The sequence below is a fragment of the Lepisosteus platostomus genome, chromosome 4, assembly GCF_059453375.1.
Source record: "Lepisosteus platostomus isolate fLepPlt1 chromosome 4, fLepPlt1.hap1, whole genome shotgun sequence".
In the NCBI taxonomy this organism is placed as follows: Eukaryota; Metazoa; Chordata; class Actinopteri; order Semionotiformes; family Lepisosteidae; genus Lepisosteus; species Lepisosteus platostomus.
Genome location: NC_142614.1, coordinates 46213669 through 46285757, shown reverse-complemented (window position 1 = coordinate 46285757; position 72089 = coordinate 46213669). Strand labels below are relative to the sequence as shown.

The window sequence follows — 72089 nt, the reverse complement described above, 5'->3', positions numbered from 1 at the left end:
TAGTTTCTCAGCTAAAAAAGTTACCATTGAACTGCCTCCATGGACTGATCATTTTCACACCAAATGTGAGCATCAGTCTGTCTGCTAATGCATGGGTTCATCATAACCCTCTGTGCCTATTTGCAAGTGATAGACACCTTTAACCTGCCTCTACTGGTACTGTACGTCAGCAGCTATTAAATTCCTTTCAAAGACCAGCCTGCCACAACTAAATTCTCTGGACTTGTCTAATTATGGGTGACATGGTGTTGCAGTGGTTAGCATTGCTTCACAGTGCTGGGGCCCTAGGCCCAATTCCTGGGGTACTATCTGTGTGGAGTTTGTTTGTTCTCTCTGTGTTTGAGTGGGTTTCGTCTAGATGCTCCAGTTTACTTCCCCATCCAAAGATATACTGGTAGGTTAATTGTCTTCTGGGAAAACTGGCCCTGCTGTGAGTGTTTGCATCTTTTTGTCTTTGTTTGTGTCTGTGTATGCCCTGTGATGGACTGACATCCCATCCAAAGTGTATCCTGCCTTGCGTTAGTTGATTAGGCTCTGGCTCCCCCATGACCCTGTATTGGAGAGGTTAGAATAATGTTCTACTTATTGTTTAAGCAGCACAATTCATTCTACAGTGGTTTACTCCTCTCACTTGCTTTTTACATTTTAAACTAGAAAACCAATACCTAGAAAGGTGGTTTTAGAAATGCAAAGTGTTTCTATCGTCACAGCCATAGGAACAAAAACAGGACAAAGTTGATCGAAAGAAATAATTTAGTTCTACCTCTATGCGTTCTGTAGAAAGAGGCTTCAATAAAGGTCAATAATGTGTAGTGTTCCATAATCTGTAAATTAGCCTTGAGGTGCATTCATCTACAGGAACTCTGTGAAATTGTTACATATCTAAAATCTTCCCATTACAAAACACAGAGAGTGCATTCTAAATTGTGAGTGATCATACAGTACAAATGAATCTCTGAGCAAGCTAAAGTTTTCTGAATAACAATCAAAGACTTCAACAAGGAACAAGTGAAAGTGAATTTCACATTAAATACATAGAAAAAACTGTTTTTTCCACTTCTTTCTATCTTGTAGCAAACACGCTGAGGTAGCTCCCCGCTTAAACCATTTATTTAATGTTTCTATTTATTTTGATTAACCATAGCAAAAAACCCTGTGGTTCCATACATTTTATTCTTCCATTTCAGGAAGCATCGCAAGAGGTTTCTCCCTGGTTGATCTCAAAGCAACCTATGAACCTATAGACTTTACTTACTTAGATGTTAACGGCGGGGATGGAAGTGGATCTGGATTTGAAGAACCTGAAAAAGACATCCACCCTCATACCAGATCCCACAAAAAGCTGTCGCAAGAGGCCACACGATTTCTCACTGGACCTTTAATGACGGTTTTTATCCCTACTGTTTATACACTGGTGTTCATCATCAGCTGTCCCCTGAATGCCATTGCAGTCATCATGTTCATCTTGAAAATTCGTCCGAAGAAGCCAGCGGCCATATACATGCTGAATCTGGCAGTTGCCGACATGCTGTTTGTCCTTCTCCTTCCGTTTAAGATTTCTTACCATTTCAATGGCAATAACTGGGGATACGGACCTACAATGTGCCGCATAGTAACTTCTGCCTTCTACTGCAACATGTACTGCTCTATTCTCCTTATGATGTGTATAAGTGTGGACCGCTTACTGGCTGTGGTTTATCCCATGAAGTCTCTCACCTGGCGCAGCCAACAGAATGCCCTGGTTGTGTCTTTAGCCATGTGGCTCCTTGCCATTGGTGGAGTCATGCCCATTCTCCTATCTGATCAGACTGCCGTTTTACCACAGCTGGGGATTACCACTTGCCATGATGTGCTGGAAATCGAAAAGTTTACAGGCTACTACCTATACTTCTTTCCAATTTTCTGCTCCATTTTTTTCTTCATCCCGCTGATTTTTATCATTGTTTGTTACATCCGTATCATTCAGTGCCTCCGGTCTGCCAATGTTGCCAACAGGAGCAAGAAGACAAGAGCAATTTTCATGGCTATTACAGTCTTCGCTGTTTTTGTTGTTTGTTTCACGCCGACCAACATCATTTTGCTCATTCACTACGTGCAGTTTGCCACCGGGTACAGTGATAAGTCCTACATGGCCTATCTTCTCTCCATGTGTATTGGCAGTGTGAGCTGCTGTCTGGATCCCATGATTTATTATTTTGGATCTTCACAGTGCCAAAAGCAAGTGATTAGTCTCCTACAGTGTAAGAGTAATCAAGAGATGACCAGCAATACACAATCTGAAAGTAGCAGTAAAATGGAAACCTTCCAATCCAGGCTTAATAGCCAATATAAGAAGCTGATGGCTTAAACTGGTATGTCTGCTTGGTGGTCGGTGTCAAGAAAGTTAGTAAGTTAGTAAGTATGTTCTACCAGTAATACAGGACAACATTTTGAAGGACAAAGCTGGATACACTCTTGTTTTTAAGCTATATTTCTAGATTTTATTTTTCTATACTTAAATCTGATATAAATGTTTGCCTAAACAGTATTAATCTTCAAATAGTTGGTGTTATCCTGCTGAATGTGTAGGCCAGTGAATGTGTAGGACAGTCAACTCCTGTCCTGAAGGGATACAATCTAAAGTGTTTGATGGATCTCTTCAATTCTCTTACATTTTCAGACCTGGAAAAGGAGATATGTGTGTCAGCAAACAAGTAATGCAATGACATAATTACAAAACCAGGTAGAATGAAATTCAAAAGAAGCTGTAGCCCTCAAGGATTGGAGTACACAACCTCTAGTGTAGGCCTTTACTATAATTATACTGTATATGTAATGGTAAGCTGATGATTTATATTAACCAAGTAAAGATACTGTATATAATGTTGCTCATTAACACATTCAAAAGTATACTTTTAACAGTGTTTTAATCAAAGCATTATCATTATGTTTATGTATTTGTACTCTTCTATGAAATGTGTGTTATTACATGCCTAAAGTAAGAACCAGTTCCAAATTTGTGTAAAGATCAACTTCATTTGAGGGCTTTAATTAACAATATCTCAAGTATTGTCTTCTTCCAGTGTCTATCAACATTTTGGAATATCTGTCAATATGGAGTCACACTGTGATAAAAACAAATACCAGTGTGATTTTATATATACTGTGTATAAAATGTTTTAATTGTTTACAACATACTTTCTAAGGTTGGTATCCCTCAGGCGGGCCTGAGACTAACCTACCTATTCTTTGACACATGTGATTTTGGTTAATGTTTCAAGAAGCGGTCAAATAATACTGATTGTTAAAACCATCTTCATTTTGTATTCAAGGGGCTGATCAAGTTCCAGCATTTAAAATAGTGATATTGATATTGCAATATTGATAAAAATATATCATGACCGAGTTATTTCCATACCTTTATTCCCATTTAAATATGGATAAAGATGAATTTGTATTATGACCTGAAAAACTAGACTGTTAATTTTGGAAATAGGATATTTGTTTTCACAAGATATTTGTCTTGTGAACACTAGATAAAACAATCAAATTTTGTTTTCAGCTACCAAAATATTTTTTGGGGTTGATGTGTTCCAACATGACCTGCTAGTTTCTTTTTCTTAACATTTGTTGTATTGTAATACGATTCTTTGTGCGGTATTTTTAAAACCTGTTCTGTTACTTTTAATCTTATATTTAATACACAGGTTTTTCATGTACTGTATATCCTTACAATATTTCAATTGTAAATTTCCTTGAGCAGTTGTATGGTAACGTACTGTATCTACAGTATACTTCTCTCAAGCCAAATCTTTGTATTCTTATATACTGATTGTTTTTATTGTATGATGTGGTCTAAATAAAAACGACATATTTAATTGTGGTGTTGGGGAATGATGTTGGATTCCTATGGAGAATTACTTTCATGTGATATATAATTAAAATAATATACAGTAAATGTATAAATACAGTAAATCACAAAAGAACAGAAGGAAAATTGCACAATGTACAGCATTGTAAATGATTTTATATCTTTTTTTACAATTCTAAGAGATAATAGTTGTCTACAGTGCAGTCTGTAGGTGGATTCAGCAGTCTCATCCACATACAGTATGGCCACCCTAAAAACAGTAATTGAATAATATTCGGCTTGATCCTCTGTGTTTCTCTTCTAGTTACATAGTCACAAGATGTAATGTGTTATGATAGATATACAGGACTTCACCGGAATGTATCAAATGGGACTGCACAAAGGCTCCGTCTGGAAAAAAAGGAATTTTCATCTGGCACGTCCGTGTCACTGGCAGACTGATGAGACTGCACTAAGCAGTGGTAGCACAAATGCCCAAGGACCATATATACTGGTTTGGTGAGACTCTTCTGACTTTCCTAGCATCTGTGAACTTTCACTTTTATCGGTGAGAGTTGTATCACTCTCTCAACCTATGCTGACTGTTATGAGCACTGTAAGATCAGTACCATAAAAATGGAAAACAGGTCGATGAAGCTTCCTGAAGCTAGAAAACCTTCTCACTCACTTCTGTTTTGTTGTCTTTCAAAATATGATTACTATATTTACTATGTACTATATCACTATATACTTATATTATAGTCCTCTGAACTTTTTGTAAACAAAGAACAAAGTTTTCAATCTTTTTCACTAATGGAGATGTCTCTTCAGACTTCCATCCATCCATTTTTTAACTGCTTCATCCAGTTCAGAGTGGCTGGGGAGCCGGGGGCCTATCCTGGCAAACAATGGGCACATGGCACCCTGGGCCAGCACAGGGCATAAACTGGCATAGACACACCAAGACTAGTTTTCCATAAAACCTAATTAATTGTCTTTGGACTGCGGGAGAAAACCAGGGCAACCAGAGGAAATCTACACCAAACACAGGGAAAACATAGAATTTCCTAGGATTAAACCCAGTGTCCCAGCACTGTGAGGCATCAGCGCTAACCACTGCACCACCCTCCTTCAGGTAAATATGATCTCAGAAAACCAGAAATTTGACAAAATAATGAGTAGAATGATTTTGCATCAGACTTATTCCTGTGCTACTACAGCAATGTGTAAAATACATCAAATAGAACTCAGAGATGCACATACTGTATTAGTTCATTTCTATTCTATGGTAAAAGGGTTTACTCTGTATGCCTGATGCCTAGAAAAGTACGACAATCAACAGATGTTCCCAGCCCATGGGCTGGACTACCATTTTGGAATCTTCGGAATCCCAGGGGAAACCTTAGAATTTCTAGGATTACTCTAGGGGCCAAAGGGAAAGTACAATCAGATAAGACCAAAAGAATCAAGGAAGGGTCTATAAACAGGAATAAACAAAAGCAGTGCTGCAGAAAGCTTTGATTCAGATAATGGTAAAGAATCTCTCCCCCAGAAAAGGCTAGAAAAACAAACCAGAAGGAACCATCTTCACTCAATATTTGGATTTGATAATCAAGAAAAATGTATTAAGCATAAAAATACATAAAGCATGAAAAAAGCAAAAAGTATAAAAATACTTAACTTGAACTTGAACTTGAACTTTATTGCCATATGTAACCGGTACTAGTACAATGGAATTCTTACTTACAGAAAGTCTCGATTGTAAAACAAGTGTAAAAAACAAAACAAAGTGCAAACAGTGCATCAAGACAATGTACAAACAAACAATAGACAATGTGCAAGTAAACATGCAGACAGTTTGAATGTAAACAATACAGACGTGTAAACAATGACTGGAGACGTACAATAAATAAATTACAATGAGGTAGATGGTGATGGTGTAGGTGTGGTCCGAGGGGGATGGCTAAATGTGTTCGCCAGTCTCACTGCTTGTGGATAGAAGCTATTGAAGAATCTAGTGGTAAGTGTCCGTATGCTCTTATATCTCTTGCCTGAGGGCAGTGGGGTGAAGAGCTCATGCCCGGGGTGGTGACTGTCCTCTGTGATGGCCAGAATTCTACCACGGCAGCGGTCCTCATAGAGGTGTTTAATCTTGGTGAGACCGCAGCCGATGATCTTCTGGGCCATATTGACCATTCTCTGCAGTGCCTTTCTTTCTCGCGAAGAGGTGTTGCCATACCACACGGTGATCCCGTTGGTGAGGACGCTCTCGATAGTGCAGCGGTTACTATTATTAACCCACTACTATTAGTTACTATAGTTAGTATAGTTATATAGTAGTAATAGTTACTACTATTAACCCACTTAATGGGTTAATAGTAGAACCTGTAGTTTCAATAACTAATCTGATGCATTTCTAGTATCTTCACTTTTGTTTGACAGGTTATTTAAAGTGATAAAGTAGGCGGCACAGACCACAACCAAGGATGATGATGATGATGATTATTATTATTATATTATTATTATTATCATCATCAAAGAGCCAGAACCTAATGGAATTAACAGGGTGTGTAAAAGTAAATTTTAAGACAGAATTGGAAAGTGCTGCATCACTTGCAAGATCTAATCAGGGTGGAAGACTGTTCCACAATTTGGAGTGACAGAACACATAGTTCTATCTCCTAGTGCTTGGAGACTGTTTTTGGGAACTGAAAGAAGGCCAGAGTATGCAGAGCTGAATGGGATGTTCGGATCAATGAACTACTAACAAACCAATTAAGCTAGAAAGTGAACTTTATGTTCGTACATCCCTTAAAGGTACAGTAGGAAGCATTAGCTAGACTCTTACTCTGAAATGCAAAGTGTGTGGCAGGACCGTGGAAGGACTGCAGTAGTAGATGAGCTGCCACACAAGGACGCCAAAGGCCTTCTAACTCTGGTAACTAGTTTAAATGAGCTCTGGTAGTTTAAATGCTAATTGATTATTGGTTAAAGGTTTTGAAGTGCATATTCTCACATGAGAGTAATATATAAAAAGGGATTGCATGCTGATAATTGGGGATATAATGAGGAAGTTAGGGGTGGCTGTTGGAGTGTTTAGTTGAAGAAGGTTCTTATTAGCTCTCCTATGTCTCCAAAATAAAATCTCCTGCTGCTTAAGTAACCGTCCTCATGAGTTATTTATGGGCTCAGATCCCTAGAGTCATTGAACTTAAGTGTGTGTCTTTTTCACAAAGGGATCAGGCATAGTGAGACTAAAACAGGAGAGAAATGCTTGCTAGTTTCAGTTCCAATTCAACTCTGATCAGCTGGGTAATGAATATGTGTGAATACACAAGCAAGCATTACATTGCAATAACTTATAACCTGGAGGAGACAAAAGCATGCATTACTCTTCTTTGTCAGTCAAGATAAAAAACTGAGACACTCACATTATGAAAATGCAAAAAAATATGTAACGGCATTTCAAGCAAAAGCTATAGGCAGCAGCTATATTGGCCTGCAACTCACAACTGGTAATCCATTGAAGCTAAGTGGATATGAGCCTGGCCAGTGCCTGGATGGGAGAACTCCTGGGAAAAACTAAGGTTATTGCTGGGAGAGGTGTTAGTGGGACCAGTAGGGAGTGCTCACTTTGCGGTCTGTGTGGGTCCTAATACCCCAGTATAATGACAGAGACACTGTACGGCATTTCTAATAAATGTGAGGTTAACATTAGTAGTAGCAAATACAGTACATAACTGGCTCTGATAATTTTGATTTTGCACTCAGCATATGACAACAATTGAAAAAAAGCACTGTATGTTCTTTCAAAAGTTACACAAGGCTGAAATCAAATTAATATTCATGTTGTAAGCAGATTAGACGCTTAATTATTTATTCAAATTACAGGTTTATAAAATTTATAAATATAGTATTTATAGTATTTTAAAAGTAAAAATACTTTTTACTGTAAGTGAAACAAGTATTAGAAAAGTGAAGTGTCATCTGCTTGTTAGAAACCTGCACATTCAATAACCTATTAGATAGTCCAGATAAAGAAGAGGTTCTGGTATCTATGCACAAACTATTGGGTTTTGCTGCAGCAGGTCTAGTAATTCAGATGTATTTTTCCCCAATCCATTTTAAATTCTCCTGCAACTGCCCCTCAGCTACAGTGGTGCTAGACATGTTCGTGACACTTTAGAATTTTCTGAATTTCTGCATAAATGTAACCTAAAATGTGATCAGTTACTAAAACCATAGGTTCACATACCTTTTCCGACAAAGACATTTAATGTTGGATCATTTTGATCAATAAATGAATGAAAAAGTATATCCTTTTGTGTTATTTGTTTTATTGGGTTCTCTTTATCGATTTTTATGACCTAGATCTGATCACATTTAAGGTCAAATTTAAGCAGAAATTCAGAACATTCTAAAGGGTTCACAAACTTTCTAGCACCACTGTAACTAGTGAAGACTCCATTATGGTTCATATTTCTCCCCTTGGTGGCATGTTTAGTTGTGGATAAAAACTAGAGAGGCCTCATTTCTTCTTCTCACCTCACTTCTGGAGTTATCCTCCATTAAATATCATGGACCCAGGCTAGAGTGAACTGGAGGAATATCAGCTTGTCTGTTAATTTACTTGCCTTCAAGCAACATAATCTTACAGTAAACCTGTGACAGCTGTAAGGCAGGATGTTCTGTATACTATAAGAATCTTATAACTCTTGGAATGCCACTCTTCAATTGGCTATAGACAAGTGCAATAGATTATTATTTTTTTCAATTCTAAATTGAAACATCAGACTCTGTCTTGGTCCTCTTGCAATTAAGAAGTTAAATGTTAACAACTCAAACACAGTTGTTACCATCCAATATCTAGTTTATAAATTTAATTGCAGATTTGTAGAATTTAAAGATTCTAGGACAGGCTGTACAGTTAAAAGATTTCCCCAGAAGTCAACTAACCTACCAGTATGTCTTTGGACTGTGCTTATCTGCAGATGAGCAGCATAAGTCATTTCAGTCTGGGTTCAAAACAATGCATAGCACTGAAACAGCTCTTGACCATTACTGGTTTACTGTGACTTCTAATGTCCATACCATCATGCTGAATAGATTAGAGAGATTTATTGGTCTAACCAAAACTGCTTTCAACATTTTAGTTATTAAAAAAAGCTAAAAAACAATGTGTTCAATTGAGGCATTGCTTCTCCTTGAAAAAGTGGGTCACACCTAGTGTCCCGCAGGGCTTGGGTCTTGGTCCTTTTTGTTTTAGTAGCTACAGTATATGTTACCTTTGGAAGGCAGCAGCATGGATACACAGTGGTTACCATTGTTCTGTGTGCCCCATGTTCAATTCTGGACCTGGCCATGCCATAATAGTGACAGTTATAATAATAAAAATATTTTCCTTACACTTAAAAATCAGCCAGATTAAGGGATGGTTATGGACCCTTGGATTCAAGTCTTCATTGATATTGTATCGGTTTTAATTTCAATGCCATTAACACCCAAATTAATAATTGCACAACTAGATTTTATCTATTTATATGAACTATCTGCTTTGTCATACTTACTGTAGATATTAAAAATGGATGCAGCATTTGTTTCTACTTCTGAACAGAATTTGTATTAATTCTGTGTTAATGCATCTGTGTCAGGTCTAATTTTACTATTAAAGGTTTTCAAACCAGTACTTACATCAGGAATCTTGGTATCATTTTTGAGCCCGGTCTTGCATCTCAAGCTTGAAATAATTAATGTCTTACACTTAAAGTATATGGCTCTTTTCTGGACACTTTACTCAAAGCACTTTACAGGTAATGGGGACTCCCCTCCACCACCACCAATGTGTAGCACCCACCTGGATGATGCGAGGGCAGCCATAGTGCACCAGTATGCTCACCACACATCACGTATTAGTGGGGAGGAGAAAAGAGTGAGGAAGCCAATTCATAGACAGACATTATTAGGAGGCTATGATAGGTAAAGGTGAGGGGAAATTTTTCCAGGACACTGGAGTAACACCCTCACTCTTTTTGATGCAGCAAGCCTTTACTTACCGTAGATGAATTTTTTAAGAAGGTATATAAATTAATGCCATTTGAGGCTTCATTTGAAATGTTTAACTTGAGAAAAATGTTTATTAAAATAAGGGTATTTTGTTTGACAATGATATTAATGTGATAAAGTTAATTAAACAATAATAAGCCCTAGAAATTAATGTTCTGAACATCCGCATTGCCTTTTTATCACTGCTCAAAATTTAACCAGGAGGTGGAGCAGTTGATTAAGTTTTGAAGAGGGCTATTGGGAAATAAAGTTGAATACCCCTGTTGCTATAGCCTACACAGAACTATGTTAAGTACAAACTGACGTACATAATACAGCTGAAATAAAAGAAGGTTGTTCGCAATGCACTCAACACATTGTAGGTGAATTATTGTACTTCGACAGAGGAATACTGTATCATTCCACCTTCAGTAGTTTCTAGTTCTCTGGGACCTCTTCCTGATTGGATGTTCATATTATGAGCCAGCAGCCATATCACCCTGCAACTCACAACTGGCAACCCACTGAAGCTAAGCAGGTGTGAGCCTGGCCTGTACCGGGATGAAAGACCTCCTGGGAAAAACTAAGGTTGCGGCTGGAAGAGGTGTTAGTGGGGCCAGCAGGGGGTGCTCACCTTTGGTCCATGTGGGTCCTAATGCCCCAGTATAGTGACGGGAACACTATACTGTAAACAGGCACCGTCCTTTCAAATGAGACATAAAACTGAGGTCCTGACTCTCTTTGGTCATTAAAACTCCCAGAGCGTTTCTCGAAAAGAGTAGGGGTGTAACCCCGGTGTCCTGGCCAAATTTCCCATTGGCCCTTACCAATGATGGCTTCCTAATAATCCCCATCTATGAATTGGCTTCATTACTCTGCTCTCCTCCCCACTGAGAGCTGAGGTGTGGTGAGCGTTCTGGAGCACTGTGGCTGCTGTCGCATCATCCAGGTAGGGCTGCACATTGGTGGTGGTGGAGGGGAGTCCCCATTACCTGTAAAGTGCTTTGAATGGAGTGTCCAGAAAAGCGCTATATAAGTAGGCTGGGCAAACGATTTTTAAATTTTTTAAAAAATAAATAAATAATGAGATATAATGATGTGTTCCTGCTTAACTTAGACATTGCACGACTTTAAAACATATAAAAACAGGTTTCGAGAGTTAAAAACCACTTTTTATGCGCGAAAAATGGGTGATTTTTATTCCTCGTGATCAGCTCAGAATCTTTGTGTACGCTGTAAGGTTTTTACTTCTAAATTAAACGTTTAAAATACACGAATTTCATAAAGACAACACACGTTTAGAAGAGAAAAAATCCCATTCTTTTCTCTTCCTGGTGTGTGAAACTGATCAGCAGGTCTTTTTTTCCCCAATCAGAGGCTCTGAAAATAGCGTTCCGCCCACTGCGCTCCGTCAGAGAGGGGCGCGGCACCGAGAGAGGGAGGAGGCGCGGAGCGCAGCAGTACAGAACGAACGATCTGCTGCCTGGAGCGATTATGGCAGCGATCGCGTCTGCATTTATAACTTAGTTTTTAAAATTAATCAAGCAATATGAACCATCTCTTTTTACTTTTAAGTCACTTAATTATCATTAAGCACAGCTTTCTCACCACTTAGACTACTTTTTGATACCATCCTTAGACAAAGCAGAAACTTCTTGTTCTGTCTAATGACATTACAAGTGGAAAGATTACAGATTTTAATCGTCTTTAATTTTGTTACTTTATACATTTTAGAAACGTTTCATCCATACAAACACCACAAAACTATTCTCGATTGTATTTCTGAATGGTATGTTACACTTAGTTCACTGTTTTAAATACATCTAATTAAGAAAGTTAGGTGTTAGCATAAACTATTAGCAATCAATATTAAATTAAGCACTGTAATAATTTGTTGCACTTTCCCCCGCATCTTGTAAAAATATATTTTCATTGTTCAAATATACATTAAATCTGACTATCATATAATAAGTACAAAATATAATACAAAACTAAAGAAAAAATAGGGTTAAATATAATTCAAAATATTTTGCTAACAATGTTAACTGTTTATAAATAATAAATTGTATTAACTAAAGAGTAGGATGGCACAGTTGTTAGTATGCTTTTTGTTTTGTTTCTTTTTCATAAATACAACAGTATTACCTGATGTCTCAGTGGCTGCCAAAATTAAATTTTGCATGCAAACCTGTGAACTAGAAAGATAACTAAGATATCCATCCATTTATAATGGTGGCAAAGTGGTTAGCATTGCTATCTTGGAGCACTGGGGTCCTAGGTTCAATTCCTGCCATCCTGTGTGTGTGGGGTTTGCATGTTCTCTCTGGGTTACATGGTTTTTCTCCATATGTGTGATATGACTCCCTCTCGCACTCCAAAACATACTGGTAAGTTAATTGGTTTATGGGAAAACTGGCCCTGGTGTGTGTGTGTTTGTGTCTGTCTGTCCTGTGATGGACTGGCGCTATGTCCAGGGTGTATTCTGCCTTGTGTCCGTTACTTACTGGGATAGGCTCCAAATCCTCTGTACTGGATAAAGAGATTAGAAATGGATAGAAGTAAAGGCACTGTGTGGATGGAACTATACACAGTGTTAGAAACCCACTATGAAATGGCAGCATCTCACTGAGAATAAAATATTTTATAGTGCTGGCTTAAGGAAACAGCCTTTCCACCTCTCTTGCACATCAGTATCCATACCTAGTTATTTAAACAAATTGCCTCTAATTATAAACATCTTAATATGCTGGCTCTGTGGATCCGCATCAGCTATGTTTGCCCATTCCTTCAATTCATGTGCATCCAACACACAGTTCAATGCTAGCAACTACACAAAATCTAAAATACAATCCTCATTTCAGTATCTATGTAAACATACAGTCTGTTAACTTCATCATCTTCATCAAAAGTTTGCCTAACCCCATTAGGAAGTGTTCTTGTTATCAGTGTATTCCTCAGCTATCCCAAAATTATCTTCTTACCAACATCTCTAGTTTTTTATCCTGCAATAACTCAGCCAACACTTAAATCTCGAAAAGCTGCTTGTGTTCATTTCTTTAAAATCACAAATATCATGTGTAAATACTGTCCATGTAATACTCTGCATTGTGGAATAATAGTTTATTTTAAAGGGAACTAGAGAAACTAAGAACTAGAGAAATCAAGAAAGGCTTTTTTTTCTAGAATTAATAAATGCACATCCTGTTCACTGGGGAAATTAAATCCACACTGAGCAATCTTCAATATGTTCAGAATATGACAGCGAGAATCCTATCAGGGATGCATTACACCTGTTTTCAAGTCCTTGCATTGGTTACCTATCAGGTTTCGAGTCAACTTCAAAATCCCCATCCTCATTCAGTACCTACAGTATATGGCTTATTATCCGTCTACTCCCCACCTTTGTCCGTCTGACTCTGGTCTTCTAGCTGTCCTCAAGAACATCTACATTCTGTGGGTGACAGGGTCTTCTCTAGCTGCACCCCAGAGCTCTCAATTTGTATTCCCAGTGATATCAGTCACGTACCCTGAGTGCATTTAAATCTAACCTCAGAACCTTTCTTTTCAGAAGACTTAGTGTCTGTAACTGCTTCATTTTCTAATTTTGGTAGCACCTCTAACTGCTTGTCTTTCTTATATGTATTTACTTTGTAATCTGTGGTCCTTTTATCTGTTTTTATATCTACTGTATTGCTTTGAGATGCCACTTTTAAAGGTGATATATAAAATAAAGTTTTTTATTATTGTTATAGAGAAACATGATCAGTTTTCCCTGGTCCAGATAAAAAGATCTAAAGCATACTAGTTTGTCACTCTTCTCATTCCCTTTGCTAAATAACTTTTCATACTAATCTGATCAATCTAACTGCCTGTTTTCTGTGCTTTCTCTATCCTGCTAGATTTGCAATTATTCTGAACATTTTCTTCTTGAAATAACTCATTTCTAAATACCTTTTTTCACTGTTAACATCTTGCAGCAACTCTGCGACAAAATATACACTTAGCACAGTTCATCCTGCTACCAAAATTGAATAAAAAAATCTTAAGATTTCTATATTTATGTCTTTATTTAGTGGTTTCATTAGTGACAAAGGCTAAACTTTCTTGGAAAAATGTCTTTTATGTGTTGCAGAAAAAACTGACTTGCTTTAACAAAGTATGTTTACAAATCCTTTCACCTGGCAATCTACCAGAATGCCCAACTATCTGAGAAGCCCTCCATGAAACCATGGTTGCTATTAATTCATTTAGGGCTTATTGACAGAATTGCTGTTTTTTATGCATGCTAATTTTCTGATTCCTCACTCTGTTTCATGTTTATAGACAAGACTTTATTGATCGTGAAGGGAAATTGATGTACATGATGAACATGTTTGCATGTTCTTTTGTAACTTACACCTTTTTGTGATTTTTTTTGTATATCTAAGCAAGTGTTCCTGCATCCCTCTTCTGCACTTTAGTCATGGCTTTTTTTCTGTTTGCTTATTTCAAAGCAACACCTGCTCCATTTCTAAAACTTTTTACTCATGTGCATTTTTGTATTTTTTACACCTCTAGCACTTTAACATCCGGAATTTTCATTTGCCTTAATTTGTAGAATGAACTTGAGTTTAAGCCTAAAGAAGTTTTCATTATCTTTTGTTTCTTGTCCTACAACTGTTATTATTGATCACCGAATTATTGTTCTTGACATGACTTCATTCAGCCTTTCCTGAACGTCTATGACAGGCAGAGAGAGTGCTGTTTCTGGTGCGATCTTTTGGAACTGACATTTCACTGTTATAAACGAACAAGAAATTAGATTGCTCATAGATCACTTATCCTATATAAACACAGCGTAATTGCCCTCCGAAAATCCTCTTTTTCTTGTTCGTTTTAGAGACCTTGATCGAAACTGATTTTAGATGTCAGAAAGGATTTCTTTTCTCTGTATTTCCTACATTGCTTTGTCGAGATTTTAACTTTATATCTAACTTTATATCTAGGCTCAGATTTCAACTATAAATCGTACAGTAATTAATAGCAGTAAATACTGATGTTTTGCGCCCCCTTACCACAAAAATATATATGTTTTGTAGCTGAGATGAACTTTATTTCGTAAGCGTAGCTACTGCGATTCGGACACGGACGGTTAAACATGGCGGCAAATCAGACACCCAGAGGGGGGGGGGGGCGTCTTCTCGCCTCCATAACTAAAATGCCAAATATGAGTGGCTTAATAGGAGTGGCTTAAGCGACATACACAGTCGTTTAACTGACATCGTGTAAATTTCGCTTTGTTGCTGATAGGTTAAGCTTTCGAAACTCTGCCCCAAAGTCATGTGACTGATTTTTCGCCCTGTTTCGTTGGTTAAACGCAATGATCACAAGCACCACCATGGTAACTGGGATGTGTAGTTTTTAATTCCGTTTGAATTATAACTGTACGTACTGTCTTCGTATTTGGCCAGGGCTTTAAAGAGAGGGCGCGCCAAAAATTTTCGGTCCCGTCGTCTCCGCTTTAAAGGTACCCCTCGTCGCGGAAGAATTCGATCTCGGGACGTTTGCCCAGCGTAATATAAGTGTAAGCAATTATTATTAATTATTATTATTATGTGTAAAATGCTGTAATTGAGGAGGCAGGCCTGATTTAACAGAATTGTGCCTCCTTGTCTCCCACCCATCTTTTTCATATGACTTCAGCATTGTATGGATACATACAGTGTAGAGTAAAAATACAAGCCTTCACTGTGGGAGGTGGGGGGGGGGGTTGGCTTTGGGGGCAAGCTGTGTAAAAAATGGCATGGGGTCTCACAATTTATTGCTCAAAAAAAGCCATACATAGACCTCTTCCCTTCCTAGGCGGACAAGGGTCACAACACGCGTTCATATTTTTCCATATTTTGTAGAAAATAAACAAATTTTTCCATGTTTTTTCCATGGTATGCTAAGATGCTGCCAATCACGTATTCTTGTCACATTACATTCCAAAGACTCACTTTTTGTTATTTACTGGGATCTGGGCTGTACCACCAAAAAGTATGGGGGAAGCGTGAGAAGAAGGGACGAAACCCCCCCCCGGGACTTCCCGCCATTCAAGAAACCAAGGACACCCCAAGGACACCTTGCTCCCTTCTATGTCCTTCAAACCCACTGAGTCTGCCACCCGCCAACACCAGAAGTTGGTCCTGTCTGTGGCTCTGGCCAGTCATACAACGGAAATCACAGCATGATTATGTTTAAAAAAAGTTTTAAAACATTTTTATGGGTTTTTCCCATAAAAGAAAACAACAATAAAAAGGAAGAATGTGATAAAACATCCAGACAGTTTGCATACTTAACAAATAGCTCATACAATGGCAGTGATTCAAAACACAAGTCACATACTGTACTGTAAGTGTTCGTTTTTTAACATAAATACACGTTATATAAAAGGCTTAAAATGTATTACCTTTCATAAAGTAGTTCCCTTAATTTATGCCTTTACTCCCCTTCCCTCTAGATGTTACCCCTATGATTCCCTAGAAAGTTTAGAAATGAATCCCAGATCTCTGAATTCTCCCATTTTTGATTTTAGGAGATAAGTAATCGATTCCAATGTTTTTAAACATTTATTTCAATGTTTAAAAACATTTTTTTTAGAAAATTTTTCATTTGTTTTTTTCTGTTTTCATCAGAACGGTACACTCTTTACAACGGTACGTTTTTGTAAAACAGAAGTGCTTTGAGAAGCCAACTTTAAACATGCTACAGTAGATAAAATAAAGGTTATTGTTATTGTTGTTACTATTGTTTTGACTGATGGGGAGATTAAAATAAATTTCCAAAATATTTTCAAGAATATGATTGTTACTTCCATACATAGACATCCACAGAGCATTTTTCTCAAACTCTAAAATGAAAGTATCCAAAGAAAATATAACTGAGCAATGGATTTGGCTGATTTCGTTAAAGCATTCTTTACAATGAAGGCTCCAGACAAAACGTCTTTTGTCACTTAATGATTGTGAACTGGCAGTCATGGAAATATTGTTGTGCAGCACATTAAAAATTAACATGCTGTTGTTTGGGGGCATCATGTGATGTCACCATCGCAACCTACATGTATAGTGCAGTTTTTACATCCAACTGAAATTTCTTTAAATTACCTAAATTAACATAAAAATGATATAATTAATAAAAACAACTGCAGCCCTTAACTGATTTTTTCCCAGTAAGTTTTAGTGTCACATTGTGTCCTAGATCAGTGGTTCTCAAACTGTGGTACGCGTACCGGCAGTGGTACGTGGCGTGCCGCCAGGTGGTACGCCAAATGATCCTGGAACTGTGTTGTGTGTGCTGAAAAAATCGGGTCGGGTTTTCATATTTTGTATTTTTGTATGTGTCGAATACGCAGCCTACGTACTACGATACAGTGCGCGCTAATACGTCAGTGGACACAAGAGATACTCTGTAATTCTATACCACTCTATAGGAATGCGTGCTACTGTACGGAAGCAAGTGACCTATTGTATTTAAAAAAAGCTACTGTATCTCCAGCAAATAGGGAGAAAGGAGAATGTGAGTGATTTTGGAACAATGCCAACGTTGTAGACACAGGAATGCATAGAAATGCGTGCTACGAACGCTGGTAATCTTGTGAGCACAGGAAAGCGTGAAAAATAACAGAAAAATATTTAAGAACTGTTCTAAGTTAATTTGAGAAAAATACACCGAGCGTCTCTGTGTTTCTCTCCCATGCGCATGAAATAAATACTTAAATAAACACTGAAATAAAAACGGAAACGTGGAAAAATGCAAGCTTGCGGATTGCTAAAGCAGGTAAGCCCCACACTATTATGTGTGGAGAAAAAGCTGCTGAACAGCTCGACCTGCTCTCCCCCCCAAAAGACACAGTCATTCATAGAATTATTGAAATGAAGGATTATATCAAAAGTACGCTGACAGCGCGCGTTAAAATGAGCAGATGTTTTTCACTGCAATTAGATGAGTCTGTAGTCGATTTGGCCAATTTGCTCGTTTACGTTAGATACGAGTTTGAGGGTACGTCCCGTGAGGACTTTCTGTTCTGTAAGCCGCTACCAACAGGAACTACAGGAGAGCACGTATTTCAGCTTCTGAATGGATTTATCGGAGAGAATGGCATCGACTGGATAAAATGTGTCGGAGTTTGTACAGACGGTGCTAGAGCAATGACAAGCCGACACAGCGGTGTAGTTGCACGAATTAGAGAGGTTCCTCCAGAAATTAATGGTTTCATTGCAACATCCACCGCGAGACCTTTGCCGTCAAGAAAATTCCTGACGATTTAAAATCTGTTAGACTGTTGTGAATTGTATTAAGGCTCGAAAAATTAATTTACATCTGCTTTGCTCGACTAAACAGGCTCACCCCTCTCACTGAAATGGTGCTTTTTTTTGTGTTGTTTTTTTCTGTAAAACACTTTGAGAAGCCACATTTTAATATATCAAACAAAGTTTATTATTATAATATTTATTATATGTATGTGTGAGTGTGTGTGCACATGCGCTCATGTTGGTCATTGATAATTTCTGGTGTTCCTATGAGATGATGACTTGTAGGTGGTACTTGGATGCTTTGGTTGGATTAGGGGTGGTACTTGGTCCAAAAAGTTTGAGAACCACTGTCCTAGATCATTACAGTCCCTAAAACTCCTGAGGCTATAAAGTACAATGAAGTGCTAACACACCAGTGATCAACAGATCAACAGAAACAAGTGGCTGCCATGGAAACAAAGGGAGATAAGATTTGTTGAATATTATCAGCATAAACAAGACATTTCACAAACCCCAGAAGAAATGTGCACTTGTGCAATGGTACTGTATCACCCACCGCATATAATATCATCATCATCAACAACATCATCAATATAGAAGATTAGGAATTCCTTAAAATGGTTATTTCATTACAGAGTATTTTCTTTTCTATTTCTTTATAAAGACCTAAAAAGATTTTTTTTAGTAAATGAGCACTTTCGGGATTTTTCTAAATGAACAGTACCTCTGTCCACAAAGGCATTCAGTGATAGACAATAAATTCACCAAGACCACATTATTTCATTTGCCAGAGATTAGAGCTTGATGTAGGTTAAAGCTATCTTAATGTCTTGCTAAACTGTTTACTATTATAGATGATAATTAAGTTTTATGTTATCAGTTTGAAAATAAATCAACATTATAATATGCTTTGCGTAACTGTAATTTAATGTAAGTGGTTTGGCTTCAATATGACCTTGCACATTTTAGCAGTATTACTGTACATTACCTGTTAAATGTCATTCGTTTTTTCATCTTGAAAATGTACATCTACATTAAATTTACTAACTTCTTATGAAATCATTGCCACAATAAGTTTATTCACAAAGGGAAAAAAACTTTTCCATTTTATACATTTAAGCTAGTGAATTGTTGCTGTTAATCTGATTCTTCTAATGGTGCTGAGAGAGAAAATAGATGCAGTAAATGCAAGTTAGACTGTTCATTTGATTTGTGTTATTAGGTTTTTGACATTACTGGAAAAAATGTGCAGTGAACACTTTACCAATCTTAATGTTGTTTGTATTGTATTACAACAATACATTTTACAGCAGTTTGTAAAATACTGCATTAAAGATTTTGTAGACTTTTGTCTACATTTAAAAAAAAGTAGTGGTTCTTAATGTTATGAAACACAACATCTCTCACACTTTAAATAAAATGGGTATTTGCTTTCGAGCATTAAATAAATAAACTGAAGAGACACAAACACTACATTTATTGATTTCAGGATGGTGAACCTTTTTTCAGTGGATCACACATCAAGCTGAAAGAGAACACAAGTTTTGAAGGTATGGGAGATCACTAACAGGCAGACAGGTCTGTGCTGAGCTCTCCTGATTTGAGAAGCATTCTAGTTTTATGTCGTCTTTTGGCAAAACCTGGATGAGTTCAGTGTCCTTCATTTCAACCTAATTTTAATTTAAAAGATGTTGACGGTTTGGGAAAAAAACATATGGTACCAAAGCAGCAGAGGAGTGCTGAGATGGACTAATTCTAACCAACCACCATTCTAACCATTAATTCTAATGTTGGTGGTTTCAGTCTGATGGTTGCTCAACTTCAAAACAATTATTACACATAGATGGTACCACTAAAATTAAAATAATCAAGATTCACAATACGGTGAGAGTGTGCAGCCCAGAGCATATCTCTGAAGAAGAGATATACCTTATCACTCAGTGAGGCAGCTCTTAAGAGGATCCATGACATTTCCCCTTCTCCTGGAAACTGGCCATCACCCTCTCAAGAGAGGGAAGATAAGTCAAAAGGCTGGACTATTTATGTCTCCATAACGTAACTTGTTCTCTGGGGCACTCAAAAGATTTGAATTTTGGGTTCAGAAGGAAAATAGATGATGGTAAAGAAGAAGAAACAGAAGAAGGTAAAATGTGAAATTTAAAAGCTGTTAGTAGTAAAATCCAAGCTTTCTAATAGTCGATTTTCCCTCATTATTCATCTTAGCTGTATTAAATTGACACTATTTGTACGGTAAAACCACAAGTGGAATTGCACTGCTTTTAGCCCTCGGACCTGTTCAACTGTAGTTTCAATGCCAGGGAAGATAACTGAGCAGAAAACTCTAGCAGTGTATGAAATAAAATCATTTCTGTGTCCTGAAATACATTGTCTTTGTTTCTTCCTTATTTATATGTTCAACCAATCAATGAGACTACAAAATCCCAGCACATAGGTTCTATTCTGTCTCTGGTGGAGAACTGGATCACACAGCAGCTGGTGAGAACATGGAGGAGACAGGAAAAGGTCAGTAAAGAAGACACAAGGTAACACAGGAAACCACAGAAGACCCTCCACACCACCATAGGAAACAGATGAAAGCAAAGACAACATCTAACATAACAAAGATGGGGGGAGAGAGAACAGAATAGAAGATAGAAAGAGAAACTCTACATATTAAAACAGAGTCTAAAATAAATACAATAGAACACTTTGAAATTTAAATTTGTCTTTCAAGTAAGGAAAAAAATATTACTTTTTTTGCAAAACTGCAGACCACAAACTGTAAAATTGCTCAAATAGTGCCTATCCATAAAAATGGTGACAAAACCAAACCATGTAATTATAGACCTATAGTCTTACTTCTATCACAAGCAAGTCCATGGAGGTGACAATTAGAACTCCTGCAGAGGGCCATCTGTACGGCAGTAATATTGTATGGGACAGCCAAGAGGTAAAAGAGGTACTGTAGGTATTTTGTATCTAATTTGCTGGAATTCTTTAAATAGTGACAACAGTAATGCTTTAAAACAGGAATAAGGCTCTGAGTTTCAGAAGGCTTTTCTTCATATACGATTGATTTCATCTTGCAGGCAGCAGGCACTTAAAACAATGAATATACTGTACTTGTACCTGGATTAAGAATTGCTTAATGAACAGTAAGAAGATGGTTTCCAAAAGACTACAGATTAAGGTTACCTAATTAAAATGGAGTATTTCAGGCACCTGTGCATTTGCTAATTTGTATCAATAATCTAGATTCCTGTATGAGGTACAAACTCATTATAGTCACACTAACCTAGGATTAGAAAACACTTCATAAACTGAAATATGGTTTTTGGGCTGTCTCAGAGCACTGCAGCCCTGGGTACAATTCTGAATCCATATGTGTCACGATAGTAATCCTACCTCTTAAGGGAGCTCCGGCTCCTTCGTATTTTAGTTGATTTCATGCGCCTGCCCCCTGTTTTGTCCGTCTTTATTTAAGGCGGGTGTTCCCGTTATGCCGGGCTCTGCATTGGAAGATGGACACCCAGAGGCCCGCCTACCATCAAGTCGCCCTGTGTCCGCGGCTTGAGGATTTAGGCTTCTGATCGGCGTCCAGGGCTTCGGAGCGCCTGGTCTCATTAGTGTTTTTATCCTCCTGGTTCCCTGTCCCTGTTCCGGATCCCGTTCCGGTTATAATCTTGTCTGTCTCGGATTGGATCTCCCGCAACCTGGATTTTGGATTGCGCCCTGTTTTTCCCTTTTTGATTCCCACTGGACTTGTTCGCCTACGCCACGCCCCCTGAGCACGAGATCACGGCCGTCACGCCTCCCTTTCTGTCTTCCTGTCCTCCTCCTGCTGTGTTTCCCTAGAAGTCTTTTTCCAGTCACGTCCGGATTATACCATCTGCAGAGGGTCCTGAACTACGCAATGTGACAATATGTTCTCCTCGTGTTCGCATAGGCTTCCTCTGGTGTTAATGCATGCCCTGTGAAGGACTGGTGTCCTGCCCAGAGTGTATCCTGCCTTGTGCCTGTTGCTTGCTGGGATAGGCTCTGGCTCTCCTCCAGCCCTGTAGTGGATAAAGTGGTTAGAAAATGGATGGATGCATATTTCCTTTAAAAAATGTGTACATAGTAAATAATTTCTAACTCATACATTTACAAGGCTCTGTATACAATATATAGACCATATGTTTCACATACTGGTGTCTTCCTTGTCCTTTGCTTTTGGAAGCAGCTTTTACATGCTGTTCGCTGTCTCACAACCAGGTAATGAGGTTTTTCACACAACCCTGACTCATGCTGTACCTTTTGAGGATCTCCTCATTATCACCACTGCAGCCTACTTGTTCTTACAATGCTTGTTGCTAAACTTCTTCTACATCTCCTGCATCTGCCAGTTTAGCCTGGGCCAGGCCTCTCCAGCTCATTCTTTACTCAGCTGGGATCCTTTAAGTCATTAGTCTTACATGAAACCTAAATCAGAAGCGAACACGGCACTCAAGGTTTATTTTGTCCACGGTGTATCATTTGTTAGCGTGTCCCTGTGTTATTGTGTTCAAAGATTCTACAATGGGTGAGATGCATCAAAATATATTGGCTCAATATCTCTCCTTATTGTAGCTGTATCTATCTTTTGTAACTTACTGTATGAAGTTGCACTGAATGATATTTGAGATTGGCAGCATATAAACAAATAGAACAAAAACATGAAAAACCCCAATGGAGCTTACTAGCAACACGGAAGAACAAAGCAAAGTGGGCTAATCACAGAGATATCACAAGAAAGAAAGGCATTTCAACAAGCTGGTAAATATTCAGCACTAGCAGCATGTACAGAGTTTTAACAATATAATTATTTATATTACTATCATTCTTTACTACTCAAACCTACAAGACAGATTTTCTGTCTGTATTTCGGTATGCCAATAATCATCACACATGCAGACTGATAGAGCTTAAATTTTCTAAGTGTTAATTGATAGACGTGAGAAGAAAAATAACAAGTACTTTATATATACCCACCTACTGACACAAACCATGTACAAACCATGCTTCTAAACAACTTGTACTGTAGCTATTTAAGTGCACATTGATATGGCAAGTAGAATATCAGAATATCCTGTTTTTCACAGGAGGATAACCTTCTGACATTTACTGTGATGTTCACTGTGATTCAGAGACTATGAATCTCTAGGAAAAAAAGTGTTAAAGGAATGGACACTTCCTTCTTTACCCACTCAGAAAGTAGAGAATACAAATACAGTTCTTTTACTTAGTTTATGATTTATTTTCCTATAACTTTCAATTCGGAGGAACTCTGACAAATCAGTCAACAAAGCACAATGTGCAAGAAAGCACAGTTTAAAAAATGTGAACATGAACTATACAATTAATAAATAACCCTGACTGAATAAATAAAGGAACTGGATTTTCACAAAATTTTGTTTAGGATAAAAGTTTGTCATCCGCCCAAAATTAGTGCAACCTAAACCTACATGATCAGTCAGTACAAAGATTTGATTTCTTTCATCAACACCAAGCTACAAGTTTCAAACTATTCTTGTAAATGCCATTCCATTTTTTTTTTCATTTTAATTAAATAATTTGAATAATGTTTTTGCTGCTTAAATGGACCTCTCCCATTAGTGTTGGGTTTTTAGACATAGCATTATGCAACACATTAAAAACCCAAAGTTTTAGTTTTGGGCAACATTTCCCCCTCTACTGCTTTTAGAATCTCTCTGGAGTGCCTTCATGCATTACTGAAATTCATTACTTCACTTTAAATATGACCAAGAAAGAGCTTAATGGCAGGAGATAAAATGATATGACCATGTTTTCAAATTCATCTCTCAAAAGGGGAGATGTTGTGTGAAAGCAATTGCAATTAAGGCAATGTTTTTCACAGTTAAGTGCAGACCCCAATCAATAGGTACTGTATAGCAAATTAATGGTAACATGAACTCAAAAGAAACTATGGCATAACAAGGAAATAGTAAATTATTATTATTGTTATTATTATTATTATTATTATTATTATTATTATTATTATTTCTTACACTTATATAATGCTTTTTTAGACACTCCACTCAAAGCACTTTACAGGTAAAGGAGGAGGACTCCCCTTCACCACCACCAATGTGCAGCTACACTTGGATGATGCGACGGCTGCCATAGTGCGCCAGAACGCTCACCACACATCAGCTATCAGTGAGGAGGAGAACAGAGTAATGAAGCTAATTTCCTCATCTTTTCTTTCACTTCTGGGTTGCAGAGGAGCTTGAGTGGACAGCATCACTCTATCTATCAAACAAGCAACAGGTGCAAGGCGAGATACACCTTGGACTGGACACCGGTCCATCACAGGGCAGATGGACATACTGTACATTGGCACAGACACACCTCACACCTAGGTTAATTTTCCCAGAACCCAATTAACCTTGAAGAATGTTTTTTGACTGAGGGGAGAAACTGGGGCACACCGATGAAACCCACTTGAACACAGGAAGAAAATACAAACCCCATGAAGATAGCACCCCAGGTCCGGAATTCAATATATTTAATGAAACACCTAAACCTAAAGTTTACAACCACAGAAGAATTATCATAGCCAAGATAATTCTTCATAACTTAGAATATGATTTATTCTCCTTTTTTCTGATTTTGTTTCTACCTATGTATTTCAAGAAACTAGTCTTTCTATCAAATATCTCAGTACCCTGGAAGGTACTGTATATTAACATTTAATAATATGCATATTGTTACAATATTACTGTATATGTGAATATATGTACTGTAGTTACTAATTGTAGCTTCTACTACTCTCAGCTGATGTGAACACAGGTGAATAATTGCGGTCTTTTTTCATCCATATGGTCTTTTCTATACTGTTCTGTATACTGTATTTAATGGGAAACTTTGACAAAATCGGTCTATTTAGGTCTATTCATGATTGATGGTCATTTATTTTCCTACGTGTAATTCAGTTTGTATCCCAGAGGTAGAAAGCAGCATTGCGTAATGCTATAAATACAAGGAAACTGGAATACTGACAGCTAGCAGAGCGCACTGGCAAGAGATGTAGGGCGTTTCAATATCTCCGCGCTATAATTTTGTTGATTACTCGTGCAGGCTTCATACTTTATTCTTTTTCCAAAGAACTACGTAACAGAAGGACTGCAAACACAACGACCATGGGCTTCAATACAGTAATCTTTCTTTTAATTTTTGTAACACTTTCTGCTAAAACTGAACAGCAATTGGGAGGTGAGAAAACTTCACTTTTTAAACATTTTTTTGTTATTTAATCAGTACTTTCCCGTGCATATTTTATTAAACAAATGGATTGTACAAATCGCATATGCCTATATTTATATATGCTAAATTAGTACTTGTAGACTGAAACGGGAAATGAAATGCTTCTTCTTCACATACTGTATATTGTATAGTTAACAACTATAGTTGACACAATGTAAATATGAATTTACTCGAATGAGCTCAGAAACAAACATCTAAATGCCTTAGACTTGTCTGAACATGCTTGATAAAAACTGAAAATAAAATTCAACAAAGTATGAATACAAGTACAATCGACGTCTTTGCAATTGTAAAATTGCAATACGTTTATCAGCTCTTCTTTATCAGTTTTCAACATTTTCACTCATAAAGTGGCCTGAGCGCCTTTTTGGCTGTTGTTACAGTATGTGGCTTCAGTAACATATAATATATGCATACAATGAAAATACCGTCTAATTTTTTTTTATACTTAGAGATAGTGTTTGGTAAAAAAAAAAGACAAATCTAATTAAAGCATGAGCCGAAAGCAATATAGCAGGTAAATATGTATAATAATAATTGAAATATAATATAAATATCATTATAATTATCTTTATAATAGATAAAAGGAATGAGCAAAGACTTTAGATTCCAGTAGTTTTTTCCCTTCTGAGAAAAAGCAAGACATTTTGAATCTGAAAAACAAAGCCTACTAATAAGTAAAATGCATTGCTGTGTCATTGCTTTCTCAAATCTTCTTTACTAATTCATATGTTGCCAAGCATAGCAACATCTAAGCATTACACTTACTGAAAAAAGTTTTTTGAGTGTTTCCTTATACAATAGTAAATTTGACTGAGGGACAACCTGTTTGCTGTAGAAGGAGGAAACTGGCACCCTCAAGCAGAGAGAGGTTTGAACCAAGAGGTAGCTGCAAAGGAAGAAATTACATACAGTAGGGAAGGAATGCAGAAGACTTATACAAAGGAGAATACTTTCTTTCATAGAGTATTATTTTTTAAAACTGAGGAAAGGGCTTCATGGAGGTGCAGTGGTTCACATTGCTGCCCTGCAGTGCTGGGGCAGTGGGTTCAATTCCAGACCTGGGATGGAATATCTGTGTGGAGTTTGTATTCAGTCCCCATGCTCTGGGTGCTCGGTTTCCTCCCACAGTTCAAAGGCATACTAGTAGGTTTACTGGCTTCTGGGAAAGCTGACCCTGGTGTGAGTGTGTTCGTGTCTGTGTCTGTGTCTACCCTGCAATGGACTGGTGTCCCATCTGAGGTGTAAACTGCTTTTTGCCCATTGTTTGCCAGTGTAGGCTCTGGCTACCCTGCAACCCAGTATTAGATAAAGTGGTTAGATAATGGATGGACGGAAAATTATTTATGTAAACTATTCTCCCATGTATAACTTTCTTCTGTATTACTCAAGACAGGTTATTATAATCTGCAATTAATGGTAGCCTCATTCCCAAAAGTCAACCTTTCTCTCTCCTTGTGAAGTTAATACATGCCAAATCTGTAACTTTCTCAAATTACTTGCCCACCAAATGACCCAGTCCTACACGGTTCTTTGAAACTCATGAAATGAAACTCCTTCTTTTTACCTTGAAAGAAACAAAACTTGACATTTTGCCAAAGTCTTTAAAAGTAGATAGTCCATCTCAAGCAAAGGAGACACCTGCAGTATGATGAGGTGGTTTGTAAGAACATTATAAAATAGAGGGTATATTTCTTTGGTGTTACTCAATACTAGGTTTATACAGTATGTGTCATGCCCAGCACGCTCTCTCTCTAACACCGTTACATTCCCAAACCCACTGTTTCACAATCTCATTCCTAAACTGAACCCATCACATTCTCACTTTCACCCGATTCCACAAATTCTCACTCCTGGACTAATTGTCCAACCATCTTTCCCTTCAGTATTTAAAGTTCCCTCACGCACCAACCCTGGCTCACTATTGAGAAGCTTGTGTGCGTTTCAACCTTTTTGACTGACCTCCTGGTTCCTAATCTTTGCTCCTGCCTTTTTTGACCACGCTCTTTGGATTCTGTTTTTTGGATTGTCTTTCTCCGATTTCTCTGGTTACTGGGCTCATTGCTTCTCCAATCGACCAAGCCCCTGGATTACATGTTTTGGATATTGTCCCTGTGCTACTCTACATTCTGCAGGATTCAAGGCTATGCATAAGGATCCTCCCGTTCTACCTATCTGTTCCCTGTGTGCTCCGCCCCTTCCTCTGTCATTCAATTTTCTCCTTCCTATTTAATCCCTAACCACGAACACAAACGTCTAAGTGTTTTGAATTCCATCCTCCTCCCTCCTCTTCCTCTTTCTTTCATGTTGCCTTTGCATCCAGGTTCCCTCTGGGGGGTAATTACTTGAATATCTGTGCAGTCCTGAGCATATTCAGGACAGTGAGCACAGGTTATTTAGGATAATGCAGGACTATGAATGCAGGCTGTGCATGATAGTGTGTGAACAGATAATTAATTTCAAGACAATAATGTTTAAGTGTCTTGACACTTAGAATGTAGTGCTGTAACCCCTTCTCCAGGCAGTATAATGGTTGCCTTGTGGCCACAGACAAAATGGTTAAGAGCCATAAACTGTATGTTGTAAAATCAGTGTCCATTCTGTGATGTACTTCACTAAACTGTGTCTTTCTGAAAAGAATTTAGTACATTTTTGCAAGAGCTTCTAACAGTTTTTGAAAGTTTACCCACCAATGTCTCACTATCCAGCAATTCATTCCTTCTGCTAGATCTTCCTTTTCAGATGACCACACCAGCAAACTGTAAGAGGGCTCTTGTTGCACTCCAAAAATAAGATTGTCCCTGCCTTCCCAAGCCTGAAACCTAGGTTCGCAACTGAAAGAGCCGGATAGATGCAAAGAGCATAAGATCTGTTGACTGATAAGACCTGATAAACCATTTACTTAATTGCTCAAATGTACAGTATAACTACATTAACTACATTGCCAGCAGCCATATCACCCTGCAACTCACACCTAGCAACCCACTGAAGCTAAGCAGGTGTGAGGCTGGTCAGTACCTGGATGGGAGACCTCCTGGGAAAAATTAGTGGGGCCAGCAGGGGGTGCTCACCCTGTGGTCCACATGGGTCCTAATGCCCCAGTATAGTGATGGGGACACTATACTGTAAACAAGTGTTGTCCTTCAGATGAGACATAAAACCAAGGTCCTGACTCTCTGTGGTCATTAAAAATCCCAGGGCGTTTCTCGAAAAGAGTAGGGGTGTAACCCTGGCGTCCTGGCCAAATTTCCCATTAGCCTTTTCCAATCATGGCCTCCTATCTATGAATTGGCTTCATTACTCTCTGCTCTCCTCCCCACTAATAGCTGATGTGTGGTGAGCGTTCTGGCGCACTATGGCTGCCGTCGCATCATCCAGGTGGATGCTGCACATTGGTGGTGGTGGAGGGGAGACCCCATTACCTGTAAAGCGCTATGAGTGGAGTGTCCAGAAAAGTGCTATATAAGTGTAAGCAATTATTATTATTATAAGCTGCTACTTGATGAGCATGATTAAGACAGTAGACATCCAGAAGCTCCTCTTAACTACTTTATAATGGTCATGGATTTGTTGCTTCATTGCTTTTACTGAAAATATTAGGATGGGATTTCTGCAAGACCTGTAATCCACATTGTGTAGCTGGAAGCTTGCAGTAGTTGATAATCATTGTTTGAAATGCAAATAGTTCTATGCACTTATATAGGTCTGACTGTGGAGACAGCTGTCCTTTTTTGGTGTGGAGTACAGTGATTGCAGCAGGAGAATGGATGGTCAGCATTGAATATGTGAAAGCTGTGAGTGTGCAGATGTTCTCTTTGTCTTTTGATGACTTGCTAAACATTTGATCATCCATCCTTCCATTTTCTAGCCCCTTCATCCAATTCAGGGTCACGTGAGAGTAACACACAGATACACGCACACACCAGGGACATTTTTTCTCAGAAGGCAACAATCCTATCAGTACAGTATATCAGAAACCGGAGAACAGAGGAAACTCACACAAACATGGGCAGAACATATAGAATCCACTCAGATGGCACCCCAGGTCAGGAAATGAACCCAGGGTCCCAGCTCTGCGAGGAGACAATGCTAACCACTTTTCCAGCCTGCCACCCCTCTGAACACATGTGTTCTATGGAAAATTGACAGTGAAGGAACCCACTGGTTGTGCTTGAATATAGAATGAGACTTCTTTTAATTAGTCTTAGATATATAATGAATATATACAATAGACCATGCCACCCAGTAACATTTCACTCAGTTTCAAGAATATTGACAGATTAATTCATTTTATTCTCTACGCTTCTCTCCCTTCATTATGTTTCATGTCACGCAGTTCAAATGTGTACAGTAGGTAAAATGATCTGTCTTGCAGTGCTTCCCATGTTGTGAAGTTTATTTAATTATTTCATAAAATAGGAAACTCACATACTGTACATGTATACAGTAGTTCTTTTTTACTGTTCTGATTTTACTTTTTATACATTACGAACTTGAAAACTATAGCAGTACCGTGATGCGGGATGCCGAGTTTTCAAAAGCAAATGAAAAAAATTAAATAAAAGAAAAAAGTTGTCACTGAGCAACCTGAGCATTTGCAAATCTCTTTAACTAACATGAAGATGTTTCTGCAGCCAGAGGGCGCCCCTACTCTGTCCTGTCCCTAGCTTCCGGTGCTTTGCTGTCCTTTTGGTGTCTCTCTCTCTGGGGCTTTATATTTCCGGGTCACTGATTCACCTTCGCTCAGCATTGATGTTCGGATGTCCTGAGACCCGCCTAGCACCAGGTCACCCCACATCCGCTGCCTGAGGGCTTTGGTTTCTATTAGGGCTGGGCGATATGGCCAAAAACATTATCACGATAAACATTTTCATATCAGTCGATATCGATAATTATCACAATAAATGGCAAATCATTATTTCTTTCAAGTTTAAAGGCAGATTTTTTTCTCCTGAGTGAAAGTTGAAGAAACCAGACAGTTAATAGGTAAATTAAACAACTCTTTATTTTAAGAACACAACAAACACTTGCTAAACAGCAGAAACAAATCTGAGGTAGAGAGTATTCAAATCTTTTTTATGTCAAAATATGCATGAGTAAAATTTACAAAATAAATATCTTAATAGCAAAATTAAATACTGCAGTGTGATAAAACACACATAGAAGATGACTCAGAAAGACTGCAAAGTTTAAAGTGCTCTGTTTTATGTCTGATCGTAAAAAGCCAAAATACTGTATCTCCAAATTACCGAAGTTGAATGACCTTTTCTGTCAATGATGTCATCATCCTTCGAGCTGGTCATTGGCAGCACTACATTTGCTTCAGTGTCGCTCATTTCTCCACTCTAACTACAATCCTGTCAGCCACCACTGTGTGGGTAAACACCACCACGTTAGCTGCCCTGTCTGCAACACGCACGCGCACTCGCGCAGTAATTTGTGCGCATGCGCCTATCATGCGCAAAGCATAAACATATATATCGAACATTTATCGAACTTTTGTTAAAACTATATCAAGGAAAATTATATTGCGATAATTATCGTTATCGAATTATCGCCCAGCCCTAGTTTCTATTCCACTCCTGAACTGCTGAGCCCGGGCTAATCCCCCATTCCACTGCTATGCATATGGGTCTTTTTCCGCTCTTCTGCCTCTCCACGGTTCATCCCTTCCGACATTCGTGACAATTGCTTTTTATTAATGCTTAGTTTTGTTCATCATCATTATCATTACCCCTGCCTCCTAAAGTGGGAATGACACTTAATACATTTTATTACTTCAATTAATTTGAACAAATACATTAATTGTATTTTTCCATTTCAGAGATCCAAGATCGAAATTTTCCATTGATTTTCAGCCCTGTTGATAATACAACACGTGGGAACATAACAAAGGAGGCCAAGGAATATCTCACTGGACCTCTGATGACCATTCTTATCCCTACTGTTTATACCCTGGTGTTCATCATCAGCTGTCCCCTGAATGCCATTGCAATCTTCATGTTCATCTTGAAAATTCGTCCGAAGAAGCCAGCAGCGATATACATGCTGAATCTGGCAGTTGCCGACATGCTGTTTGTCCTTCTCCTTCCCTTTAAGATTTCTTACCATTTCAATGGCAATAACTGGGAATATGGACCTGCAATGTGCCGCATAGTAACTTTTGCCTTCTACTGCAACATGTACTGCTCTGTTCTGCTTGTGATGTGTATAAGTGTGGACCGCTTACTGGCTGTGGTTTATCCCATGAAGTCTCTCACCTGGCGCAGACGGAAGAATGCCATGATTGTGTGTTGCACCATGTGGCTGCTCGCCATTGTCGGAGTCATGCCCATTCTCCTATCTGAGCAGACTGTCGATGTATTGGAACTGAACATTACTACCTGCCATGATGTGCTGAAATTTGAAGAGCTTAAGGGTTACTACCTTTACTTCTTTCCAATTTTCTGCTCCATTTTTTTCTACATACCGTTGATTTGTATCACTGTTTGTTACTTCCGTATCATTCGGTGCCTCAAGGCTTCCAATGCAGCCAACAGGACCAAGAAGTCCAGAGCAATTTTCATGGCCATTACTGTTTTCACTGTTTTTGTTGTTTGTTTCCTGCCAACTAACATTGTCTTGCTCATTCACTATGCTCAGTTTGCCACTGGATACAGTGATAAGTCCTACATGGCCTTTCTTCTCTCCATGTGTATTGGCAGTGTGAGCTGCTGTCTGGACCCTGTGGTTTATTACTTTGGGTCTTCACAATACCAGAAGAAAGTCCATAGTCTCCTGCAGTGTAATCTACAGTCGATAAGCAGCACACAATCCGAAAGAACCTGGAGCAGTGAAATGAAAACCTTAAAATAAAGGTTGATCAGCATAAGACAGTGATTGTTTGACCACCTCAGCTTGATAGGCTTTGTTGATAGAAATGTGATACACCCAAAACATGGTAAATGGTTTCAAGGATAAATTGGAATATTCTCCTTTTATTCTGGTGTATTATAATTAAATTATAAGCCATATTGATGTAAATAATTATAAATGTCAAATGTGAAAGGAGTTGTGCTTTCCAAATACAGGGCTTGTCTCTTTTAATGCAATTTCACCATACATATGGTAATATTAATTATAAATGAGAATGATGTGTAAGTAATGGAAATTAAGTATAGAATGTAATCAATACTGGACTTCCAAATGGATTTGTAATGTGTTTATTTACCATAACAAGAAATGTGATCTGCTTCATTTTTGTGACAGTAAACTTTTAATAAAGGGCTTTGGTAAATATTTCCAAATTAACCCAGCGTATTTTCTTTTGGTCCCAAAACTTTCATTATCTCTGATTTGACTTTCATTTTGCATTGAATGATCCAGATAACAGGTTATTATTGAGCCCAAGTCTCCTTCTGGAATTAGTAAAAACCTCAGTTTTATGGTTCTGTTCATTTAAATTTTTTTTAATCTGAGCATGTGGCTGGCATTACTTAGGTCATAATGTTATTTCGCCCTTCCCCCTTCTCTTAACGACAGGCTACTTTTCTTCTAAATTCTCTCTATTCATTGTAGGTTTCATTTAAAACCTCTCTTCACCTATCCCGACTTCACACCTCCTGATTGGCCTCTCTTTCTGTCCCCTGCTCCAGCCTCTCGCTCCTCCTCTCTCCCAGCTTTTGTTCTCCCGCTACATTACCTTTGCTTACTGCCCTGTCTTTCTCACACCTGAAGAAGGCTCCACGGCCGAAACATTGTGTTACCTTTCTTCTCTTTTCAGCATGTAATATACCAGTGTTTGCCTCATGAATTGTATATTCCGCTATACCGCAAAGGATACAGTTGCATATGGAGAATTGTGTAAGATGTACTCCTGTAATGCTTTACTCAGATAACAATGGTTTCAAGAGCTCTGCAAGATTCCTATGTATAAATAATTTAACAGAAAAATTAAATTGTTTAAAACAATAAAAAACTATTTACAGATTCATGTAGTAAGTGTTGTTTATTCATTTCCAGGAAAATAAATCCCTGCTTCCACTAGGTTTCTTGCACATTTACAGGTACATGTGTATGTATTTATTTAAAGTTTGAAAAACTTTCAAATTGATCATTGATAATAAAATGTGGGAAGGAAAATGTTAAAAGCTCTCATATTTGCATATCAAATACAGTAGTAGTCTGGAGAGGTTAGGGGGAGCTTAAATGGACAAAGCAGGAAGAGGAGGCAAAGAAATGAGACAGGGAAGAAAATAAAGAAAGAGAAGGGGTATAGGGGAGATGAAAAGGTGATCGAGAGATTAAAATCTGCTTCATGAATTCCAATCCGGGATGGGATGCCAGTCCATTTAGGCTATGTCACGATCCGGTTCTTTCCGGGCCCTTTGCGGACGACACGATCCGGAATTGTGAGGATACAATAGGGAAAATAGTCATGCAGGAGAAGGGTCAGGAGACGGGGGGCGTGTCCGAGGAGTGCAGGTGTCCAGGGGGAGTGAATCCAGGGCGAACAATCCAAGGGTATATCCAGAGGGGGAATCCAAAACGGGAGGCAGAGTCCTAGACCAGGGGATCCATCCGAAGTTAAAACAAGAACCGGGTCGGGACCGGTGGGGCAGGAACAGGAAACTAAAACCATGACGGAGCCAGACGCAGCAGGACCCCCGGGCTCTCACGAAGCAGGATTCAATGATTCAATGAGAAGCCTCAGGCAAACACCTGCATCTGGCTTTAAAGGTGGAACTAAAGACGGGCTGGAATTAGGAACAGGTGTAAACAATGGGGGAAACGAGGAAGGGCTGGAGTGCCCTTAAGAGGGGGGGTAGCGATCGTGACAGGCTACGCACTGACACAAAGGCCAATTTCCCCAGCAGCCTACAGATTCGCCAAGCAGCCGTATGCAATTAATTTAGTTCTGCTGAGTGTGTCGGAAAAGGCCATAACATGTTGACAAAATAGAAAATTCTAGAACGGGTGGGTATGTTATAAAGCAAAAATATACAATTATGAATTTAGAAACAAACAACTTCTAATAAATTTAGATTAAACTAGAGACAATTTCTTCTTCTTTAGATCACATTGTGTATTATGCTTGTGTATTACAAGAATATGAATGAGGAAATCTTGTTTTGCTTTTACCAATACTTACCCTTTATGGATGAACCTTGTGTTTTTATTATATATCCTATTTCACACTGGTAAATCAAAAACCTTCTTGAGACTGGAAGGTCAAAGAAGTCTTATGATGTGCAGACCGCAACCTGTAGTTACAGAAAAAATGATAACCATGGAAATGAATTTGGCCATGGCAGCAGGAGGAAATTACTTAAAAGAGAAGTCAAACTATTTTTATAATCTTGTTATGATATAAGGTGTTGCAACACATGGAAACCAATATCATGTAACGCCCCAACCACCTGCAGCACTTAAGTAATGGATGAACATAACGCCTCTAAAAACACAGAGTAAACCTGAAAGTAAAAATGCTTTTCACCAGTGCCCTGACCTTAACTCCACTGAAGTGTTGATTGATGATCTTGAGAGAGCACTAGAAAGGATCACAAACCTGTAAATACGCTCTCCAGAAATTCTGGATGGCCTTGTGTCTTTTTGATTTTTATTTATTAATAACTTCGCCATACAGAACATTATACAGTCTCTCCTTAACTTGCTGACTTGCTGTGTAAGAGCTGACTAAGCTAACCTGCCGTGCGTCTGTAGTCAACGCCCTGTTTTTCTTATAACCAAAAGGGCTAGGTGGGATAAACGGACTCCTCTCGTTTTTGATGTTCTCATGACTAAGAATTGGGACCCTTATTTGTGACTAGAAAACTCTTGATAAAAGACACACGGACAGTAGCAAATCCAATGTATGGATACAGTTACACAACGAACATTTGCTTTTTCCTTAAGTCCACTTATATTTACTGTATATAAGCTATATTTTCAGCAACCATCGTACTGTATCTTTGCAACTCGTACGTTAGTAACAGGTCAGTATTGATTACAAACCCCATGCAAATATTTACTGTATGAGCAGAAAAAAAAATAAAGTGTCTTTCCTAAGAAGTTATTTAAGGAACCTGCCTGATTAGCGCAGTGCTAGAAACGCACCTTAAAATACAAGTGACATAAATATGTCTGTGAGGCTTTAGAAGTGTGTTTGCTAACAAGAAGGACTTTAAACATCTGAGAGCGAGAGGGCAATTACTTTAATATTTCCCTGCATACATTGAAATCCCCTTTTGTTGGTAATTTGACTTGATTCTTATCTCCTAGAGATTCGTAGTTGCAATATCATTTGTCACGTACTGTATATCATAGTCTGAGTCACAATTCTACACTGACATCACTGTTTTATTCACTGCGGGTGTTTTACAACCGATACGATTTTTTAAGAGAACCGAAGCGTCCGCGAAGGCACTACACTTACGAAGCTGCACAGTTTGTAGATTACAGCATACAGTATATAGTGCTGGTAGGTTTATTTCTTACGTTTTCACCACAGAACTATTCATAAAGGACGCCTCCTTATTCACGTCTTATTTTTGTCGGGGACTGATAAAATAAAAAATTAAAAGACAACTGTCATGGATTTCCAAACAACAACCTTTTTTCCAACGTGTATCACACATACAACTGAAAGGAACAAGGGTGAGTACTATTTTACAAAGTTTGTTAACAAACTAAAATTACTTGCATGAGTTATTACATTTCTATTTTAAACTAAAACATTGTTTTAATATTTTAACAGTAGCAAATTATTAATATAACTGCGTGTCTGTCGTAACAACCGTTTTTCTTGTGTTTAAAAACCTTAACGTTTTGGAGTTGTTGCATATATATATACAACTTTAATTTCAAATTCTTTACAGTGCCCATCAGTTTTATTTTCAATTGACTATGAACAAAAAGCATCATATGAACAAACACCAATGTAGTGGAATTAGTTAAGGATTGGAAAATTTCACTTAAAGCATTCTAATGATATTATATTGTTATATAGCACAAGTAGTAAATGCAACCATATTGCACAAAACAAAATCATATTTGCCCTGAAAAAACAATTAGCTGAACTCTAGAAAAAAAAGCAAATCACATTTATTCACATCTTTAAGTATTACTTTAAATAAAATTCAACAAATGCTAATCAAAAATTCGTTCTGCTCTTTGAAAGTGCAATGGATGGGTCTTCAACCATGTAGAAACTTCTAAAGGTTTCATGTTTCACTGGGATGTGAAAGGAAATAATAAAAAATATTTCAATAGTAGGATCATCATCATGGCTGAGGACAATGAGCTGTTCAAAGACTGCAGGGAAATGATCATTGACCTCCACAAATTGGAAGAAGGCTATAAAAGAATTCTCAGAATAATTCATCTGCAAGTTTCTACTGTACTAGAGGATGTAAGCATATCTTGCCACTACTATGAAACAAGTGGCTTGCAATGCAAACATACTGTAAATCCAAAACCAACAGTTGAAGGTCTTGAATACACTGTACCGAAGCTAGGTAGTGGTGAAAAAGGATCTGATGCAGATGCAGGAGTCCTTGGGAGGCGAGTAAGCGAACAGAGCAAAACCTGGAGCTGAGTCATAGTCCGATGGCGTAAGGTACAGTAGGTCAAGATCCGGTAAAGGCACTGGTGGCGAACTATCCAGAACGAGAGACAGGTACAAGGTCGAAACAAGAGCGGCAGGGTCAAATCCGAAAATAGTCACAGGTAGCAAGCAATCCAAGGGGCGAGACGAGAACCGAAGTCCAAAGGCAAAAGGTGAAGTCAAAATTCCAGTAAGGCAAAAGGAAAAGCAACGCTAGGTAGAGCAACAAGAAGAGAACTCAATACCGAGCAGCGATACACGGGTAAGGGAGGCTTAAATAATGCAGCCTGCCGCATGGTAAGGCGTCTGATGAGAAATTTGTAATTAACACCCTGCTGCTGGAACTGATTAGCCCTCTTGGAAGCTGGTCTGGGCCGGTTAGTGGTCGTGACATACACACTGGCATCCCCAGGATATAAAGTATAGAAAACCACCATTCACTCATTCACTTCAATGTGAATTTTACAACAGGATTTCAAGTGAGAAGGCTTTGTTGAGGGTGAACCACAAGAAGAGGTGACTAAAACTTGCCATTTACTGTAAATTTACTGAAACAATCTTATGTTTGGCATAAAATTAAAGGCAGCTCACCTTGGGAAAAAAAAAAAACTGATTTAGAGTTGTCAATCAGCCTAGACCGCATCATAATAGACTATGGGTGAAAACCAGAGCACCTGGTGAAAAATCACATGATTGTTGGGAGTACATGCAACGTCTACACAGACAGGCAGCTCAGACACAAATACAGAAGTCAAGAGCTGTGACATAGCAGCACTAACCACTAACCACTAGCCCCTCATCTGAATACAAAAAGATCAGTCTTGCCCATAATTTACAGCATTCCAGGTTATACAAATTTTTGCATGAGTCTGCACAAATATTGTATCTGTTCTTATTGCACCATTAGCCCACTGCTCCTTTATGGTTGCTTCATTGTGATCATACAACAACGAAATCTGGTTAGTCAGTGGGGCTATGACATCCTTCTACATCTGGGAGCAGTGATGCAGAATCTTGCTTTTGCTTCTCCAGCTCCCCCACCACACACTGAACCAGAAGAGCCGGAGTTCAGTTCTTTCTGCTCCCCACTCTTTGCAATGGACAATATAGTGAGCTTGTTGGTTAGGGTGCAGCTCAGACAAGCCCTTATTTGCGTGCTATAAAGTACTTTAGAGATCTTTTCCTGCACATTTTAAGGCCAGTCCCTAGGCAGTGATCTTGCTTCTGATGGGTGCAAAATGCTCAGCTGTACTTCATCTAGGAGGAGCAAGTTTCAGTCTCAAAATGTATTCGCAATTGCCTTTTTATCTCACTCCATTTGAATCATGTGGTCTGGAGCAAAGCTTTTATTTCTCAACACATTACTTTCAATGCACTTATAAGGCATGTCTACAGGCCTGCAGTGCTCCAGGGTTATACCAAGATTAGTCACCCAGATAACCAGCATACAAGCTTGCACACTGATGAGCTAAAAAGTGAGGAGGATGCACTCTACTTGTCCATTCCTTTGAAGGATTGAAGTCACTGGAACTCCTAGATGTCCTACATTGGATTCAAAATTTACTCACTGGTCTTTATGTGCCCCAACATGGATCCCCAAAACATGTAGACAGGCCTCTACCACAGTGGGCTCCCTGCTATTTCCACTCTCTACACTTGCTCATAGACTCCTCTCACCTTCTCCTTCAGCTCTTCAATTCATTTTTATGCTCAGTTCTTCCTCTCTTTCCTCTGGGATACTTATGTCTATTTATATATCTCTTCCTGTTTCTTAGCCATTTCCACCTGGAATCCCTCACATCCCAAATGGAACCACTCAAAATCTGACTTCCGCTCCTCTCCTTCCTCTGCCTCCCCTTTGCTGATCTCTTTTCCTCTTCACTCTGCCACCACCCTATCCCCCTCCTCTGCCAAGAACGTCAGTGTCACTCTCAGCTGCTTCCTCTCCTATTCCCAACACGTGTCTTCCCTGCTGTGCACATGTCACTTCTTCTCCTTGAGTAAATATTTGCTGAATCCGCCACCTTGGTTATTAAGGATTCTGAGCAAAGACTAGTCTGCGCTGTGGTAAATACCCCCTTGTCCTGCTTTCTAGTCAGCACTATCTGCCTGTCTATCTGTCCTTTCTATTCCTGGTTTTCTCACCCCATTTCCTCACTTCCTCTGCTGGCTACATTGATATGCAGTACATCTGAATCTGAGCTACAGTAGCAAAGAACTAGCACAACTGGGGCAAAGAACGAGTGGTAGGCAAGAACAAACAAAGTCTCGTTTTAATGGAACAAAATACTAAAATGGATAATCTATGGAAAATTGGGAGATATAAATAGTGAAACGGAAGCCTGCAACCTCAGCAAATGAGGAACTGCTCTCTCAGTGATGTATTGGATGAAATTGCACACCTTTAGAAATCTACCAGACTGACTTGAGTAGACTAATATATACTGTAGTGGACTTTTAGGTGGTGGCAATGATGTTCACATTGAGAAGACTGTATATCAAGAGAGAAGTAGACCTCACTGCTTGGGCTTAAAGAGTGGCAAGCAATCAGAAGTGATGTCTGGAAGCTTCCTGGAAGTGGAAAATGCCAGATCAGTTAGGAGAGGTGTACAGTACCTACCATTAAGTCCTGGAGACAGAGATGCCCACATGAGATACAGAGTCTAGTCAGCTGGACAGAGAAGCCAATTTGGAAGAACTGGGAGAAGTCAGACTTCACATGTGGTGATGTGGGTGAGTCCCATGTGGGACTAACTTTCCTCCAGACTGGCTGAACTGCCCACCAGTAGCAGAGCGTGGTATAACTGTAGCAGTGAGGCATGCAAAAAGGCATAACCCCCTGCAGTAACGCTGTGCATCCTGGCCAGTCAGAAGGCAGCAGAACACCTGAAGATTTTGCAGCATCCCTGAAGAGGTGTACCTTTAAACTCAGGTGAGACCACCAGAAAGCTTCTCTGAGAAAAATGTGTAATTGTCCAAAGCTATGAGTGGGCATCCTAACTTTTGACCCAGAGGAGGAGAGCATGCTGGTGGTCTCATTATGTGACTGACTTAAGAGGTGAAGACATCTCTGAAGTGGGGAGATATTCCAGGCTCTCCTGGTTCAAAGGTAGAGAGTATATCACCAGACTTCACAGCACAGGAGTCAGAGACTGGGAGACTTGGAGTCAGTCTCTGTTCATCCACAATGTCCTGACGGTTACTAGTCCTTGTCTGGGAATTGAGAGTGAGCTCGGACAGAGATCCAGACCAAGAAGTGAAAGAGTCAGTCAATGGGTCCTACAGCAATACAAGTGGGAGTTGAAGCAGATGACAGCAGATCATACAACACTGAAAGAGGATGGTTAGTAGTAAGGCCTTTTCATCAGATCAGTTTTCATCTATACTTGTGTCCCTGGTAACAACTTGGGAGCACCACCTTATTTATGGGGGAGTCCCCCTGAAACACATGTCACTTTGTCTGCTTTGGCAGAGACCAGTAAGCAAGGAGACTCAAGCTGTTTATTGTGTTTGCATACACATTACATATAGTGGCAGATGGACGTCAGAAGAGAGCTAAAGTTTTGCCTTAACCCGACAACACTGTTGAACTGCCAACAAATAGATAAATAGAAACTACAGAAAGACCACAGTAAAATACAGTGCTCTTAGGTAGTTTTTTTATTACAAAGGGTCTGTGAAGGACTGTCTTCACTCTTCCAGGTCCTTCACATTGCTAGAAAGTAATTAAGTGCAGTTTAGGGAAGAAGCTGCAGCCTACTTTCATACTCAGACGGGGACATATCAGCCATTCTGCCACTGCTGGGCATGTCAGCACTCATTAAAGCATCTGGTTAAAGCAGTTTGTGTGGTAGGGAAAGGCCAGGTTAGATACTTCAGCCAAAAACTCTGACTCACTAGTCACTAAATAGTTTACTTTCGTGCACACTTCATACGGAAGTGAGAGGGCCTTGCTGCATGTAGTGGAAGAGTGGGATCTAGGCACCTTGGAAGATGCAAGTCAGAGATGGAAAACATAGTGACAGTGTTTCTTTTTATAATAAATGAAATGTTCCATACTTTTTGTAATATATGCAAAGAAGCCATTTATTAAATTGTGTATTAATAAGAGGCATAAATACTTATTATTGGATATTGGATCCAGGATTGGATATATAACACAACAGTGGTATGGCTTCCTCATATCCTTTGGGGCTTAGGTTCAATAATAGCCTGATGTACCTTTTTGTGGAATTCCTCATAATGCATCTTCTGTGCACACATTTTGCTAACTGCCACTGCTTCAAACATTATTATCAGTATTATAAGGACTCTGTAAAGACATTCCTGTGTACTGATATCTACAGAGCAAAAAAAAGCTAATTAAGTTTGTGATTAAGTTTGTGTAGGCTAAGAAATGTCCACTGGCACTGTATGTAAACTTTACATTTGAAAAAGTCATAGCATATAAGCTAGTATTTACTTCTGTTATAATATTAATATTTTCTGCTGCCTACCTTAAAATAGGCTCCTCTTTAACTTAATTTGTTGATTTGATCTTTCCATGTCAGAGTTGATTGACAAAGGTTTCCCAGTCTTCACAAACAGAATTGGAGATGGCAACACCAGTATGTCGACATCAAAAGAAGCCACGCAATACCTCACTGGACCTCTGACGACCATTCTTATCCCTACTGTTTATACCCTGGTGTTCATCATCAGCTGTCCCCTGAATGCCATTGCAATCATCATGTTCATCTTGAAAATTCGTCCGAAGAAGCCTGCAGCGATATACATGCTGAATCTGGCAGTTGCCGACTTGCTGTTTGTCCTTCTCCTTCCCTTTAAGATTTCTTACCATTTCAATGGCAATAACTGGGGATATGGACCTGCAATGTGCCGCATAGTAACTTCTGCCTTCTACTGCAACATGTACTGCTCTGTTCTGCTTGTGATGTGTATGAGTGTGGACCGCTTACTGGCTGTGGTTTATCCCATGAAGTCTCTCACCTGGCGCAGACGGAAGAATGCCATGATTGTGTGTTGCACCATGTGGCTCCTTGCCATTGGCGGGGTCATGCCCATTCTCCTATCCGAGCAGACTGTCTATTTACCACGGCTGAGCATTACTACCTGCCACGATGCACTGAGAATTGAAGAGTTTAAAGGCTTCTACCTTTACTTCTTTCCAATTTTCAGCTCCATTTTTTTCTTCATACCGTTGGTTTCTATCACTTTTTGTTATGTCCGTATCATTCGGTGCCTCAAGGCTTCCAATGCAGACAACAGGACCAAGAAGTCCAGAGCAATTTTCATGGCCATTACTGTTTTCATTGTTTTTGTAGTTTGTTTCCTGCCAACTAACATTGTCTTGCTCATTCACTATGCTCAGTTTGCCACTGGATACAGTGATAAGTCCTACATGGTCTATCTTCTCTCCATGTGTATTGGCAGTGTGAGCTGCTGTCTGGACCCTGTAATTTACTACTTTGGGTCTTCACAATATCAGAAGAAGGTCTATAGTCTCCTGCAGTGTAAGAGCAACCGAGGGATGGCCAGCAGTTCACATTCAAGAAGCAACCAAAACAGTAAAAAGGAAACCTTGCAGTCCAACCTTGAGCAGTTGATATACAGTAAGGTGGTGGATTAATATTTTATGCCTTTATGTGTTTTAGAAATATATTTTTCTTGAACAATGAAAAAGTCTTACTTTTATTTTTAGACTTAATAGTAATAAGAAAGTTTATATATATATAGTATATACTTGTGTTCGTCGAGTTCTGGAGGTCTAGCAGCTTTTATATTTCTCTTTAAGTTACCGGTGAAGACCTGGGAGGTGGGATAAAGTGATTTACATAAATAAATCATGTGTTCAGTTATATAATTTTATTACACTCAAATGGAATGCGTACCTGGAGATACTGTGGAAATTTTGTCTGTTTTGTGATGTAAAGTGGAAGTCACTGTGTACCTTTTACTTTTATTGTTTTTTGAAAAGCACTTACAGTATCAATGCTGATTCTTTCTAACCCTGAAATATAAAAATAGTGTTGCAGTTCCCCTTTTAACATCAAACACTGGAAAGTCAAATCCAACATATTCATACTGTATACTATATTAAGTAATTACCCCCTTTACTGTGGCTAACCTAAATTAGTGCAGGTGTAAAGAATTTACTTTTAAGAATCACTCAATTCATTGAACAGCTTCTGGTAGTCTGTAGACATAAAGATGTAGAAAGGCAGAACCAGGTTAAAGGTCTAAAAAATCAAAGACATTGAATATCCCTTTGAGTATGGTTAAGTTTATCAAAAAGAAGTAGAAAATGAATCATCCCTCACAGACACTGCTGATCAGGTTGTTCTTCCAAACTGAGCTGCCATGCAAGAAGAAACTGGCTGGAGATGTGAAGTTAATGCTGACTTTGAAAGAGCTACATTATTCTGGGACATGCTAATCATGAGTCAACAATATCTCAGTCATATTCTCATATAGCAAAGTAGCAAACGCATCTCAAATCCCACCTAGATTTTGCAACAAAAAAATTAATTGATACTGAAAAAGTGTGTCAAAAGGTTTAGTGGTCAGACAAAGCAAAATTTGAACTTTTTTGGTCTAAATCAGTGGTTCTTAACTTGGGGTGCACACACTCTCCGCGGGTAAAACATTTCCTTTTTTGGCGTGAGACATGCCAGACTGGTTTAGAAGGTAAATCACTTAAGCACAGGTATGTGAATACAACGACTTTGTTTTCTCCAAATCTATGTATTTTAAGGTAATCATAAGAAGTATGTAATCATTCATGTATCCCTAATTTTACTGCAAATCTAAAATTATATATACAGTAATTCTGTCTCTTTCATTCTATAGCTATGATGTATCTAAGGTTTAGAGAACTGACCTCCTTTGACACTTTTTGATATGGGGTGCAATAACATATTTTGAGAATCAAAGGGTTTCAGGCTGCAGTTGTTTTATTAAAAATGATCACTTTGAAAAAGATGTGCACACATGATTTATAATTGAAGAAATTACCTTTGTAATTCAACAAATGAGGGACCTCATTAGAAGGGGGTGAATACTTTTGCAAAGGACCTAAAGTCATTTTATGATATGCTTCATCTTTGGAAGCTGTTCAAGATTTTACTTATAATTGTTATGTTTGAAGGTATTAGAAATATGTTTTTGGATTCTGCTTGTATTGAAATACAAGTACTAATAGCAAGATTACTTTTTTTAGTCATTACTTATGGGTTATGCGTGCATAGAAGAAAACTGTACAGTCATAGCACTTTGTTTACATGTTAATGTTCTGGCTTAAATGTTAGTTTATCACAGTATCACTGTTTAAGAATACTCTCATTTCAGTATTGCTGGCAAGATAAGATTTTTTCTTTTCATTTATTGTTACTTATTAATATTCTGCATATCTAGAAATATTTTGTATCATAATAAAGTTTCTTATTATTATGTGCAAATAATAAAAGGGTAAAAGGGATGCATTACCTGTTATTAGCACCGGCACATTAATGCACTATGTATGTCTTGTAGTGTGTACAGATGCAAGAGTATTTCTTACTTGGCAATGGAGTAAGATACAAGATATAAAAAGGGTTAACTTAAGTCTGTTCTGCCTGAAGATTGTTCTAAGCAACAGGAGTTTGTCAGGAAAGGGAGAACTGATAAGGGTTCCAGATGCCAGCCATGAAACCCCAGAGGGTAACTTAAATCCCTGACCATTTGGCCAAAAGGCTGTAAACTGGCCAAACACCATGACCTCCCCCCTTTACCATAATAATGAGTGACATCAGAAGCGGCAGGAAAACCCTGTATAATCTGAAAGTTTGTACCGGCACTTCGAACAATACTTCAGTTTTGTTGTTTCTTGCGGGAAACAATACTTGGGCTTTATCGTTCCTTGAATGCAATAAACTCATCTGTTTAACTTCATCTCGGGATCCAGAACCTTATTCTTTCTGTTACAACAGCAATAACAAGTGTATACTGGATACTTCATTGCTTTTACACTAGGAAATTTCATGTTAGATTTAAATACCTTTGTGTGTATACAGTAATTCATTCTTTGATTGTGTAATTAAAAAAACATTGAACATGCCAAAAATAATAAACTGGTCATCATGTGAAACATTACATTTAAGTTGCAGGTTTTATTAATAGTTTACTTGAGCTTACCAGCGTGTTCTTCCTCTTCACTTATCTCATGTTGCCTCCCTTTTCTCTATCTTATTTCTCCTCAATCTCTCTGATATCTTTCAGTCACTGACCAGGGAAATTCTGACACTGCTCAAGCCTCTCAAAGTTTCTCATTTCTACAACACTGGGCACACATACTGTATTAGGTCTCCAGTGGGGCTCACTTTCTGCCTGCTCCACTTGCAATAGGTGACCACAGAGCTCTGTCTTGGCTTCCATATTGTTCTCTCAATGCATATTCTCTCTAGGTCATCTCTTGACCTTCCATATTGTTTTTATTCTGGTAATTGTCAAAACTTTCTTTTCTTCCCTATGATGCTCAGGTTTCCTCCTTTCTTTGTCTCACAACCATCACCTGGATGCTCTCCCATCACCCATCATAAACTAAACCTTCTTTTTCTTCTTATTCTCTTTGTCTCGCTCTGCAGGACCTGTTCATCCTTATCCCTCTTGACTCCACCACTTTGTGGACTACCTACAGATAAGCCACAACTAATGCAACCACACTTTGTCAGGTTCAGTTCTTGATAAATCCATTTTCAGCTTCATGTCAGTGTGACTCTTAAGACTTAAGACTTTTTATAGCCGTGTCTTAGATCAGAAATTTAGTTAGCTGCCAACAATCATTTGTTTGAGGGAGCAGAGAAACTCTTTAAAGCAATAAAACTAAACTGAAGGTCTAAATGAATGATCAGGACAAGGAACACTAAGATAAACACAAATAATCATAGTCATGTGTAAAAGTGTTTCATAACATTATGATACAGTGTGTACCAGTTTCTTCCTGGCTATTCTCCCATGAAAAACATACCTACAGTATTCAATCCTTTCCTGGAGACTAAAGTATGAACACTGGCATTAGCTGAAGCAAGAGGCCTGCAGATTCTTAGACGTTACTTGGGAGTTTTTGTTAGATAGGGCTGCGAGGGCAATAGGATCCTATGCAGGACTCAAAACTAGAGAATGACACTGAGCAGATACGCTAGGCAAAAACGAAAACCAGGAGGCAGGTGAGTAAGTCGGCACACAGAGAGACAAGCAGGAAGCAACAATACAAAACACTAGGCAAAAATCGAATCCAGGAAGCAGGCGAGAAGATCGGAACATGGAAGCACAAACGAGGAAGCAGCAATCCAAATCACAAGACGAAACCGAAAACGAAAGGCAGACTAGGAGATCGTAAACCAGAGAGAGGCAAGAGTTAACCGCGCACTAGGGAGCTCGAAGAGAATCCGCAATAGTGAGGAAAAGGAGAACTAAAGTAGAGACGGGAGAGAAAGGTGATTGGCGTTTACTTGTGGCGTGAGCTTGTCTTACAGGGTGTGCGCGTGGGAATGCAAGAAGGAAGAGCGGCGCGAGTGGAATGCGTAACAGTTTTTATTGACCTTGTGAATGATTTTAGGGCTGCTTTTGTCAAAAACATAGTAAAACAAGTGTTCAAGACAACCATATTTGCCATGGTCTTGAATATTTTCCATTTGTAGTCTCTGACAGCAGATGAATTGAGCTCCAAATTATTAAAAATTGTTTTGTAACCCTCTCCGTACTGATGAGCATCAACTACTCTGTTACTGAATTTTTTTTTTTTTATCATGGCATGACTTTCTCCTAGCCTATATGGGGAAGACCAAACTCACAGTTTCTGACCATAATATTGGACAGTACTGCCCAAGTTCAGTCCTTGTCTACTTGTTACCTAATTTTACTCGATGTGCTAAGTAAACTATCAGTTCACTGATTATTTCACACAAAATTATTCACAATTATTATTTTTCCAGACACCATCGAAACTCACAACCATTGAACTGGTAAATACAAATCCTTTTGGTTATTTAATAGTGATTCCTTGTTTAAACAAGGGTATTGCAGTAAGACATTCCTTTCACTATCTCACATGTTCACACATGTTTTCTTGGCACTGTAGTTTACAGTATCAGAGCACTAAAATATAACTCAATATTGTAATGCTATCTAGCACCTGACATAGCTTCTGAGGATAAAATGAGGTTTCCTAATCCTAATCCTCATCCTAATCCTCACAATTTTATCAATTCTCTTCAGGTTTTATCACACCTATTGGAGTCTTAGTGAATAATTAATTTGTCCTTAATTGAACAAATGATGTGATGCGATTTTGTTTGTTATCTGATTCTAAAAGCTTTTTTGGTGCATTTAATAGATTTCATTATGTCATAAAATGCCCAGCCGGAAAAAAAAAACATTGGACGCAGGAGCCTCAAAACCTATATTAGGTAGCTGTGGTACTACTAATGCAGCAGTCATGGCCTCAAGCACAGTGTGCCCTTTATTTTCCAAAACAAAGAGAATGTACAGCTTGAAGAGACACAAAACAGCAGCAAGGTAACAGAATGTCCCTGAGTCAGTCTCAGCACAGCTCAGAGCCCCCTTCCACTATGCAACAAGTAACACAACCTACTGTACGAGAATTTTCTATTACTGGAAAGGAGAAAATGTTATTACATACAGCCCGGTACAAATAATAATTTACTTGCTGATCAAGTCAGATTCTGCTGCTGCAGTTGCTGCACTTTGCAATTCCTAATTCTGATTCTATAATTGATCAGTTCTGCTGATTCTGTTTTTCTTACTCAGTCAAAGACCAGGCTCTACACACTGGGTGATATAACCCCCACTGGTACAGTACCCTACCTACTGTACAAGTTCTAGTCAGGGCACAAGTTGGTCAATAATGATACTATAAAAAAAAGATGGATGCTTCTCCTCTTCTGTAATCATTCCTGGCTGGTTATCAGCCTTAATTATTTGAAGAGCTGTAGCATAGAATTAAGACTTGATAAGTTATCATGGAAAAATCACAGCTTGGAAAAATCAAGCTTGTGTTGTTAATGGTGTTTTTTTCACATTTTGGCTTCTCAAGAGTAATTATTATTTCCATCTTCTACAGCACTGCACTCAAAAAGACCAGGCTGCTTTTCATTGTACCTGATTAACAAACACCTGCCAAAAGCAATCCATTTCTTCCTTTTAATATTAATGGTTTTTAATTTTCAGCTTTGTAGGAGGTGGAACCAAAAAGTGAGTATAAGCATGAGGTGTCATGGTGAGCATGGTGGTGTCATTTTATATATTTTTTATTTACATGTATTGCTATAATGGGATGTACATAGAATGTGTTTGTTCATGACATTTAGCTTTTTATTTACTTTATGAGTATGTGTTAAGTTGTTGAGTGACTGTAAATAATGTCTTTTAATCTTGATCTATTTATCTAGAAAGTTGGTAGTGATATGTAAGAGTTCCCTTTTTGTCATATCACTGACAGGAAGTTGATTTCTTCAGCAGTTCACTTTTTCATGCACAGGAAACACAATGAATCTTTTGATAGCTATACTATCTGCTTTTCATTACTATATCTATACATTTTTCTTTATTTTTGCTTGCTTTCATAACTAATCCTGACTAGGTTTTGTGAAATGACACCTGACCTTCATGTCCCTGGACAATGTTAAAGATCTCTGTTAACAAAACAGGAAGACCATTTTGTAATACTGAAAGCCTCCCTGACAAAAGATTTTGTAATAAAAACATTTGTTTTTAACTTCACAACTGCACACAGGATATAAACTATAATTTTTGTATACCTATTACTCATAGGAATTTTGAGGTCCCTCTTATTCCAACAACAAGAGTGTGGCGTCATTTGACAGTTTGTGCAAGGAATTCTGTGTCTTATCAGGGTTATAATTCAGTAGTCAGCAGGTCAAAAGGGATTACATACACCAGATCTTAAAGCCTGGCGGACTTGGAGCAACTGGGAAAAAGTACCTTTCCTCAAAGCACAAGAGCATCTTTCTGATGTAGGGACATGAACCCACAACCCACCAGATATTAGTCCAAAGACAAACCCACTGCTCTGTGTATTGAGAGCAGCCTGGAATCCAATTCACTATATCAAACAGTACATTAACTAACAATAGAAACTTATATACAGGGCCTTCTCCTGCTATGCCCCCAAGCTCTGGAACTCTTTGCCCAAGGATATTAGAGAGTCACCTTCTCTAAACTCCTTCAAATCCAGACTCAAAACCCTCCTTTTCAGAAAAGCCTTTACTTAACTGGTTCCATTCTTCACCCCTCTGCTCTTCTTAATACCATCTTCCACGGTCTCCTCTATTGTTATTGTTGTATTGTTGTAATTATAATTGTGTCCTGTCTTGTGAAATTTTCTTATTTATTGTTGTAGTCTTCTTATTTATTGTTATTGTCATCCTGTAAAGCGCTTTGAGAAGCCACCTTTAAAGGCGCTATATAAAATAAAGTTTATTATTATTATATATTATTTGAAGACATTTCATGTTACTTAGACCAACATGAAGAATAAAACCTTAATTGTAGGAAAATATACAGTATGGAGTGCACAAACAATTTAAACTGGGAGAAAGAATAGGAAAGTGATAATATTTTTGGAAAAGAGACTGAGGCTGCAGGGCAGCATGGTGGCACAGTGATTAGCATTGTTGCCTTGCAGAGCTGGAGTTCTCAGTTTAATTCTTGGGGTGCTATTTGCTTGGAGTTTGTATGGTCTCCCTGTGTTTGTGTGGGTTTTCTCCAAGTGCTCTGGTTTCCTCACATGGTCAAAAGGCATGTTGGTAGGTTAACTGACTTCTAGAAAAATTGCCCCTGGTGAGAGTGTGTACATGTTTGTGTCTGTGTGTGCCCTGCAATGGACTGGCATCCAATCCAGGGTGTATAGCACCTTGCCCCTGTTGCTTGCTGGGATAGGCTCCAGCTCCCTTTGTGACCCTGTACTGGGTAAAGTGGTTAAGAAAATGGGTGGATGGAGCAATGCCACAGACATAGCTGTATTACTTGCAAAAATGTTTCACCCAGTCCTGTTAATGTCTCTAGGTAGCTAAACGGCACTTAGAATTAAATGAGAAAACACCCTTTCATTTTATTGATTGTGTATACTCCCATTAAAGGCAGAGAAAGAAAAAGAGCTTTCATTGCAGTGTAAACCTAGGGGAGTGTTGGTTTGAGGCGAGAATTTTTATGGTTCATTTGTTCACTGTACAAATAGAAATCATCTAGAACCACATCCACAATCTGCTAGAGAGCTTTTAAGAATACTAATAAATTCTCAGATGATGTATGATAGAAATGTAATAGCATCAGTATATCCCCTTGAGAAAGTATTAAGAACTAGATTTCATTGGCAAAATTTTAAATTTCACCCCAAATGATTATAGCATTACACAGTAGGTGTAAAAGGAGTAAGGCAGAGGTTACTTCCAAACTGAAAAAAGCAGAAAGACGAAAGTGTTACAGCTGCAAATCGTCTTTTTATTATGTGAAATGTTGTCACTGTCACGCCCTCTACAGCTAGAGGGCACTCCTGCTCTGTCCTGTGCCTAGTTTCCTCTTCGCTCAGCATTGAGGTTCGGATATCCTGAGACCCGCCTAGCACCAGGTCGCCCCACGTCTGTGGCCTGAGGGCATAGGTTTCTATACGGCATTTCCTGAACAGCTGAGCCCGGGCTTAACCCCGTCCCGCTCTCCTGCCATTCCACGGTTCGTCCCTTCTGACATCCGTGACAGTCACACATCTGAAAAAGTATCTTCATCCAAGATTGACTGTTTCTTCAAGTTTTAGTGTACAAAAGTACCTATCAAAATTAGAACATGGTGTAGAAGTCCTGACAGTTAGTAATATAGGTGTGAAACTATCAAGTGCACATATTAACTACTCTACTAAAGTGTCAGACCGCACACTAAGAACATACAGTAGCTCTTTTCCACATTTACCTGCAGGGACAGTTTACAGTATACCTATGGGTTTATACCACAATTCTGATAATCATCGGGACACTTAACTCAGCAGATTCAGCCTGAGCTGTTTTATTTGGTTTGGAGATTTTGAAATAGATGGCACAGACAGTACGACCCCCAGTTATTAGTTTGGCTTGTCATTATGAAGTCACCTCTACAAACACAGATCACTACGTCCTCTCTCTTCATTGACTTTGAGTTAGGATGGTTGCAGTGAAAGTATAGCATCTACTGAATATCAGCATATACATTGAGTGGGAACTTGAGTGGGACAAATGTTAACTGTCTGGTTCTGTTTTACTAGCTCCAATAATAAGCCAGGACGTGCTAGAGAAGTTAGTGACTGTGGGAAACTTCAGAGGGCTTTTTCTGCCTATTGCCGATGAAGGGCCTCTGTAAAGTTTCAGCATCAGCCACAGATCTTGCAGCTGTCTTATGCAATTTGTAGAGTGCTTGGGGATAGTGGAGTAGCTCAGAGAATACATAAACAGTAACTTCAAAGAAACTGGGAAATCTCTGTATGGAGATGGCATGTTCTTACCATGTTCATGTTGGTTTTCTCCGGGTGTTCAAGTTTCCTTCCGCAGTCCAAAGACATACATGTAGGTTAATTGGCTTCTGTAAAATTGGCCCTGGTGTGAGTGTGTGTGTGTTTGTATCTGTGTGTACCCTGCAATGGACTGGTGTCCAGGGTGTATTCTGTTTTGCGCCCATTGCTTGCTGACATAAAATAGTAAGAAAATGGGTGGATGGGTGTAACTCACTGAATGATGTTATCGTAAGGATTTTTAAATGAAGTACTAAAAATGCGTTAAAGCATTAATAAAAATTGTAATGACTACATGTTTCAGTAAGCTATAAAGGTCTTGTTTAATAAAGAAAATTCAACATCTGTCCATTTATTGATTTAATTAAATATCCTTTCTTCTGTGGAGATGGGGGATTCTTGAATCCATTCTTTGGATGGATTGATGACACGCAACTCCTACTGTTCAATGAGCTTTTTTCTCAAGCATTAAAATACCTGAACAAATAAACAGAGCTGAATAGTCAATCAGATTAAAATTTTCCAAAACGTCTTTTATAATGAAGGTTCCAGCCATTTACAAGATATTACAAATCTTGTTTTTAATTCAATTATTCAATGAATGCACCACACAATCATTCATCTGAAGATTCAATTTCCTTCACAAAATGTGATGAACATTGAACAATTAGTGCAAATTTTCATGGGCTCTTTAGCAGATTGGTAGATTATGTAGGTTTAATTTAAATAGCTTCCTTTTAGTACACAAATGGAAATCAACCATTAACATGACATTCTTAGAAACTAAATTATGTATCATGTTAAAAATATTCAAATTCTAGTATTTAGAGAAAATGTGTGATGTAAACATTTCTTTCTTTACAGTTATTAGACCCTCACTTGAGCGTATATAGACTCTATTGATTTTTTTTGCACTTCACAAATTGTCATAAAGGAACTGTAAAAACAGATACAGTTCTGTGTTCCAGGGTTTCCATTACATTTCAGTGCCAACTGGTGACTAAAACCACTTGTACAGATCCTGTTTTTGTCAGTCAAATGAATGTTGACACAGGAAATCGTACAGTTCTTTGTTCTACATATATTCCACATACAATTCTGAAAAGGATGAACAGGCACGCTTTTCTGAAAGCAACTCAACACCAGTCAAAGCTGTGGAATACAGAAACACTGTCACATTTTATCGGAAAGGGGAAATATCTCTATCGTTACATATATGTGTATGTACGTATTTGATTCTTCTTTTTCTTCTTCTTTTTATTATACACTATATACAGTAAAAGGAGAATAAATTCTGAAATCACACTTAAGGCATATTAGTTATTAAGGACATTATATGTGCTTTTCACAAGAAAAGGAGAGATACCTTCAGCCTTTGGTACATTTGTAGCATTAAATATCTTAGGTTTTTGTTCATTTGCTTTCTATTATAGCCAAATGCAAACCAGGAATAAAGTAGATCCTGCTTTTGTTATTTTGTCATATATAGATGGCACTACCATTTATCTTTTTCTCTAAATACACTAATACATCAAAAGATGGAGATCACTTTATTAGCCATATACAATTTCTTGCATTAGGAAATTGTCTTTTTTTGCATACCCCAGCTTGCTCTCCATGAGACACACAGACAGGGAGAGAAGCTTGAGGTCAGAGCACAGGGTCAGCCATTGTATAGCACCCCTGGAGCAGCTGGGGTTTAGGGCCTTATTCAGGGGCCCAACAGAGTAGGATTCCTCTGCCAGCCACAGGATTTGACCCAGCAACCTCCCAGCTACGGGCACAGATCCTTAGCCACAGAGCCACCACTCCGTCCCAAAGTGATCTTCACAAAATCTGCTTTGTAAAAGGAAAGACGGAATATACTAAGAAATCTGCACTTTTTTAATTTTTTTATTTTTCCCTAAGAATATGTACATACACAGAGGACTGCATCTTACCATTTTTGCCATGTTACAGTTACATGGTGAGCAAAAAATGCTTCTACTGTATATGATCTTGTTCAGGCACTGTTAATGACTTAATAGCTAGAGAATGCAAAGGAACTAGGAAAGGTTTATTACATGCTGAAAAGAGAAGAAAAAAACACAACTTTTCGGCTGTGGAGCCTTCTTCGGGTGTGGAGAATGATATCCTTTGACTTCACTGTATTAGATATGTAACGACAGGGTAAACAAAGACCGGTATGCATTGCTCACAATGCACAAACAGGCAAAGAAAAAAATATTTAGCCAGCTTTGTATTAACCTCTAAGCATTTAGATCAACTATAAAAAGTTTTGTTTTGCAAACTGTAAACAAGTACATTACACGATATCTCAGCTTTCCGAAATTCAAACATCGTTTTGGTGGAATGTGTTAATATTTTCATGTTTTTACTAAATTCATTCCATTTGTAAGGATAGCTTAGAAGGAGCTTAACTGATTTTGTACTTGTACAGATTGACAGAATACATTCACCATTGTTACAGACTTCTTGTATTTCATGCTGTTGAGAAAATCCTTCCTTGTTTTATTTTATGCAACCACTTTTTGTGTTTTTGCATGTAAACATATAAAAAGTGAAAGAATACAATAAAGAAAATATTTACACATTTTATTCTGTAAAACTCTCTCAAATATTTTTCCATTGCTTATTATTGTACTGCAGCAATAAAACTGAAACCAATGACTGACAATTTCATAAGGTAAGAGTATTGAGTGATATGATAAGTATTTTTTATTAAGTCTTTTCATGTTTTTTATGAAGGACTAAAGGTTAAGGTTGTATGCTGTTAACACTACAGGTAGGTGATACCCCTCCCCAACCAGTAACAGATTTACACACCCTAGCGATCACATTTCCTAAAGAAAAACATAACAAACATGAAGAACTACTTTAAAGGGAAAAGAAAATATTCTGCCTTATTTTAACAGGACACCTCTGTTGACCAAACTAAATAAATGGTTGAAAGGCTGGGAATGTTCCGGAACAAAAGGGCGAGTCTCCCAGAGGAAGCCAACAACAGAAAAAAAAGTTAATAATGAAGTGTTTGTTACCAAATGTCTTTTCTTGTTTCATGTATTTAAAATGTTTAAAACACTTTTTCTTTGCTTCCCAAAAAACAGTGTAAACCATTACAGTGTAAACGTTTGCCATTGGATTAAAACTCTGTGTGAGTGATACAGTATGATCAAGAAAGCTAAAGAAATTTTCTCAGTTCTTTTTTACTGTGAATTTAGTTTATGAATTTACAGAAAACAAACATGCAAAATAAATAAATATTTGGAGAAAGAAAACCAATAAGAAAATAGTATATGAACAATCTTCATAATTAATATATTTTTATAAGGTTATATCCCCGCAGAGGACACAGTCCTTTAAAAGGTTTAGATCTTTTGTTTTATGTTATTTCTACTGTGTGACTGTCTTTTTTCTGTAAAGGAACAAGTAAAGGTTTATTCCATGCTGAAAAAAGAAGAAAGAAAACAAATTTCTTTAGTTCCGGACACACAAAGAAGGCTCCACAGCCTTCTTTTCTCCTCAGCATGGAATAAACCTTTATTTGTTCATTTGCAGCTACCAAGTCTGTCGTTTTTCTGTGCAAACTGAAAGAAAAACAATACTTTTGTTTTGGGTGTGTTATTAATTGTCCACGGTAGCTGCCCTGACAAGCTATCAGTCACATTTGTGTGGTCACTCAGGTAGGCCCAATAAATGGAGCCAGATTTTCCTGTCTCAACTGTTAATGGTTTGCCTTCAGCACATATCAATAGCCCCCATACTGTGCTCATGGACTTGTTACAGGACCAGCCCAAAAGGATGTTTTCAAATCCATTGTTAGCTTATAACAGAAAAGCTTTTGACCACTTGAATTTAAATTTAAAGGTAATTTAAAAGTAATGTTGTTATCTGCTGCATCTTCTGATGATATACAGTACGTTTTAGCCTTGTGAATGCAGCACAGAATTCTCTGATGACTCATAATCTAATGTATTCTATTAATAATCCTTACAACCATATTTCGCTTTTCTGGATACTTCACTCAAAGCTCTTATGGCTAACGGGGACTTTCGTCCAGCACCACCAATGTACAGTATAACTCCCACTTGGATGATGTGATGGCAGCCAAGGTGCGCCAGTACACTCACCACACATCAGCTATCAGTGGGAAGGAGAGCAGAGTGATGAAGACAGTTCATAGATGGGGGATATTAGGAGTCCATGACTGGTAAAGCCCAGGAGGAAATTTGGCCATTTAACATCCCTACTCTTTTCAAGAAATGCCGTGGGATTTTTAATGACCATGGAGAGTACGGATCGTGGTTTTACGGCTCATCCGAAGGAGGGATTCTGTAACATTTATTTTGATACATTCGAATTAATTTTGGTATGGTTTTTCAAAATCTTTAACTCACTTTACTTGGAGTTCTCTTTGACCTTCTTGTGCAGAGACAAACAAATTGAGTCATTGATTTATTCATGTTTTTGTGCGACCAGCTGGCTTTATGGAGGTGTGGTCCTGTCTAGATTTTGGCAGGCTGGAGGAAGAACTGCACTCTTTGTGATCCAGAACAAAAGGTGACAAAAGGTAACAAAAGGTGGCAAAATAAATTATTTTATTACCATACAAGATGAAACCATGCAGGGAACTTACCACTGCCCATTATCCTTCTATCGTGTTTTGCATGAATCCAAAGTAATAATGTAGGCATCAATAACAAAAGAGAATGAAACAGATTATAGTATAATGCAGAACAGGAACTGACGTAATAGGATAATATGAGTAATCTGATATAAAGACAGGCTTCCTTTCAAATTATGCTTACTCACATTGGCTCTAAAGATTACACTTCTAGTATATTACTACAGTAGTATTCTCTTGCTCAATGAATAATAAACTACAGTACATAATGTACAACTTAGATGTAACTGGTACTTAATAATAAAGTACTTTGTATTTTAAACATTGCTTTAATTTTAATTGTATATAGAGGCACTTACAAACGCATACAAAACAAGTGAGTATTGGACCTAACATTATCAATACTTTTTGATGCGTCTCAGTTTATACTTAATTGTTACAGCCAAATTATTTGAATGGGTGCCTAGCATTACGTTCTGTATCTCATGAATATTTCAATTTTTTACTGTTATGCCGTTGGTGACAAGGTGTGGTTTAGAAGATAACATCTACTCAGCACAGTAGTCATTTGTTTTGGTTCATTTTCCATGTGGACATTATGGGACTTGTGAGTTTGATCTTAAAATGGAAAACAACATGTAGTGGTTGGCTTCAAAGGCCTTTCTATTTTATGTATTTTATCATGAGATGTTTATGACTAAATAACAATGCTATAACAAAAAGTACTTAGGGATCACCAACACTACAGTAAATTCAATCAGGATGTTGAAGTGCAGAGAGTCATGAATGGAACATTGTAGGTTTTGAAGGATTAAAAGTGTCTCAGCAATAATAAGCAGAAATGTTTTGATAATGGAAAAAAAAGGTGTTACAGTAATTAATGGAAACAAGTTTTCACCCAGGAGTTTCACAAGGAAGAGGTTGACAGCTTTCCTCAGGCTAAGCAAAGGCAAGGTTCTAATTTGAATGCTATCAACATAGAGGAGTGATGTTTTTCTACTTAAGAAACAATACTAATTTGTAGACCATTAACAAAACTCAGAAGTCTCTTGAGACAGTGGTAAACCCGTCCATAAAAAGGGCAATGAAAATGAATCAGTTAGTTATGCACCAATATGTCTTACTTCAGTTACATGCTGAATAAAGTTATAGTAATGATATGGCATTAGAATTCTACCTAATGAAACAGACAACATGATTTTATCCAATACAGGGTTAAACCTGTATGAAGGAGCAGGAGCCTGTCCCAGCAAGCAAAAACTGTAAGGAAGAACATACCCTCTGTGGAATACTATTCCATTTCAGGGTACACACAAACACAGATATAAACACAGTCACACCAGGATCAATCTTCCCAGAAGCCAATTAGGTTAGCAGTATACATATCTTTGGACTGTGGAAGGAAACTGGAGCGCCAGGCGAAAACCCACATGAATGGGGAGAATATAGAAACTCCACAGAGACAGCACACCAGGCTCAGAACTGATGCAGCAATTCTCAACACTGTTCCACCATGCCATCCGACATACTACATGATGTATTAAAAGACCTAAGATAAAGCATATCTTTGGATAAAGTACTGGTTAATGGATAGTAAACAATATGAGTAAGGGGTGAATACTTCAATTGGAGTGAAGTAATTAGTAGGGCATCTCTGAGATCCATATAAGAAGATTCCTGCTTGCATCAATAAATGATAGTGTGGTTGCTCAATAAATATCGACAATAAAGGACAACTTGTCTACTTCTCAAAATAAGACAATATAAATAGTCCTTGCGTAAAATTTATTTTAGATGACCCTTTAAATGTTTAACATGAAACTGTTTTTTAATGATTGGTAAGTCAAGATAAAAGTAAGGGACAGATGACAGTAAAAACAGTTTTAAAATGCATATGTGTACAATCATGTACTGTATTTGGGTATGTACAAGTGAAACACCCACTTAGTCTAAGTTAAGATCTGCTCTAATTTATTGATTAGTATGGAAGAAGGCTCCATGCTTTAAGTCCATGGACAAAATGTATGCTTTTATTGACCCTACTCCTTATATACAGTATCTTTTTTTATAAGCTGCAAACGTTCTGGTCTCTAACCCCAATATAGCCAATGTTATTCCTTTTATATTGAATTTTGGTGAGAAAGATGCTTGCTGTTGGTAATGTCATTGTTGATTTCACATGTGGCAAAAAGGAAGTTTCCTTTTAAAAAGTCCCATGGGTGGTATCAAGTGGGAGGAGCATCCAGGATAAAAGGGCAGACTCCTAGGCCACATCATTACTTCTCTTGCAGCTCTCAGATAGCCGAATATGTTGGTACCACTGTATATAGGCGGGATATATTCAGGCTTAATTAATTATTTTAGTCTGTTCTGCAATTATCTTTTACACTGGGACCAAGTAGACTGCTTTGCAGAGTGGGCTCTGAGACAGGTGGTGTTAGTAGCGGGATGGATATTGACTATGCTGAAAATCTCTGGAGGCTGCAACACATTCCTGCCGTGGAAGAGCAGGAAAAGCAGGCAACTGCTTCAATAGTAATAATGCCAAAAGGCAACACAAAGGACTTTCTGGAGCCTCAGCAGCCAGAGGTAGTGTCAATGACATGACAAAAGTACAGAAAAACTGGTCATTGGAGACTTACTGGAGTCTGTGATGAAGCTACAACAGTAACAAATGAAGCAGCAAGGTTTGGCAACAGGGTTAGCATTGAAGGTCATTAGAATGTAGATCAGGTGCACTTCACGGAGCCAGAAAATTGACAGACCAGACCAAGTGCAGGTCAGAAAGAAGCAGTTCTCAATTCGTAGCATCTGAATCTTTACGTGAGACACTGGGCACTTCCACTAATTGGTCTGAGAACCTAATGGTATCATCATGGTATCATTATTACAATGAGGATTATATTGACTCTTGCTTGACTTCTTTTGAATGCATAGCAAGAATATGTCGATGACCAAGGGAGCAATGAACAATCTCATTAGCAGGAATGCTTTTGGAAACAAAACAGAAACAGTTGCTGGACTGACCATCAATGGGACGTGAAGTACCTTATTCTAAAACAGATGTACAATTTCAGAGATACAGTATGTAGGGGTAGGCAATGGCATTATGCAGCTGCCTCAAGTGAATGAAGTGTGGGTCATTTAAGATTGTCCCCAACTTACTTCCAGGAGACTAGTAAGACGATTCCTGGGTCTAACAGGTTGGAACCAAAGTTTGTTTCTCAGTTTTTCAGGAATAGTACATGCCTTCCCTGAACCGACAAAATGTCGCTAGATTTGAGTGGACTTTTGCAGCTGAAAGCCTTTCATGACCTTAAAGACTCCAACACTTGTGACCCATTTTTGCTCATCCTGTTCCAGATCGATGTGTCAAATAGTAGATTAGGAGCGGTGAAGAAGAAGAGGAGCCAAACATCTAGTTGTGTGCCTTAGTAAACTGATTGTTTAACACTTGTTGAAGCTGATAACTTGTCTTCTGTCAAGAAAAATCTCTCAGATTAATAAACTACAACCATTAAAAATTGGATTAGATGGGCAATATGGTCTTATCTTGTTTGTAACTTTTATTATGGTCTGTTAAGCACATTAAGTAATTAAAACCCCAGAATAAACAGAATAAACAATACAATAACATGAACAAGATAAATATTTTACATTAAATAGATCCATATGAAACATATATAGTATAGAGCGATTTCATTGCTGTATATTGTATACTGCATACTGTATACTGAACACTGTTTAGGATTCTAGTCTACTTATTGTTATTAATAAAGAGCCAGGAGAGAATCATCCTGTAGATCAGTGACACTCATTGAGATCACACTATTGTGAAATACCAGTATCTAGTTAACCAAAAATAGCTTTGCATTGCTGCACACGTGCTAACCTACTGTATTTGTACAGTACGTTTTGTTATTCTTGTAATGACTAAACAGCTGATTTGAAACCTCTCACATCAGGCTTCTGAAATTCCAGAAATGTTATATTCTTCATATTGACAATGTCTATTACCCATTAAGAGACCGGCTGGCTCTAATGCTAATGAAAGAAAATCTCGGAATGTATTCATTAACCAGGTCCAGAAAGGCAGTGAGTATTGCAAAGTCACATACAGTTTAGAATTCATAGTTTGGAAAAGGCAGATCCCTAGAAGGAAATTTGTAAAACACTAATCATATATCTTACTCCGTTCATTTCTTTTTATGTATTTAAGTGTTGATGTACTGTAACAGTTACTCGAAATATAACATATGATATTTACTAAAAATGCAGATTTCAAAATGCATTTTCATTATTTTGTCTGGGGTTCTCTGTCAATGTCTTCTATTATCAGTACAGCAGGTAGTTAGTTATAGCAGGTTTTAACTATTTTAACAATACGTGTTTGTGAAGTGTTAAGTCATTTTTGTGTCATTTCCTGTTCCAGTAAGGCTAGAGTAGAAGCCAGTATGGTATAAGTCTTGCTTTGCCACTGTTTTGGTTGTATGAATGTACAGGCGCATGCACGTCTCTGGCATAATAAACACTTGTTTGCTATTATATGTGGGGATTGTCAGCTTCATTAAACCCTATGCTTACATCAACAGTATCAGTTTCACAATCGCTCCCACCCCACCCCCAGATCTCACACACACAGCACTGGGTGTAACCTGTAGCTTGGCTGCAATCTGTCAACAAGCATAATCATCACTAGACAAAATTTGATTTCTGTTTTTTGTTGTGTACCACTTTCTTTCCAGGAGCTATAAAAAGTTCTCACATACTTAAATTTCTGTAATAGTATCAGTTCATGTTTTTCTGCAAACAATGAAGCAGGGTGATACTTTCTGATGGGGCTGGACAACAACACAGACATAGTAACCTGCCTAGATAATACTGTACAAGGTAGCTTTTTAGTTTTACATAAATAATGTTAATATTTAATCTTTAATTGACATTCTACAGTATACCCTTTTTGTCCTTCATTTCCAGAATAATTTACTAATAGAAACCTACTAGTAATAGGAGGGCTTTTCTAAATATGTTGACTGTACTCTAAAACGTTTCCAATAGATTTATTCATATGGCCTCTCCTTTCTCTAATTTATTCCTTTTTGGGGGGGAATGAGTACAATATTAAGACTTCTCCAATTAGTGAAAAAAAGTTGTCTTGATTGGCTATTCAAAGCTCCCAGTTGACGTTGTCTAAATAAAACCATATATTTCTTTGAATAAAACCAGTTCTTTCTCCTGGTATTTTTGTATTTTCTAAAGTGCTACTAGATCGCTGTTTTCTGCACTTCTTCATACATACTTCAATATTCATTTTCTGCACGAATACGTTTTGTGCCTTTAGCATTATTCCCTGTAAAAAACATGTACTGTACAAACCAATTTAGTACGGCATGTAATTAAACTGAAAAAAACTAAATAGATTGGATGAAAGTCCTGAATTGTGCAACACGATTAGGCAGTAGTCTGCGTTGGGCTTGCTGGCTGTTCTCAAAGCGAACGGAAAACCGGGTTGGCGCAATCACGAGGGAATGACGTAGAGCAGGTAGCAAGAGCCAGGTTTTTCGCCGTGTAAGGTGTGTCCTCTCACGGAGGAAGACCATGAAAGAGCGGAGTATTAAATTTAAATTTTAATTGAATTTAAGGTATCTTTCTATTTTGGAGCTCGTCCAATTCCGCTTATTCATACAGTTTCGTTACCAATAATAGGCGCAGCACAAAATATGAATTATTCAATGAGGCTAGTTCATTTGTTTTCTTTATTGGTGATATGTTCTCGACAGGGTAAGTAACTTTAAAAAAATGTTGTAGTGAATACGCGTTTGTCACCTTGCCTTTTATTTGATGAAAAAAACTGATTAAACCAATCGTGTGTGCGCACCTCAAATAAGTAAAAAATAATATGTATGAATAAAATATTATATTCTCTTCATTTTGTACTTTAATTTTATTTTGATTTTCTAACTTGATGATACCACTTTTAATACATCACTTTTATTTTCCATTGCACAATGTGTATATTTTTAAATTTGAATTTCAGACTTTAATACATTACATTTCAGTTTTAGTTTAAACATAGTTTATTTCATCTTGTATAATTCAGAAGTTGAATATTTATGTTGAATATTATTCTGTTTAAATGCAACAATTAAGCTTTGGTATAATAGGTGGTTTTGAATAAGCCAAAAAATATTTCACCTGGTTGTAAGTTGTTCTGAGAAGTGTAGTATTTTAAAAACAGTTACAAAAGTGCAACATTTGTAATGACTTCATTAAGCCTCTTTAATTCTAGTCTCCATACTTAGCTGACAGTTTTGAATGCATTTAAAATTATTAATGTTAATCATATGTACTGTATATTGTGTTGATGACATTTTGAGTTAAAATACTTGAATATACCATCCTTAAAAAGTGATTTGTTTATTTCAGTATGTTCCAAACAAAGAGGGTTTCTTGGCGTTGAAACACTTGATGGTACCCTAGTGAACCAAACGGCCTGGGACACCCTTCAGAGCGGCCTGACCACGGTCTTCCTGCCCATCGTCTACATCATCGTGTTTGCTGTCAGCTTGCCCACCAACGCCATGGCCATTTGGGTTTTCCTCTTCCGAACGAAGAAGAAGCATCCGGCCGCCATCTACATGGCCAACCTGGCTCTGTCAGACCTCCTGTTTGTCATCTGGCTTCCTCTGAAGATTGCCTACCACATCAACGGCAATAACTGGATCTACGGTGAGGGCCTCTGTAAGGTGCTGGTGGGCTTCTTCTATGCCAACATGTACTCTTCCATTCTTTTCATTACCTGCTTGAGTGTGCAGAGATACTGGGTCATTGTGCACCCTCTCTCCCACCAGAGGAAAAACAACAAGATTGCAGTCTACGTCGCCATCACAGTCTGGGCTGTAATCTGGGCGAGCACCACTCCGCTGTATCTTTATGACCAAACCGTCCAGATTAAGGACGTGGACATTACGATTTGCCACGACATCACCAAAGCAAGTCAGATCAATTATCCCTTTGGTTTCTTCATCACAATGGGCATTTTTGCTTATTTCATCCCGGCGGTAGTGTGCATAATCGCCTATGTTTTAATGCTCAGGCATCTCGCCAGCTCCATGACGGACGAGAACATCGGAAAGAAACGCCGAAAGGCGGTCCTGCTCATCGTCACAGTCCTCGTCATGTTTCTGGTGTGTTTCACCCCGAGCAACGTCATGCTGCTCGTTCACTATTCGCTTTTAAAGCAAGGCGAAGTCAACAATGGCTATGGCATTTACATTGCCACTCTCTGCCTCGCAAGTTTGAACAGCTGCTTTGATCCCTTCCTGTATTACTACGTCTCTGAGGAGTTCCGCGAAAATGTGAAAAATACCCTGATCTGTAGGAGTGTCAGGACTGTCGAAAGAATGAGAGTGTCCTTCACAGCAATGAAATACTCAAAGAGCAGCAAGTCCTATTCATCAGATTCAGGAACACGTACTAGCAGCTGTTAGACAGAGAGGCTAATTCACACCTGTTTTGTAATGAAAAAAATTGTTCTGAATGTTAGACTTTTGCACCCTCTGGTTGTAAAAATAACCTTTTTATGTTTTTTTTCTTTATTTAATACATATTTTATACATATTTTAAAGGAGAAACTGAGTGAACAAGATTATCTGGTCTGGCTCTGGTATAAGTCTGGTCAGGACTTGTACACCCTTGTTTTAGGATTTTTTTCGACAGGAAAGAGATATAAAACCTCGACATTTTAAGGTGTGTTTATTCACTACCTACTGTACGTGTTCTAGTATTCTTTCATATTTTAAGTTCATACACTCCACATGGGTAATTTTTGCAATTGAATGCAATGTGAATCACTTTCTGTCTTGCACTTATTGCACCAGTTTATAACCTTTAAGATATACCATCTCATTTTCAAGGAAAATGTATAGGCACTAGTCAAATGTGAATTGTTTGAACTGCCTTGTATGATTTTAAGCTTTGTATTTTATTTGCAATAAAAGATTTGAACAGTTTAAGCCTATTCTCACACAAACACATGTAACGAATATGCCCCTGCGTATAACAGTGATCTCAGCCGCCCGGGCTGTGGGGGGGCTCCTTTAGCTCTGATGGCAAGTTCCCTGTTGCGGGACGCCGGGGACCCGGGTTTGCGCCCAGGCAGTGAGGGACGAACTGACAGGGCAGGAGCAGGCAAGGGCGGAAACCCCAAGAACCGTTGCACACCCATGAAAACACTGTACTGAAAAGTGGTGTTTAATGAATAGGCATTTGTGAATCACTAGCAGCAGTCTCTACATCGTCAAATCTTTAAGAAAAACATTATTGCATGTGGCTTTAATGTAGTTATGTTATGAAATCGATTGTTTTAATATATGTGAGTGTAGATGAGTTGTCTGCTTACCATCCTATGATATAGCACATTACAGAATGCTCAATTTAACTTTGCAGTGTCTTCGTAAGTAATGAGACACAATTATGTAGGTTTATTTTGCACCAGTGCCTTACCTTACAGTAGACTATTTTTGAAATTTTGCAAAGAACAGCAGATCCACCGTGTAATTCAAAATGCCAGAACATTTTTAACTTCTCTCATCAAAGTTTTTTTTTTATGCGTCACCTTCTAGCAAAATCAAAGTAGCTTAAGGGTGCGCAAATTTGGTTGTTTTACAAAACTCTGGTAATGTCAGGAAGATTGTTTCTGACTTTAAGTACTACCCCCAGCCACAAACCTGTCGGACTGGAGTTGCTGTTTACCACTTGGCTGATTCTGTGGCATTTGTATGAATCTTTCCTCCCACATTGTGGGAGATGTGGATCGCATTTCCAAAGCGAACTATTCCCATTTTCCCTCCTAGCTTTGCTGTCACCAGTGATACTATTATAGTTAATATCAGTATTACAGTTATTAATTACAAACAGAATACCCGCTTAATCGTGACGTGCCTACAACTGTAAAAGTTATTTTAAGAACAGATTGCAGAATAAAGAAAGCGAGCAATTATACCATGTTGTTTTCAGAGGTCGTTCAGCAGAAAAAAAAATGAAATTGTGAGGAGTTAGGTGAAAGTACACATAAATCCATGGATGATTAATTGATGTGGGTATTATGAACTTACTATGAACTAGATCCTCGGCTGGATTTAAATTCACAAAGACTCGAACGAAACCCAGGAGCCAGGTGGATATGGTCACGAGGTAATGACGCAATGCAGGTAAGAATATTTGCCTCCGGTGGGGCAGGGTGTATGTTCATTTTCACTCGAGAGAAAGGCATTGCTGCGGTGGGGAATTGACGACGGCTTGTTGCGTTTGGATTAGAAAGCACAGCACATTTTGTTGTATCACTGTTAGGCGAAGAAAAGTACAGCCATGTTTTCGGTGAAATGTAAAGTAATATTTTTGCTAAGTTCCTTTATATCCAGCTATGAAGCAGGTAAGATTTTACTTATGGTTTGTGACTTTACGATTAATACATCTGAAAAGGATTGACTTCGTTTCTTAGTGTTACGCGTTGACCTTGAAAATAACTCAAGGTTTTGTTAAATGGCAGTTAATCAGGAATGAAAACAGTCGATTGTTAGTTATATTAGTGAGCTAAATTACCAGACGAATGTTAAAAAAAAATATCGGGACTTCTTGTCTTAACTCAAATACTCACAAATTAAGAGTCGTGTAACTAGCAGGTTTATTTCGAAAGTACTTGTAGCTAAATTATAGAAAAGGATAACGCTGAACAAAAAATAATAAAACCTTTTTTGTTACAACGTTTTGCAAAAATAAAAACAGGTATGTCCTGCGATTTCCGTATCTCGGAGAACTAAGGAAGTTTACAGATTCTTACGTCACATAGTTGTCGCAAGGAAGATTCTTTTTTAAATTCTTGTAATTTATTTTATCTGAGTTCATTTTCTTGTAACTTAAGAGAATGTATTTTGTGTAGTTACCAGTTTCTTAATATGGAGATTATTTGATTCCACTTTTCTGCTTTCTAAAACGTTCTGTGATGAATAAAACCATTTTTTAAACATTTATTTCGGAATATGTTTATAAAAAAGTAAAGAGACTCATGAGCTTGTAATGCTCATGAGTGCAATGTTAATGCTAGAAGCAGTACCCTGAAGGAAAGTACATATCGCCTGTCCTCAGGAAAGCATTTCATAAGATACTGTATATAGGCAATTGTAAAAAACATACTTTACCGTACGTGTAGTTACCCAGGGCGTCTTCCATTGGGAACCTCCTTTTGTGGAAAAAGCTATCTGGTCTTTTTTAGGTCAGTTTTTTTTTTTCCTTTATACTCAATCTCAAATTGGAACTTTATCAACTAATTTCTTAATTGCAGGTAGCTCACGTGGGTTCATTGGCACAAGTATTGACGAAAAGGAAAACGTCTTTAAGGTGAACAAAATTGCCGAAGAAACACTTCAGAGCGGCCTGACCACGGTCTTCCTGCCCATCGTCTACATCATCGTGTTTGCTGTCAGCTTGCCCACCAACGCCATGGCCATTTGGGTTTTCCTCTTCCGAACGAAGAAGAAGCATCCGGCCGCCATCTACATGGCCAACCTGGCTCTGTCAGACCTCCTGTTTGTCATCTGGCTTCCTCTGAAGATTGCCTACCACATCAATGGCAATAACTGGATCTACGGTGAGGGCCTCTGTAAGGTGCTGGTGGGCTTCTTCTATGCCAACATGTACTGTTCCATTCTTTTCATTACCTGCTTGAGTGTGCAGAGATACTGGGTCATCGCCCATCCCCTGTCTACCCAGAGGAAAAACAATCGGTTTGCCGTCTGCCTTTCAATTGCCATATGGATTTTAATCTGGTTGAGTACAACGCCACTGTATCTTTATGACCAAACTGTCAAGATTGGGAACCTAGACATAACCACTTGCCATGATGTCAACAAAATAGGCGAGACAAATTATCCCTTTGGTTACTTCATTACAATGGGCATCTTTGCTTATTTCATCCCATCTCTGATAATTGTAGCGGCTTATTTCTTGCTGCTTCGGACACTGAGTGACTCGATATCAGATGAGAACACCGGGAAGAAGCGCAGAAAGGCTTTCATCATCATCATCACCGTCCTTGTGACGTTCCTGATCTGTTTCACCCCCAGTAACATTATGCTGGTTGCTCACTATTCGCTCTTGAAGCAGGGCTTTGAAAACAATGTCTATGGATTTTACATTATCACCCTATGCCTTGCCAGCTTGAACAGCTGCTTGGATCCGTTCATCTATTACTTTGTTTCCAAAGAGTTCAGAGACAGTGTGAAAAACACCCTCATCTGCAGGAGTGCTAGGACTGTTGAGCGAATGAGAGTGTCCTTTAGCTCAATGAAATATTCAAAGAGGAATGACATCTATACTTCAAGTTCGGGAAGCACAAACACAAGTAGCTGCTGATGAAGGAAAAGAGGGCTTTTTAAAATCTTGATTTCTGAATTTTATATTTATTTACTGCATTTTATTTTTTTTAAAGTCTATAGTGAATTATGGAGGAGAAATGAATGGAATCAAAACAAAAACTGAATACACGTCTGACTTTACAAGGTCTGAAAGCCCACCGTGTTGGGGAACCTTTCTTTTTGCTAGAGTACAACATTGTATTCATTGCCAATTTTTTACTGATGCTAATATTTTATTCAGTCTGTTACGTGTTGTAAATGGGTAACTTTCTCTAAAAGGAAAAATCTGTGTGTCCTTCATTTTTATTACAAACCTGGCTGAAGTGCATCTCTTTTTTTTTTTTTGAGAAGCATGTATTTGCTTTTTCAGTTTTTATAGAATGATGTTTGTATATATATTTTTTTTTTTACTGGCCATTCTTATTGTCCCTAATTGTACACTCAAAAAATCTTAGCAATAAAATATTTAGCTAATACATTGTAACTATTTAATATCGATACAAATAACTTGATTCCTATTGATGTATTGTACTTCACAAGTGATTTTCACAGATTTTTTTCACTTGCTTTTTGAAACCTTAAATGTACTGTAACACATTCATAGATATTCAGTTTTAGATGGATGTGATCCATTTTTAAAGCTAAAAAAATGGAAGTATTCCTAGTTTTATAGATTCAGGTTAAATGTCAGGTTCTCATTGCCAGCTTTGTTAATTTATGTATTTGTAGAATCCCCTCTCCTGTATTATAATGTATAGTTTATATATTTTAGAGTCTCTTAAAGATGATATTACAGATAACCTCATTTCCAGGATTTGCCTGATGAGCCATTGCAGAAAAGACCTCTGGAATTGGGGCTACTGCTCCTCAGGGAATGCTGCTTGGGCTGACAGCATGGGGTGGGTTGTGGGAGAAAGAGGGCTAGTCATGGAGAATGAGAACATGACTACATTCCTACCGAAATGTCCTTAATTACAAAGTGAGTCATAGAACAGGCTTAACCCATTAACCAAATGTTTTTTTTTTTAATATATAAGCATTCCACTTTTAGTGTCCATATTATTAATGCCTAGTTTATCTAAAGTAAAATTACATAAATATTCTCTACATGGTAGTGTTTTAGCATTTAACAAACTGTTTCAAAACAGGAGTGTTCTTCCCTGCAGACTATAATAATCATTTGTCGCTTTCTCAACTCCAAAACAAACCTAATTTTTTCATACTTGCTTAGTGATTTGTGAAATAAATGAAACAATCAAGTACATTATCTTTCAAGAAGTCAAATCTACTGTCAGCTATAACTACACAACATTTAGCACTGAAACTAGAAACAATTATTCGTGACTTGTTGCTATTCAGCTTAATTGAGCAGTATTCCATTTTTTTTAAATAAAGCCTGTTTTTAATTTGAACGAAATCTATAGTATTACATTTTTGTTAAGTCATTTTACCCTTTATCAATGGAGTAGCTAAAATAAGTATGAGTAAATATTTTAATAGCTAAATGGAAAATTACTCAATTTAGTGTCATGATTTGCCTGTTTATTTTTAACATTGCAGAGGTTAAAGATTGAATCTGCTGGCACATTGTAATTGTTATATGATCACTGGGATCTTGATTGCTGTGTTTTGAAGTGGGTTGTAAAACATTTAGGATTGAGGCTCACATTAACTGTAAAGTTCAGAGTTAATACTCGCTTGATCTTTTCTAGATGCTTCATATAAATAAAGGAGTTATTTATCTTCAGACCACATGAATAGGAAACATAAGGCTCAGCCTTTATCTTGTTACTTTCTGCTGGAACTCTATGAAATACAAGTTTTGGGTTTACAGGTGTACATGTTCAAACCTGTTTTGCATGTTAGAGTAAACCCTGTGATCACATACAAATGCAGCCAGGTAGCCAGAACTTGCTTTGTATTTTAAATCGTTGTAGCATTTGCTTTCTGTATTAATGTGAATGTAATGTAAAATGAATGAAAACATATGAACTAAGATCTAGATAGTCTGTTGTATAAATTAAGTTCATTCTTAACATTTCTTAACTTTCTCAATCGCAAATCCTGCTTTTATTAAATGTGGATAATATTCTTAAATCTGTATACATTCGTCTTTAATTTTTTGTAATGCTTTGGTGGTCAGAATGTGTTTAAAAATTTAAACTGGTGTGATTTCTCTATGTAGATAATAAGGTAAGAGTGAGATAAGATCACTTTTTTGGGCATATATAGGAATTTGTCTTTTTGCATACCCCAGCTTGCTCTCCATGAGACACTCAGATAGGGAGAGAAGCTTAAGGTCAGAGCGCAGGGTCAGCCATTTATACGGCCCTGGAGCAGTTGGGCTTAAGGGCCTTGCTCAGTGGCCCAACGGAGTAGGATTCCTCTGCCGGCCACGGGATACGAACCGCCAAACTTCCAGCCACAGAGCTACCGCAACACCCCAATATCTCAAAAGAGATTAATCTATTCTGCCAAAATCTGCTGCAAAGACCAAAACAGAAACTGACGAATAAGACGTGACTAATCCAGCCCAGGATTTCAGATGATGTCATGAAGTGAAAAGAACACCATGAAACTCATACATACTGGTTCGGGGCAGTTTAGAAACAACAGAACTGGTTTAAAACGTTAAATCTTCATTGAGGACAAAGGTGAATGGGCATTTTTTTCCAAGTGTTTTTTTTTTAAATCCATGAACCTTAAGTGTTGTATTTCTAATAATTTAAAATAACTATACATGGGCAGCTAACAAATAATAATAATAATAATAATAAACTTTATTTTATATAGCGCCTTTAAAGGTGGCTTCTCAAAGCGCTTTACAGGATGACAATAACAATAAATAAGAAGACTACAACAATAAATAAGAAAATTTCACAAGACAGGACACAATTATAATTACAACAATACAACAATAAAAATAGAGGAGACCGTGGAAGATGGTATTAAGAAGAGCAGAGGGGTGAAGAATGGAACCTGTTAAGTAAAGGCTTTTCTGAAGAAGAAGGTTTTGAGTCTGGATTTGAAGGAGTTTAGAGAAGGTGACTCTCTAATATCCTTGGGCAAAGAGTTCCAGAGCTTGGGGGCATAGCAGGAGAAGGCCCTGTCGCCCATACAATGTAGACGGGCTTGGGGGACAGTAAGGAGGGCAGAATTTGAAGAGCGGAGGTTGCGAGGTGGGGAGTAGGGCGATAAAAGTTCAGACAGGTATTGAGGTGCCAAGCCATGTAAAGCCTTGTAGGTGAGCATGAGGATTTTAAAGTCTACGCGGAATTTGACCGGAAGCCAGTGCAAGGACTCCAGGATAGGAGTAATGTGAACACTTGTACTAGACCTGGTCAGGATTCTGGCTGCTGAATTTTGGACATACTGCAGCTTGTTCAGAGTAGATTTAGATACACCAGGGAGCAGAGCATTGCAGTAGTCAATTCGGGAGAATACAAATATGTTGATCAGCTTTTCAGCCACAGTTAATGATAGCATAGGGCGTAGTCTTGCGATATTTCTAAGGTGAAAAAAAGATGTTTTGACAGTATGCTGTACATGTGGGTCGAATGTTAAGCCAGAATCGAATATAACCCCAAGGTTTTTCAATTTTGATTGAAGTTCTAGTACAGAGCCATCTACAGACAGGGTTACAGGACTGGCTTTACGAAGTTGATGGGGGGTACCAATAAGCATGACTTCAGTCTTGTCACAGTTTAGATGAAGGAAGTTTTGAGTCATCCAAATTTTTATGTCAGAGATGCAATTAGATAGAATAGAGACAGCCACGTCAGTGTCGGGTTTGGTATGGATGTATATTTGAGTATCGTCAGCGTAAAAATGAAAGCTGAGGCCATGTGATCTTAAAAGCTGACCAAGTGGGAACATGTAAATGCTGAAGAGCAAGGGGCCCAGTATTGAGCCCTGGGGGACACCAGACTTGACAAGACCAATTTCAGACCTGTACCCATTGAGAGAGACAAAGTGACAGCGATCAGTGAGGTAAGACTTAAACCATTTGAGGGCAGTGTCAGAGACTCCAAACACAGTCTCGAGACGAGAAAGCAAGATGTTATGGTCAACAGTGTCAAAGGCAGCACTGAGATCAAGAAGGATGAGTATGGAAAGAGAACCAGAATCAGAAGCTATTAGGAGATCGTTGGTGACTTTGACTAGGGCGGTTTCTGTGCTGTGAAGTTGACGGAAGCCAGATTGGAGGGGTTCGAAAAGGTTGTTTGTCATGAGGTGGTTATGTAACTGAAGTGTGACAGCACGTTCTAGAATTTTAGAGAGAAAGGGTAAGTTGGAGATGGGGCGAAAGTTGTTAAGATTGTCGAGAGCCATGTTAGGCTTCTTTGGCACTGGGGTAATAGCAGCAGTTTTGAGGACCGTTGGTACAATGCCGGTTCTCAAGGATTCGTGTATTATATTGAGGACAATGGGACAGAGAGAAGAGAAACAGGACTGGAATAAAGT

The 72089-nt window shown here is 38.2% G+C and overlaps 5 protein-coding genes and 1 long non-coding RNA gene across 8 annotated transcripts in view; all 6 read left to right on the top strand.

Moving 5' to 3' along the window:
* Positions 1-3857, top strand: part of f2r (coagulation factor II (thrombin) receptor) — a 6590-nt gene extending 2733 nt beyond the window's left edge. For all 3 annotated transcript variants that reach the window (XM_088629638.1, XM_088629639.1, XM_088629640.1), the window contains one exon: positions 1188-3857. In XM_088629638.1, coding sequence (XP_088485764.1) covers positions 1188-2347 — 1160 coding nt within the window. In that variant the 3' untranslated portion in view covers positions 2348-3857. The remainder of the gene's footprint in view (positions 1-1187) is intronic.
* A 16356-nt stretch (positions 3858-20213) lies between these two features.
* On the top strand, positions 20214-22334 carry LOC148673250 (uncharacterized). Its single transcript, XR_015935970.1, has 2 exons — positions 20214-20670; positions 21632-22334. It is a non-coding gene; the product is annotated as an uncharacterized LOC148673250 (long non-coding RNA).
* Positions 22335-25174: 2840 nt separating this feature from the next.
* On the top strand, positions 25175-33420 carry LOC148673249 (proteinase-activated receptor 1-like). Its single transcript, XM_088629637.1, has 2 exons — positions 25175-25401; positions 31277-33420. The coding sequence occupies exons 1-2, from the start codon at positions 25329-25331 to the stop codon at positions 32305-32307; spliced, it is 1104 nt and encodes a 367-aa protein (XP_088485763.1). The 5' UTR covers positions 25175-25328; the 3' UTR covers positions 32308-33420.
* Positions 33421-35489: 2069 nt separating this feature from the next.
* On the top strand, positions 35490-43736 carry LOC148673248 (proteinase-activated receptor 1-like). The gene is made up of 2 exons (XM_088629635.1): positions 35490-36087; positions 41587-43736. The coding sequence occupies exons 1-2, from the start codon at positions 36024-36026 to the stop codon at positions 42663-42665; spliced, it is 1143 nt and encodes a 380-aa protein (XP_088485761.1). The 5' UTR covers positions 35490-36023; the 3' UTR covers positions 42666-43736.
* A 17975-nt stretch (positions 43737-61711) lies between these two features.
* On the top strand, positions 61712-64226 carry LOC148673247 (proteinase-activated receptor 2-like). The gene is made up of 2 exons (XM_088629634.1): positions 61712-61992; positions 62638-64226. Exons 1-2 carry the CDS (start codon positions 61932-61934, stop codon positions 63699-63701), a joined length of 1125 nt encoding a protein of 374 aa, XP_088485760.1. The 5' UTR covers positions 61712-61931; the 3' UTR covers positions 63702-64226.
* A 1223-nt stretch (positions 64227-65449) lies between these two features.
* On the top strand, positions 65450-68212 carry f2rl1.2 (coagulation factor II (thrombin) receptor-like 1, tandem duplicate 2). The gene is made up of 2 exons (XM_088629633.1): positions 65450-65644; positions 66554-68212. The coding sequence occupies exons 1-2, from the start codon at positions 65581-65583 to the stop codon at positions 67621-67623; spliced, it is 1134 nt and encodes a 377-aa protein (XP_088485759.1). The 5' UTR covers positions 65450-65580; the 3' UTR covers positions 67624-68212.
* The last annotated feature ends 3877 nt before the right edge of the window (positions 68213-72089 follow it).

What these genes read in the sequence shown, in the direction of transcription:
- LOC148673247 (XM_088629634.1), top strand. Translation starts at nt 61,932, where the DNA reads ATGAATTATTCAATGAGGCTAGTTCATTTGTTTTCTTTATTGGTGATA. An exon ending in GGTGATATGTTCTCGACAGG is followed by an intron (nt 61,993 to 62,637) that starts GTAAGTAACTTT and finishes TGTTTATTTCAG; the next exon opens with TATGTTCCAAACAAAGAGGG.
- f2rl1.2 (XM_088629633.1), top strand. Translation starts at nt 65,581, where the DNA reads ATGTTTTCGGTGAAATGTAAAGTAATATTTTTGCTAAGTTCCTTTATA. An exon ending in TATATCCAGCTATGAAGCAG is followed by an intron (nt 65,645 to 66,553) that starts GTAAGATTTTAC and finishes TCTTAATTGCAG; the next exon opens with GTAGCTCACGTGGGTTCATT.
- LOC148673248 (XM_088629635.1), top strand. Translation starts at nt 36,024, where the DNA reads ATGGATTTCCAAACAACAACCTTTTTTCCAACGTGTATCACACATACA. An exon ending in TACAACTGAAAGGAACAAGG is followed by an intron (nt 36,088 to 41,586) that starts GTGAGTACTATT and finishes TTTCCATGTCAG; the next exon opens with AGTTGATTGACAAAGGTTTC.
- LOC148673249 (XM_088629637.1), top strand. Translation starts at nt 25,329, where the DNA reads ATGGGCTTCAATACAGTAATCTTTCTTTTAATTTTTGTAACACTTTCT. An exon ending in AACTGAACAGCAATTGGGAG is followed by an intron (nt 25,402 to 31,276) that starts GTGAGAAAACTT and finishes TTTCCATTTCAG; the next exon opens with AGATCCAAGATCGAAATTTT.